The sequence below is a fragment of the Mya arenaria genome, chromosome 8, assembly GCF_026914265.1.
Source record: "Mya arenaria isolate MELC-2E11 chromosome 8, ASM2691426v1".
NCBI classification, from domain to species: domain Eukaryota; kingdom Metazoa; phylum Mollusca; class Bivalvia; order Myida; family Myidae; genus Mya; species Mya arenaria.
Genome location: NC_069129.1, coordinates 42,168,034 through 42,220,460, shown reverse-complemented (window position 1 = coordinate 42,220,460; position 52,427 = coordinate 42,168,034). Strand labels below are relative to the sequence as shown.

The 52,427-nt window shown below is 36.2% G+C and overlaps 4 protein-coding genes and 1 pseudogene across 5 annotated transcripts in view; 2 read left to right on the top strand and 3 right to left on the bottom strand.

Annotated features, from left to right (window-relative positions):
* LOC128242695 (uncharacterized) overlaps positions 1-1,042 on the bottom strand; it is a 14,097-nt gene extending 13,055 nt beyond the window's left edge. The window contains exon 1 of the mRNA XM_052959949.1: positions 943-1,042. The gene's annotated coding sequence lies outside the window, so the exon portion shown is untranslated. The remainder of the gene's footprint in view (positions 1-942) is intronic.
* Positions 1,043-11,791: 10,749 nt separating this feature from the next.
* On the top strand, positions 11,792-16,801 carry LOC128244808 (uncharacterized; annotated as a pseudogene).
* Positions 16,802-21,850: 5,049 nt separating this feature from the next.
* LOC128243188 (E3 ubiquitin-protein ligase TRIM71-like) lies at positions 21,851-34,793 on the bottom strand. The gene is made up of 3 exons (XM_052960788.1): positions 34,757-34,793; positions 26,135-27,029; positions 21,851-23,095 (listed from the first exon to the last, which is right to left on the bottom strand). The coding sequence occupies exons 2-3, from the start codon at positions 27,027-27,029 to the stop codon at positions 22,269-22,271; spliced, it is 1,722 nt and encodes a 573-aa protein (XP_052816748.1). The 5' UTR covers positions 34,757-34,793; the 3' UTR covers positions 21,851-22,268.
* LOC128243189 (uncharacterized) lies at positions 34,283-42,694 on the top strand. Of its 2 annotated transcripts, none has more exons than XM_052960790.1 (6): positions 34,283-34,700; positions 35,372-35,401; positions 39,611-39,739; positions 40,291-40,502; positions 40,977-41,081; positions 41,639-42,694. In XM_052960790.1, the coding sequence occupies exons 1-6, from the start codon at positions 34,610-34,612 to the stop codon at positions 42,188-42,190; spliced, it is 1,119 nt and encodes a 372-aa protein (XP_052816750.1). In that variant the 5' UTR covers positions 34,283-34,609; the 3' UTR covers positions 42,191-42,694. The 2 variants fall into 2 exon arrangements, with proteins under 2 accessions (XP_052816750.1, XP_052816749.1); XM_052960789.1 differs by having other exon boundaries at positions 34,284-34,700; positions 35,372-35,407.
* Positions 42,695-46,950: 4,256 nt separating this feature from the next.
* Positions 46,951-51,860, bottom strand: LOC128243186 (protein wech-like). Its single transcript, XM_052960787.1, has 4 exons — positions 51,812-51,860; positions 50,211-51,120; positions 47,850-48,166; positions 46,951-47,675 (listed from the first exon to the last, which is right to left on the bottom strand). The coding sequence occupies exons 2-4, from the start codon at positions 51,118-51,120 to the stop codon at positions 47,547-47,549; spliced, it is 1,356 nt and encodes a 451-aa protein (XP_052816747.1). The 5' UTR covers positions 51,812-51,860; the 3' UTR covers positions 46,951-47,546.
* Positions 51,861-52,427: the final 567 nt, after the last annotated feature.

Below are 52,427 nucleotides of genomic sequence, written 5' to 3'. Positions count from 1 at the left end.
ATATACCATGTGGTTGGGCAACAATGTACCAAGTGGTTGGGCAACAATGGACCAAGTGGTTGGGCAACAATGTACCAAGTAGTTGGGCAACAATGTACCAAGTTGTTGGGCAACAATGTACCAAGTAGTTGGGCAACAATGTACCAAGTGGTTGGGCAACAATGTACCAAGAGGTTGGGCAACAATGTACCAAGAGGTTGGGCAACAATGTACCAAATGGTTGGGCAACAATGTACCAAGTGGTTGGGCAACAATGTACCAAGTGGTTGGGCAACAATGTACCAAGTGGTTGGGCAACAATGTACCAAGTTGTTGGGCAACAATGTACCAAGTTGTTGGGCAACAATGTACCAAGTTGTTGGGCAACAATGTACCAAGTGGTTGGGCAACAATGTACCAAGTGGTTGGGCAACAATGTACCAAGTAGTTGGGCAACAATGTACCAAGTAGTTGGGCAACAATGTACCAAGTGGTTGGCAACAATGTACCAAGTGGTTGGGCAACAATGTACCAAGTGGTTGGCAACAATAAACCAAGTGGTTGGCAACAATGTACCAAATGGTTGGGCAACAATGTACAAAATGGTTGGGAAACAATGTACCAAGTGGTAGGCAACAATGTTCAAAGTGGTTGGGCAACAATGTACCAAGTGGTTGGCAACAATGTACCAAATGGCTAAGCAAAAAAGTACCAAGTGGTTGGGCAGAAAAGTACCAAGTGGTTGGGCAAAAAAGTACCAAATGGTTGGGCAAAAAAGTACCAAGTGGTTGCGCAAAAATGTACCAAGTGGCTGGGCGAAATGCGCCAACCTTTTCAAAGAATTAAATCGATATTGATCGCATATTTTACAAGACTGTGTAATTTCAATTTGTATAAAATAAATATTGAATCGTTTAATAAAACCGTTTAAATTTAAATAATCTATTAAACAAATGTACTCACTGTGTTTATATGACCCAACAGTGCACTGTCAATGATATGAGGATAATGATATTTGTTAATGTATTTATTTTCAACGAAGGCTAATTCCTCGAAACATCGAATTTCCCTTTAACAGTATTAAGTTCAGCTCACTATCTTTAATTAGATATAAGATAACTTGTGTCATATTTACATCCTCAAGAGTTTTTGATTTTAAAGGGAAATTACCTCTTTGATAAGCTCGATAATCTATTTTTAGTAAAATCAAATTTAAGTCAGAAATTTTGCTTAATAATATAAGATACTTAAGATATTTGTGCCCAAGAACAAGCGACAAGTGCCGTATTACAAGTATCTTTATTAACTCAATCCTTTAACTTGTTTGTATTTTTTGAAAACAAATAATGTTTTAAAATGTTTTTGCTTCTGCAAAATGGCTCCTGTTTTTAAAGTGCTTTAAAACGGTAACCCAAGTTTAAACATATTTATTTTACAACGATTGTGAAACAAGTTATTACAACATTATATTAATCACTCTCGTTGGCACGATTTTACGCGAGAGTGTGGTCTTGTGTTGTGGGGGAAACCGGAGAACCCGGAGGAAACCCACTTGTCCGGCTTGGTGACCACAAACCAAACTCACATGCGCCCAGGCCGGGAATCGAACCCGGGTCGCCTAGGTGAGAAGCGAGTGCGCTAACCACTGCGCTAACCGGACAACCAACGGTAACCCAACGTAGCAAGTCTTTCAAAACAAGTAGTTCAGTACTCCATTTAAAATACTTTGTTTGTGTTTCATGAACGTACGGTAACGCGTGAGCCTGTTAAGGGGTCGTTGGAAATTAACACCAGCCACAGATATGTGAATACGAACGCAAATACCTATGGGGGGGGTAAATTTAACTTTGAACCTTTTTGCACCAAGACTAGAGTTGGGCTAAATTTACCCCAGAATCTATAAAAAGCATCAATAGATTTGCCCACGGTGGTATTTCGATTATTTTCAGGGTTGAATTGATAAAAATATTATGACAAGTAGAAAAAAGAAAGACATTTTTATATATATATACAACTTTATTATATCAAATCTTTATTGAAATTTATCGGCCTAGTTTAAGCCTTCTATAAGTGGCCCATCCCCCCCCCCCAAAAAAAAAACACAAAAAAAAACACGTGTATTTGTACACAACCTCTGTTAATTTATCTTAATCTTATTCCCTAATTGTCTTATCAGATCTCCATCTGAGTATCCTGCTGTGCAGTTTTGGGTTTTTTATTATAGAAATGGACCCTAAATGGCCCTGAGCAAATAAACAAATACACAGTATACTGTCCCCCTACTGTGACACCAGTGAAATTACCAGGATATTCACAGCAGGGGATTATCATGCCAAATATTCCTTAAACTAGGCCTTAAAGTTGGTCTTTATTTGTGACACAGGCTACGCAATCAAAGTAGTCAACTTTCAAATACACTTAAATTCAAGATACTGCACTCGTATAACATATGATACCATCTGATGTAATCAATTTCATACACATTCCTGATTCCTATCTTTTCCAATGTAACAAACATAAACACATATTTTTTTAACGTTTTCTGAAAGTTTGGCAAATCGCTGCAACATAATATCGCTAAGTGAAAAAGAATGGGATTGAATACAGATATGAATATCTTACTTTAGTAATTTTAGTATTAGCCCAAACCATTCATTTTTTCTTCATTGTCATATTATCGTATATTTGCCCCCGGGATTTTCGTTGGCCCTACTGAGCTTATGTTTGGAATATAAACGCAAAAATAGCTGAGTTAGTCCTCCGAAAGCTGTCATACTGTTATCAAATGTAATAGCGTTGCCTTATGCGACTAAGCACACCAAGAAAGAGCCCTAGGTGTAATATTAAAATCTGTAGAACGAAACATTAATTTGTTTTGGCGTTGAAATGGCTACATGGAAGGATAATGAGCCGATTGGCCATGCAGCACGTCTACAAGCAAGGTCGTCTAAGTGGGGAGCGAGTGCGTTAACCACTGCGCAAACCGGACAACTTCACATTTTTTACTCAAGTAAAATAGTTTTCAAGAATGAAAATACATCTTTTGCTGCATGCTGTTGTTCATTATGGATTTGAGTAAAAGTTTCAAAGAAAAAAATCAGTTTCATTTGGTTTTTACGGAAATGTCTTTCAACAGTATGAATATGTTTTTGTCTCAACATTTTCCCGACAGTCATATCAAAAATGTCCTGTAGTTTCTTGGTGAAATATTTTTCAAATAAGAAAATATTGAACGAAGTAGGGGAAAGAAGTGCCTTATATTCACAGCTTGGTTACAAAAATGCAAGTATATCTTTTAAATAGAAGCAAAAATCACAAGGCCATAAGACAATGTGCATTGGACAGTGTGCACCAGCTTCGCACCTGAAACCATTCGTTGTTTATATACTTTTGCGACAAATGCAATATCTTTTCGGACAGCAGGCTGATAAAATGTCCTTTCGTTAACTAACTTACCTCTAAAACAAAAAGACATGTTTGCGAGACCAACGTTTATGTTAACTTAATATTGAACTTTAAAACGTCCAAAAGAATTTGCATTTTCAATATTTTTTGGTTAGGTCCAGCATACCTGTTTTTGTACTGTGGAAGTTCCTTAAATACCATAATGTGTATCTCACATAAAAGGACATCTATAGTACGCTTACGTAATATCGAACTATACGATACTTTTGTACTGTTTAAATACCTTAAAGATCATTAAATGTATCTCATATTAAAGAACGCAAGTATAACAGGGGGTACACGTATTCCGAATCTGCAAAATTTGGAAATATATACTTTATACTACCTACCATGCAAAAACAGGTTCCGAAAATTCTATTTTGTCATTGTTTTGCCGCCATCTTGCATATCAGACTCCTCACTTAAACCGTTGCAGATTCGGAATACGTGTACCCCCCTGATTATACCCAGTTCAATAAAGCCGTGTACTTTGCCTTAGATTTCAACTAAGAAATGAGTTGGTCAAGATTTTCAGGAAAACTTTAAGATATTAGAGAAAGTTCTTTTTACCGTGGATAGAGCTCTTAAATGCGGGGTTTATGGTCTTTATTTCACAAAAATTCTCCAAATATTAAGAAAGTTATCTTTAAAAACCTTACCTGAATCGAGACTTGTTGACATTGTTGCCGTGCACTTTACCAAATAAGTCACGTGGGTTCTCCACCGTGTTCCTGCTGCAACAGAATTTTAGTGAGTGCTCTCCGTAAATGATTGTTAAAAAATGACTTGTAATATGGAAGGGCGTCTTGTTGTACTCTGTTTAAAGCTTGAGTGTTAGATCAAGACTTTTGTTAAAGACCACAAAAAATCCACTGAGTCCTCATGGAGTTGAAAATCATAGTATAAAGTTCCAGATCTCAATAAAAATCAATACATGAAACATACTTTGAACATTCTTTGATTTACAAAATAAGTTCATGTTTAATCAAAAGTGTGTTCAATAGTTTGCGTATATTAACAGTTAACACACTTATAAAAACTGATATGAAAGGGAAAACTCCTATAAACTGGCAGCTCTGGGTTTGACCTCATCGGAATGAGATTACATACTAATTTTAAAAATAAGGTTCTACAGGGGAGTGAGTGAGTGAGTGAGTGAGTGAGTGAGTGAGTGAGTGAGTGAGTGAGTGAGTGAGTGAGTGAGTGAGTGAGTGAGGGAGGGAGTGAGTGAGTGAGTGAGTGAGTGAGTGAGTGAGTGAGTGAGTGAGTGAGGGAGGGAGGGAGGGAGGGAGGGAGGGAGGGAGGGAGTGAGGGAGGGAGTGAGTGAGTGGTTTTGGGTGGGTGAGTGAGTGAGTGAGCGAGCGAGCGAGCGAGCGAGCGAGCGAGCGAGCGAGCGAGCGAGCGAGCGAGCGAGTGAGTGAGTGAGTGAGTGAGTGAGTGAGTGAGTGAGTGAGTGAGTGAGTGAGTGAGTTTGTGAGTGAGTGAGTTCTTCGGGGGCGCGGGCGAGCGAATATCCGATAGAAGGAAATCGTCACTCAAGCCGTTCAGCATTATTAGTGCTTTCATTTATACCGTACGTAGCGGGTTTTTTATAACCTTTTTGTGTTCTTACCAAATTTCGAGTGAACGAGTGCCACTATAATTATATGCGATATATCGGTGCGTGGGAAATGGACTGTAGGTTGAAGTATTCTTTCAGACGAAATAATAATGTAAGCTGATACGAAAGTAAGCGTTTGATACGTTATTGTCAACAGCTTCTGAACAATAAAAAATGGATTCTTATATACAAAGTAGTTTTTTGACTGTGAATCAATGTTTTGCAATATGTCTTGGGCAAAGGTCATCCAGTGACCATTATTTAAGTGTTTTCAAAATATGCATAACCACTTTTAAATACCATGTCATATATAACTAGTTTAAATGTAATTTCGTTTAAATGCTTTTTTTTGCAAACGGTATGGAAAAGTTTTGGGCCATCCAAATATTTCATAAAACAATTTGCACCAAAGACATGAATTTAACAAAGTACGTTGTCCTAATGATAATGCTTACATGCCGTTGCGTTATTTCGACGTTGTTCGACGTTCACGTAAAACTTTGATTTTTGAATGTCAACATAAGAAACCTGAACAAGTAGTTATGAAAAAACAAGGGGTACTTTTCGAGGTATTGTTGTTGCCCAACAGTTTGACATGGCTCCCCCGTTCAGGGGAGTTTTCATTACAGCAGTTAGACTTTCAGTAATGTGGGTTTCGAGATTTTTACCCTACTCTTCTACCCATATTACATATCTCTAGGTTTCATCATATACAAAGAGAAAGTCGAATCTATTTTAAGAAGGTTTAGGATATTTACATAATCTTAAAATCTATTTTCCTCCTTTTCCGTGTTTGTCCACATTCTAAAACACATTCTTCAAAGGACTGACTTTATCAGCACAAAATACAATTAACTATGTTCATGTTTGCCTAATTTACAACTTATAAACCATAAACCAGATATATTATTAAAACTGAACAATTATGTAAGCTGCATGCATAATAATAGATCAAAATAACGGCTAAATTTAGAACAAGGAAGTGATTCATAGTTGCATATGCCTGTGTGTGTGTGTGTGTGTGTGTGTGTGCGTGTGCGTGTGCGTGTGTGTGTGCGCGTGCGTGCGTGCGTTTGTGTGTGTATGCGTGTGCGTGTGTGTGTGTGTGTGTGTGTGAATTATTTTAGGGTTTAATATTTAAACCAGGTTTTAAAGTATACGTTTTTGTCAACAGGAGCATTTTATTGAATTATATACAGAATATGTTTTCGATCATATGCTCTTCGTGGTGTAATAAAAGTCCAAAGTTAAATGCAGACTTCCATGCTCGGGATACAATGATGTAAATCACGTGTATGACTGTACATCTGACATGCCATGTAAAAATAAAAATAAAAACGTTGTTTATATCTACTGATGAAGGCGTTACGCCGAAACGTTTAAGATAATAAACTTTAGGTGTTCGTGTGGTTTATTTTATTCATGTAAAAATATAAAAATAGGCGACTCATGTTCGTCTACCACGGAATCTAAAAAAAATTATGTAATACACTTCAGCTCTGTTTTTTGTTTTTGTTTTTAATGCAAAATGAAGTGAAATTAAATAATTTAACTGTATTATCTTTGCATCCAGATGAGGTGTTCAAAGGGGTCCAATTTTAGTCCGACAATTGTAGTTTTCGGAGGCTTTCTAAAATAATAACAGGACCGGGAATCATATTATGATGCTAGTTTTGTTTTGTTTTATTTTAGCTGTGTGAAATTTTAATATTAAAATCAGTTAATAAAAATATTTTATCTTTTACTCATTAAAATTACGTTCTTGAGCGAGGCTTTTAAATACATATAGTACATGTCATAACACGACATGTCATAACAAGACGTTAATATTCAAATACATATAGTACATGACATAGCACGACGTTCATATTCAAACACCGACGTTAATATTCAAATCCATATAGTTCATGTCACAACACGACGTTCATATTCAAATACATGTTTATCATGTTACAACACGACGTCCATATTGAAAAACATCTAGCACATATCATAACACGACGTCCATATTCAAATACATGTAGTACATGTCATAACACGACGTTCATATTGAAATATTTACACCTCAACTTCCATTCCTTAAATGAACTGCCTTTCGGCAATTGCGTTCATCAATCGATGAACGCAACATCTTCGGATATGTTCGGATCGTAATTCATTGCATAACAATATACCTGAAAGCGATTGATCTTCTTATTGGTTGTATTGTGTCTGCAGGTCCCGTAAAATATAGATCAACATTTTTAAAAGTGTTAGTTTATTATATTTTTAATATATTGGTACCAGAAGTGTTTCAATTAAAAATTACGTTTTAAAGTGATTTCAAGTGGTTGATCTTTTCCCGCGTTATTGTGACGTCATTTGAAAAAAATGTTTCCGGTTATAGTCGGGTCGTTCTATTTACAGAATGGGTAAGAACGGATTACTGAAAGGTTTTCTTAAATGAAATGAAGTATTTTTTTAACGTTTCTTGAAAAAAATAATGGACTATTGGTGTAAATATAAGGAATGAATTGCGGGGTTAATGTCATTATCGGGGATATGAACGCAATTGGGTTGGTCAAAGTACGCGTGGAGTCCTTCGGACTCCACACACATTGACCAACCCAATTGCGTTCATACCCCAATAATGACATCAACCCCGCATTCATTTCATAAATACATGTAGTACATGTCATAACACGACGTTCATACTTAAATACATGTAGTACACGTCATAACACGACGTGCATATTCAAATACATGTAGTACACGTCATAACTCGACGTTCATATTCAAAAACATGTAGTACAAACACGACGTCCATATTCAAATACATGTAGTACATGTCATAACACGATGTCCATATTCAAATACATGAAGTACATGTCAAAACACGACGTCCATATTCAAATACATGAAGTACATGTCATAACACGATGTCCATATTCAAAAAACATGTAGTACATGTCATAACACGATGTCCATATTCAAAAAACATGTAGTTCATGTCATTACACGACGTTCATATTCAAATACATGAAGTACATGTCATAACACGACGTTCATATTCAAATACATGCAGTACAAACACGACGTCCATATTCAAATACATGTAGTACATGTCAAAACACGACGTTCATATTCAAATACATGTAGTACATGTCATAACACGACGTCCATATTCAAATACATGTAGTACATGTCATACTACAACGTTCATATTCAAATACATCTAGTACATGTCATAGCATGACATTTCATAACACGATGTTCATATTCAAATACATACAGTGCATGTCATAGCACGACATGTCATAACACGACGTTCATATTCAAATACATATAGTACACGTCATAACCCGACGTCCATATTCAAATATATATGGTACACGTCAAAACTCGACGTCCATATTCAAAATCATCTAGTACATTTCATTACACGACGTTCATATTCAAATACATGTAGTACATGGCATAACACGACGTTCATATCCAAATAAATGTAGTACACGTCATAACACGACGTGCATATTCAAATACATGTAGTACACGTCATAACACGACGTTCATTTTCAAATACATGTATATCAAAACACGACTACCATATTCAAATACATGAAGTACATGTCATAACACGACGTCCATATTCAAATACATGAAGTACATGTCATAACACGACGTTCATATTCAAATACATGTAGTACAAACACGACGTCCATATTCAAATACATGTAAAACATGTCAAAACACGACGTCCATATTCAAATACATGAAGTACATGTCATAACACGACGTTCATATTCAAATACATGTAGTACAAACACGACGTCCATATTCAAATACATGTAGTACATGTCAAAACACGACGTCCATATTCAAATACATGTAGTACATGTCATAACACGACGTTCATATCCTAATACATGTAGTTCATGTCATAACACGACGTTCATATTCAAATTCATGTAGTACATGTCATAACACGACGTTCATATCCAAATACATGTAGTACATGTCAAAACACGACGTCCATATTCAAATACATGTAGTACATGTCATAACACGACGTTCATATTCAAATACATATGGGTACATGTCATAACACGGCGTCCATCTTCAAATACATATAGTACATGTCATAACACGACGTTCATATTCAATTACATATAGTACATGTCATAACACAACGTTCATATTCAAATACATATAGCACACGTCATAACACGACGTTCATATTGTGAGAAGCGAGTGCGTTAAAAATTGCGCTAACTGGACAATTTGACTTTTTATTTAATAACGTACATGTTCAACAGTTTTCAATTTCAAGAATAAAAATAGATCTATTGCGGTATGCCGTGGTTCAATACGGATTTGAGCAACGGATTTGAAGGGGGTATTTCAATTGCATTTGCATTTTTACGGAAATGTCTTTCAACAATATGAATATGTCTTGTAGAAGAAAATATTGATCGAAATAGGGAAAAGAGGTGCCTTGAATTACGAGCCTGGTTACAAAAATGCAATTATATCTCTAAAATAGAAGCAATAACCACAATGCCATCAGACAATGTTGATTGGACAGTGTGCTGACCACCATTCCGTTTGTTTATACTTTTGCGATAAGTGCAATATTATTTCGGACAGCAAGCTGATAAAATGTTCTTTCGTTAACTCACTTACCTCTAAAACAAATACACATGTTTGAGAGGACATGATTGTGTACTATGCAGTATGTTATTCGCATACGAAAAGACATATATATTATGCATACTTAATACTAGTAGTAGTAGCAGCAGCAGCAGCAAAAGTAGCAACAGCAGCAGCAGAAGCAGTAGTAGTAGTAATATTAGCAGTCGTCGTCGTCAGCGAAGAAGAAGTAGTAGTAGCAGTAGCAGCAGCAGCAGCAACAACAACAACAGCAGTAGCAGTAGGAGTAGAAGCAGCAGCAGCAGCAGTAGCAGTAATAGTAGCAGTAGTAGTAGTAGTAGTAGTAGTAGTAGTAGTAGTAGTAGTAGTAGTAGTAGTAGTAGTAGTAGTAGTAGTAGTAGTAGTAGTAGTAGTAGTAGTTGTAGTAGTAGTAATAGTAGTAGTAGTAGTAGTAGTAGTAGTAGTAGTAGTAGTAGTAGTAGTAGTAGTAGTAGTAGTAGTAGTAGTAGTAGTAGTAGTAGTAGTAGTAGTAGTAGTAGTAGTAGTAGTAGTAGTAGTAGTAGTAGTAGTAATAGTAGAAGTAGTAGTAGTAGTAGCAGCAGCAGCAGCAGCAGTAGTAGTAGTAGCGGAAGTAGTAGCAGTAGCAGTAGCAGTAGCAGTAGCAGTAGCAGTAGCAGTAGCAGTAGCAGTAGCAGTAGCAGTAGTAGTAGTAGTAGTAGTAGTAGTAATAATAGTAGCAGTTGTAGTAGAAGTAGTAGTAATAGTAGCAGTAGTAGTAGTAGTCGACGTCGTCGTCGTCAGCGAAGTAGAAGTAGTAGCAGTAGTAGTAGTAGTAGTAGTAGTAATAGTAGCAACAGCAACAGCAACATCAACAGCAGTAGTAGCAGTAAGGAGATATGCCATTACTTGATTCTCATTCAAGATTTACACATGAAATTTAGTATTAAACAGCAACAACAATAGCAGTAGTAGCGGTATGTGTAGCAACAGCAGCAACTTTAATTAATGTCAAGGTATGCCTTGATATGCCACCAGCTGATAACCCGAAACTTATTCAAGATTTACGCATAAAATTGTGTAAACATGTTATTATTGACAATGTGCAAACAGATAACGATCAATTACATTTGCTTTAATAAGTGTCGAGTTATGTCCCTTATTCAACACAGAACAAACCAGTTTTAACGTAAGCGTTCTTATTGTCTTTCAACTAGTAGTGCATGTACAATTGGTCATTCTATTTAGATTAGGGGTGAGACAATAGAGTCATACGAGTTGGTCGAAAGTCGTAGCAAAATTGCTCTATATCACGCCCCAGCGCAACGCCATTTGTCCACACCTGGTCAACGATGACCCTTTATTTTTGCATATTAGGTTACTAATTTAAGTTATATCGCATAATCGATCGCACAATATAACCGTCAATTTTCCGATTCCGATGAATAAGTAACACATGTTAACAGGTCGTGAACGTGATATATACGTTACGGGGTTAGTTGGGCCGCCCTCACCCGATATAATTTTCAATTATCCCGTAAATCCGATATCGGGTCACCTACTAGCCCCGTTACTTATAATATTGCCATGTAACAAACTTTGAATAGATCCGCTATCGATTGTTGTCTACGTGGCCTTCTCGATTATTTTAAATAAATCTTGAATTTTGAATGTAATATTTCTTTTGTCATTATGTTATTGTTTGACCAGAAATATTATGTGCCTTGGCTGTATTTAAATAGGTTGAAATGGCTAAAGGCAAAATTGCCTAATCGCCAATACACTCTAAACGATGAAAATGTTAAACAAATAGTGGCAAAATCCAATGTGTTGAATCCTCTATCGTTCCATTGCAAATTTATTAAGCAAACACAATTATTGGTTCAAATATTAAGCAGCAAATATAATCTCCGCTATGCTATACAAGATTTTATCATTGGTCAACAGTATAGGGCAGTGGTATATGTCCGTTTTAAACCACTAATAACAAGTTGTGCAATTTTCCATCAAAAATATTAAAGGATTAAAAAGGATTATACCCATTGTAGTATAAACCTAGCTTGGATAAGAAACAGCTAAACATGGGTCAAGTCAGAATGCATACATTATAGAGTGTTGGCAAATGAAGAAGCACAGCTGAATTACTGCTGAAATAGTGAATATATTGTATGGGATTTAATGAAATACCACAATGACTGGATCACGCCTAATTCCGTTTCAACTCCAGTACGCTTCAAACATGAAAATTGTTTTTAATAATTGATCACACAAGTGCTGGATATTGATTAGGCTATTTTCAGTGTCATATTGGAGATGAAATTAAGTTGAATTGGTTAACAATTCTGAGGGAAATATATAGGAATGGTGGATGTTTTAAACGTAGATCGGATACTAGGGACTTCTTCTAAAGTGGATTAAAGGATTTTGGCATAACCCTGGAAGTGGATTTAAGATGATGTTGTCGTTGGACCAAAGATTTGTGGCTAAAAATGTCGTCAAATATGGATTGATTGTTCTCATATTATCCGTTACTGTATACCTTGGTAAGTAAACTGTACATATATTTGTAAACTATCTGATTTATAAAACCATACATAGCTGACAACTTCGACGTGGTCAGGGATGATGAAAAAATTGGGTATTGACATAACATAACATTACATAGCATAACGTTTATTAAGCTTTAAATGTACCAACATTCACGGACAACAGAAATGATTTACAATCTGCGTGTAGGTTAGCCAGAGATAGTGACAAGTAAATGATCAACTATACCAGCTAACAATATTAAAGGATGTAACATAACAAGTGCATGTAAATGTATGGTAGTATTGTTCAATATGATTCACTATGCCTGATAGAGTGCTGATAAAGTGTAGTGCGGCCAAACAAAACAATCTCTAAGTTCTGTACTTTGTTTGGTTTAAAGATACATTTCTTCGTATGTATGCAATATATATTTCCTCGTATATGCAAAGATATGTTATATGAAAAATGATAGGCGTTAATTTATTATCTTGCCTTATAATCTGAAGTTGCTTAAATGTTGCCATAAATATGGAAATGTATATTCGTTAGAGCCTTATCTTGCTTTAACTTCTTTAGTTGTTTTATTGCCATATTATAGGAAGGTTACTTGTTGTTAGTCCAATCCAATCCTCACTTCTTTAGTTGTTTCATTGCCATATTATAGGAACGTTTTTTGTTGTTAGTCCAATCCAACCATGACTTTTTAGTTGTTTTATTGCCATAACATAGGAAGGTTTACTTTTGTTAGTCCAATCAAGCCTTCACATCTTTAGTTGTTTATTGTCAGAATATTGGAACATATATACGTTGTATTCAGTTTGAGATTTATTGTTTTTCAGTTATACGATCGCCGGAATCCGTTCTTGATGATAAAGGTAAGATTTTAATCGTAATTGCCAAAGTCGTTCAGGTATAAAGTCATTGAACTAATGACAACATGTGTAACTAGTCTGACCGTCCGAAAGCATTGCTTTAAAATGTGCGTATCCAAAATGACTGATTGCACTGTACGTGTAGATATTCGAAGACGAAAATGGTTAGCAATACAGCCGTGACTTATACGAGTAGCAATCTGTACCCATAGAACTTCCAATTGACCTTAAACGCTTGTTGTTGTTTCTCACTTGAACGAGCAGGCTGACCGACCCACGTATAAATGCTTTCCTCGTGATCATTACCGTTCACGTTGAACGAGCATACTAATAGCGTTATGACGTTGATCACATTTGCATTGGATATCGACTACACGCTGTAAACATTTACATTCACACTGCTGGATAACGTAGCACTCAAAAGTAGATGTTATGTATAGATACATGTTCATGACATGTTTGGTACAAGAAGCGTTTTGCAATCCTCTCTAATTATATGATTGCACAAGACGAGTCACATACAAATTCGTCTGTACTTGACTTGACTCTCTCCATCAGATAACCTTCTGGTTAAGATTCCCCTCGATGACGGTCGCCCGTGTAACGCCACCTTCCGGCAGCCAGAGGCTGACAACTTCCGAAAGATTGAGTCATACCGATTCCCTGGCGTCGATCGTTACATAGCAGGTATATAGCAATGTAACTTGAAGAATAATTTTATCGATTGCGTTCTTCGAAAAATAGATGTATGTATTGTATAAAGCCTTGGTGTTTTCGACGTACGTCGTCGTCATGCTTTGACCGTAGTTATTTAAAAAAAATACAAACATTTCAAGATACTAGCATGGAAATTACTAAAAGGTATAGAGCTAATGCTACAAATGACAGTACGCTTATGTATTGTAAGGCCCATGATTATTATAATTGTAAGACGTATCTCAGAGAAAAACGAACAACTTGGGATCCGCTTGAAATACCTTTGTTTTAACACTCGATTTTTAAAATTGTGCAATTTAACTTGTTGATATTTTGAATATAAAGTCGTTTTCTCACGAGTTCATATTATATGTATCCTCTTTGATAACATTGACATTGTAACATTGATCAAATTCCTTTACAGTTTAAAAATATATTTTAATTTACAGCTGTTTTCTTACAAACTTATTTATCTTCCATATTTAATGAGATGACTGGTGCCAATTATATGCCGTTTTCTTATTATGTTTCGTATTTTATCATTTATTTCAGAGCTATTCCCACCTACAACCCCGGGTTATTCTTCTGGCCCTGTCCCTGGAGATGAAATCGTAAGCCCGGCACTCGTGACTGCATTCTCGTCCAATCACTACCTGGAATCCAAGTTTCTTTTCAAAAATATCGATGACGTTGTTCGCCCTCAGTACCCTGATGTTAAAGTGATTGTTTATGGGCTAGGGCTTTCAAATGGAGTCAGACAAAAGGTCAGTGGGGATAAAGGTTTGACTACTAATTAATTACCCTATTTATTTCATTGCAAACAGTAGCATACATCAGATTGAAAAATAATTATACTTCTAGCGTTTCACGTATGTGACAACCATACATTTCCTTAAAATTCAGTCCAAACTCAATCGGTTAAACAATTAAAAAAATATGTCGCGTTTCTCACTTTTAAGATAAGTGCCGATAATTTTTCACGGAATTCATTCTCTACCGGGCTTCTGGTCAAGCCAAATATTTTTGATCTCTGAGATATTTATGATTTTATTTAAATTCTCCGTGAGCGTTGTGACCAAACTTATTCGCCTGATCTACGAATAACCTTCAGTCTGATTGCAACATATTATCGAAATGTGAGTGTCGATTGTTTTTATTATAAACACGTATTTTTACCATTTTCATTTTCAGTTATTAACATTTTGCAAGTGCGAGATAAGGGAATTCAACTTTGACCATTATCCCGACCACGTAAAAATTATCTTCGGGTACACATGGAAGCCAATAGTTTTACAGGTAATAAATAATAGCTTCACGTTCATGTAACACTTTAAGTTTAACACTCGTATGTGAAAACTCTAAAAATTGTTGTGAACAGCTTATTCTTTATTTTAATTGACCCTCGACTAATGTACAGTGACAATGACAACATACATACATAGGATGTATGATGTGATAAAATTGGTAATATTTTATATAGAAAATAAATTAAAGCGGACATCAAATTTAGGTCCATTTAAAATGTCATGTTCAATCAAAACATATAAAAAAACACTTAAATTTCAAATTAGAGGGGTTGAAATCATTTCTGAATAAAAAAAAGCCATACAACATTTATATTTGACTATGATTAAAGTTTGGAGCAAAACTATAAGGGGAAAACATTGCGTTTTAGCGCTGAAGGCGACCGTGTGTAATCATTCTTCTCCTATAGCTTTCCACAGTTGCCGAAGGGAATCTTTATTCTGCCATTAAATCGTTTGGCATAACATACCAATTCATATGAAGTTTATTTTAGGCATTATAATGTGTGAATATCTCAACCATTCCACTGAACGCTCAACTGTACAATTATGCATTAAATATGACGACGATAATTCATGACAAAACTTGCTGATATTTTACCTGACCTCAAAACGAATGAACTTACTATGTTTACATTTTCAGGAAGTTGCACGGGAGCATCCGTTTTCTATTTGGATGGACACGTCCGTACGTTTCACTGATAGAGACCTCCGTCCCTTTTTTGAGAATGCGAAACGACTAGGCGTCATTGTCACAAAAAAACACTGGTCCCATCGCCATGCGCACCCACACAAAGACATTTCTTGAAGAAAATCCGAGCACTTTCAGGGACAGAAACGAATTTCAGGGCGGCTTTGTGATGTTATACTCAAATCCAACTACTGTGCAATATTTCATGAAGCCTTGGGTGTCTTGCGCTTTGACGCTAGGGTGTATGCTATCTGATCATTTGGCCCGTGATTATATAGACTGCGGGAAACACGGCAACGTTTATTTTGACTGTCACAGATTTGATCAGTCGGTGCTTGGGATCTTGCTGTCCAGGGCTTACGGTTTGAAAGTGGACGACCATGGTGTGGACACAAGAAGCTATCATAGTTTTTGTAAAGGGAATGATGACAGTTTTTACCTCCCGTCTTTCATTTCTGTGGAACCCTTGATTGAAAAGTACAGGGAAGATTGTTATTAGGGTATCCGTATCTGATAAAAATAGATTGTCATTTATATCGATATATTGGCATCCATTGGCGATAACATTAAATGTTGATGCCTGGTGACTCAGTTTAATGTTAGTATCATTTGAAAAGGTATTGCTTGTTGGTTTACAAAACGAATAACCGAACATGCATGATAGTTGAATTCATTACCGTTTGTAATTGTGTTCTTTGTTTCATAGAACCCGTTTAATTCATTTCAAAATAAGATGGGGTTACAAACCATTTTACTTTCCAATTATTTTACAATAGTATACATTCAATCATTCTAGCGCAAACATGTTAAATTATTTCCATATTTATATATTGGTTCTGTTCTGATCTTGTGTTCAATGAAGTTTTTTTACATACTGAACAAGTAATTATTGCAAGTAAATAATGAAACACTTATATATATTTTTTTATATTTATTTGTTAACTGACCTTTAATTACCATAATTGAATTATTTTGTGCAGTAGTATCAGTGGTAAGTTTGATATTTAGCTGATACCCTCTTTTTCTAACAGACCTGTCCATATTTAGCTCGTCTGTCAAATAAAATTGCTTAGGTATTGTCTTTGCTTTGGTATCGTCGTCATCGTCATGCAGAAACGTAAACCTTGTTCATTCACTCCAAAACCGTTCAAGGTTTTCAAATGAATGATACTTAGAACACATGTTAACAGAGACAATACGCGCATTTAAAGCTAGGTTGAGTCCATAATACTCTCGTCTGCCAAATAATAATGCCGAGGTATTGTCATATCTTTGGTATCGTCGTCGTTATGCAGAAGTGTAATCCTTGGTCATAAACTCCAAACGGCTTCAAGATATTCAATTGAATGGAACTAAGAACACATGTTACCAGAGGCAAAACGCGCATTGAAAACCAGGTTGAGTTTTGTCACTTTTTAAATGAAAGAAGAGAGCAGCATGGGTGTTCTCTCTGAGGATCTTGTTCTCGTGCTGCCATAAGCGTCAACATTTGGTAGATGTTCTATAATTAATAATTGCCCAAGAGTTTTACATTCGTAGGTCGACATTTATTAATTGATTGTGATTTTTTGTGACATGGAATGTCGAGCTCATATGAATCGTATCTCGTCCGACATTCGGTAGAATACAGTAAAATTACAATGTCTAATGGGAATGTAAAGCTGGACACAATCGTAGGACGACGTTCAAAAAAAATTATAGTGAAATTTCATCTCGAAAATCCTGCTCGACATTGAAAATCAACTATATTACATCGACGTCTAGCCATGATTCCGTCCAGCTCGACATTTCAGCTCAACATTGACATTCACTGCATATATTTGAATGTCGACCTATGATTGTGTGCAACTCTACATTCCAGCTTGACCTTGAAAGTCCTTATAAAATATCGAAAATCGAGCGAGGATACCCAGATCGTCATTCCAGCCCGACATTAAAATGTTACTGTTTTATACCGAATGTAGAGCTAGGATTGTGTCAAGGTCTACTTCCAGCTTGATATTTTTTTTTTCTGTGTATTACCAAATGCCGAGCTTGGATTCCGTCCAGCTCGACATTACGGGTCGACATTGAAAATCCACTTTCTTGTTCTGAATGCAGATATAGGATTCCGTCCAGCTCGTTATTCTTGCTCGACATTGAAAATTCACTATATAATATCGAATATCGAGCTAGGATTCCTTTGTGTAAATTATGTTTTAAAAAATATAAGGAGGAGAATATATATAAAGAAATAAAAAATGCAGGTCTAGTAGGAGAAATTAATAAAAAGTAAGACCGATATTTCTTCGATTTTTTATTATTCAAATCTTCTTACATATCATGAAGTCAAAACCCACCTGACTTGTGTCAGCCAATTCATAGGCTGTACTTAGGATGATAGATCACCATTAAGTTTCAAAAGCATAACTGAAGATCCTTTCAAAGACTAAAACACAGTTCAACTGCTTCCTTAAATTAATCGTTAAGGGTATATTTGTTCAAATGCATCAATGCACTATGCATATGTGATGCATATATTATGAACCTATAGAGTTTATAAAACATGTCATTGTATAAAAAGTTGATATGGTCGTTATTGACCTGTTGCCCATAATATAATCATCTCTTATTAATAGTGAGAATTAATCCAACAAAGTTTCGGACACGGGAATGATGTTAATTGTAGTTATTTCTGTCTTTAACAAATAGGACAGTGACCATTTAATGTGGTTTTCGTATAGAAAATATGACCAACCAAAGTCCTAGCCCTGATGGACACACCTCCTCTCTTCAAAAAGTTGGACAGGGCATACGGATGCATAACCGGCCAAAATCCATAAACTACATGTATGTACTTCACCAAAGAAAATTTAGGAGAATAAAATAAACTTGACAAGTGTAATATATTTCAAAATGAAAGGTCTAAATACTGGTTTTAGAATTGATCCTTCTTATTAAAACTATTGTAATGCCCTTTGACACATGAGCAACCGATCAGTTTGACTTCTTGCACTGTCTGCCAAATATTATATATTGTTCCTATGTTTCTGTCATATCAGAAACAAACACTTTAATGTTACGGTCACATCATTTGAATATTGTCTTGAATAATAATAATTGAATCATTAATGAAAAAGAATAATAGCAATTTACTGGAGCCGTCGTAATCAGTTGAAAATTTTAATAAAAATAAATAACTTTAGCGTAGATACTTATCAAGTGTCCGCAGAGTTTCGCGGGGTTAACCCCTCCGAGGATCGCCACGTTCGTTATTCTTCGGTCGACTGATTACCCTCCGAGGGCATTAAATTCAAACTCCGAGGAACGCGGACAGTCGATAAAATCATTGTGTTGTCCGCGATAGCGAAATTCCGCGGAGGGAAACGGAAAGTTGGTGTAACTCGTTGAGTGTACTGTATTTCAAAATGACTTAAAATCCAATTCTTATAACTACGCAAGCAATAGGATTGTGTTTTTTGCTCCCAATATGTGACCGCGAAGCAGTAGAGTTTGTGTTCAATTCTCCTCAGAGTCAAATTTAGAAAAAAATATCCATTTTGACCTTGATAGCCACGATATTTTTTTTCAGTTTGTATTTAACAAGAGCTATGCATTATTTGCGATGTAATCCTGTTCATCCTTGTTAATTTCTGACGTACACCAGCGACATTTCATTGAAATACAACCCATGAATATCTGTCTCCTTATTTTGACTGGAAATTGCGCAATCATTTAACGAATCGCGAACTACATGCTAGATCTACAAACATTTCACAATTTACACGCCAAAAGTTCTCGACGGTTTGTTTTAAATAAAAACATTAACATCGGAACGTATTTGTAGTAAACGTTTCTGTATAGCTGCAGAAATCGCGAGAAATCAGGGGTATGACATTGCCTAAATACTTTCAATTTTGACAGGACGTTATGGTTACGGGTACCTACACTGTAATCGCGTATTTTCGACAGGGTTACTTGGTATTGTAGTAAAAAAACGATAAAGCATGACAACAGGAACACAGGTTGGTTATAGAACTCCAATTTTAATTATTTTTTTCTTTACGTTGGAGCAACGCTCGGCGAAAAAAAAATAGAAAAAAACTACGAAATTCCTTTTTATTTTGGTTTTGCCATATTTAGGTACGGCGCTCCATTGAATCCAATGATATAAAACCCCGGGCCAAAGTAAATTGCTATGATTGTTTCCATGTGCAAAGGCGCAATTTAAGTGTCAACTTTGATTAAAATGACGTCACAACATCTTAGGGGGTCATGTAGTGATTGGCAGAACGTTTTGACAAGCACACAGCATAATTGTAAAGCTAATGTTATTTCGGAGGTGCTTACACTAAGTTGATAAAATAAATCGCTGCGCTCCGTTCCCTTTGGTTGCTTATTCACGAAGCAATACGTAGTGAACTTGTTTTAAGTATAATGTTCAAGGGACGAGACACCAGATGATACTATTGTTAGAAAAAAAAGAAAATTATCAAAAACAACCACAAAATTGATATTGTTCTGTACCATTGAATCTTACTAGCGAGTTTATATGTATCACGTCGCTTTTTTCTAATAGGAAATTGACTTGGAGTGTCTGCCACGTAAATCCCAGTAATTTATAAATATAGGTATCTGTACTTGCCAAATATGCACACTTTAAATATGGTCGCCAGTATGCGCTATTTTTAAAAGCGTAAACTCAGCTGATATATTATTTTAATCATGTAAAATAATAAAGTGTCGGCCTCATACTAGCTCGCATTGATAATTCAAGGCTTGTTTCTGTAGCGTTTTGCATATATATTGTCTTGAAGACATACCGTATTTGCCGATAACTGGAACCATCTGGTGTCTAGTTCCTTTAAACGCTCATTACGAGAAATATATTGATAACAAGATTTATTTGTATTTCAACTAGATGCTACTGAAAGCGAGCTTAATCATTGCATTAATTGTATTGTATAAACATTGTATTTTTATATTATGGTAGTCCATCTTTCAAAACGTCTGTTTAAATTACAACAACGGAATATATGATTTAATACTAACTCGGGGGCAGGAGGCGTCCTGTATATTGTCCGATCACTAACGTAATTACCCTTCGTCTAATCAGGTGGGCGAAATAGGGTCATCTTGGCCCTCTTGTTTATCAAACGTTCTACAACGCTTTAAAGCTTAACGCTGCTAGGATCGGGCATGATTTGGGAAGGGCATACATGCGTAGGGTGTTTTCCATGCTAAGGCCCCAGAACTTTTATGTTTTATGTCAGTCGAGCGATAAGTTGAGCCGTTGGCCTGAGAATTTAAAAACGGACTCCAGTTTACTGTCATGATGTGTTAGTGCATTTCAGATGTAAACATCGAGATTATTTATTTTTTATTGATTAACCATTATATAATTTTTGCATGTATCACAGACGCTACTATTATGATCTTGTATATTAAAGGGAGGCAATGAAACAAAATATACCAATTTTATTTTGTTTCTTAAATAAGATAATGCTGATATCCACAAACAAATATTCCTGGGGAAAAATATTCAAACTTTTTATAACACTAAAATGATACTTTACCCGGAGCAAGTTTCATTTTTTCATAATGGATGGCTAACTTTAAAAACAAACCTGATAGTAAACATTAACCAGTGGCGAGAACAGGCTTTAATGATACTAGGGGCGTAAATAAGGGGCTTAACCTTTTGACTTGCGATCCTCCCTCAGAAACGAAATTTATTTTGGTTAAATTGTTGGCATGGGGTTCGGATACTCCCCCAACAATATTTCAACAATATTTAGTCCGAAATGGTTCATTTTGGACGTATTTTATTACTTTTATATCTTATATTGAATTAAAACTTAGACGACTTTAGGGGGTGGGGCCACCCCCCCCCCACTAGAGCCGCTACTGTCAACGTAAATTTATTCATTTTTGAGCGATATCAGGTTCATCACATTGAAATCAATATATACAACTAGTACATAATCTAAATAAGGAATTCAACCTCCTTCATCCAAATCCTTGTTTATACAGTCATATGAAATACCTAATTTTAACTTTCAAACCTGAACAAATGCACAACTATAGAATATTTATTATTTATAGATAGTTAATGGACAGGTAATGAACATGTTGTCAAATCGTAGACATATTTATTGAACATGTGGAAAAATATTCATTAACACCCAAGAAATGAAAACACCTTATACAAACATTGTTGGATAGTGTTATAACATTTACAATAATTTGCAACCCTATTTTTAAAAGCAAAGCAAACTGCAAAAACTCTTAACATTTACAAGATGTATATTTACAAGTCATTAATCATCAATAGCTTTTCTGGCTAATCACAAAACTTCTCATACATTATATGTCACATTCATTCCATTTTAGTTGGATATTGAATGTCATATAACACAACAATCAATACTTTTTTAGGTATGTTGAAAAGTTATATTATTGCAATTACTATTCAGTTGCTCAATAAGTATTGAACACATGAAAACTTATGCAAAAGAAGGGAAATCACCACTGAAGAGGAACAACTGTCAGATTGCACGAAAGACCTTCAGTTGGTCTTTTTTGTCCATCCCGATAACTATGGCACGTGTGTGAGGGTTGAAAGAAATGGAGGTGGGATTAAACAGTCCGTCCTTCTGTCCCAGTACTTCTGTCATCTTGTTACCTCTCTCGTTCAGCAGCATAACGTTGTGGCTACCCTGCCCAGACACGAGCTTCTGACCCGGCCCATCCTCCAGTACAGACACGGGACGGATGAGCTGCTTGTCTCGGAACTCACGCAGGACCTTACCGTCCAGGGACAGCTGGAAGACTCTGTCGGCAGAGTAGTCAGACACGTACAGGGTCGGTGATGTTGAAGGTGACAAAATCAGGAAAAATGGTGTTGTGAAATGTTTTTTTTCATCATTTTTTTGAAATGTATTTATGATATGACCATCCAATGTCATCACTTCAATACGGGGGTTGGATATGTACGAAACGTATAATCTATTGTTGTAAAACGCAATACCAAAACACTCACCCGATACTTTAATTTCTTTTTCACACGACAGCTGTCTTTCCTTTGTTGAAAGCAGCTGGATTATGGACTTATAAGGTAGAGTGACGGCGGCCTTGTCATCAGGGAGCACACACACGTCCCACGGCTCGCCTGGCAACTGGAGGCGGTACGTGGCGATACGGTTGTTGGCGTCAACCAGTTTGGCACAGATGTTACCGTAGTCAGCAAGAAGAAGAAGACCAGAAAGGAGCTGGGCGGAGCTGTTGATAGAGCAAGTGTCCTTGTCCAGTGACTCTCTGACCGGGATATCCGCCTCCTTCTTCCATGTCACAGTAGAGAGGTCAGGAACTGGAACTGAAACACAATAAAGGACGACATGGTTATCATTCTTCACTTTGATCTTTTAAAAATAAATAAGCCAACGGAATAAACTTGTATTCAAATGACTTCAATACTTGTATCTTTAAGGTAAACAATCAAGACGGACACCAGGTAATACACATAAATTATAAATCTATGTCATGTTAGGAGTTTCTGCTGAAACAAATGTTCACTTGAATAATTGACTTGTTCGGACTCTGATCTATGGATACTAGAAGCACTAAAAGATGATATTCTGATCAGGATCTAAAACATCTTCACGAGTATTGTCTTTATAAAAAGTAACGATTAGCGTGTCAATAAACATTGCAAAACCAATATTGGGCTTGTTTAATTATGTTAAAGTAAACTGTACCCAATTCGATTCGAAGAAATTCTTGAAAACAACGGCAAAAATGTAATTTTTAAATGAAATATTTTAACAACAGTTTAGACTTTACCTTGCGTTAGTTTGGAGTAATTTTGATTTAAAATACTCGACTTGACAGCAGTAAAATGTGCAGAAAATGTTTGACAATATTATTATCATGTGTTTGAAATGAGGAGGTAACAAATGAGGGGGTTGCTATTATGTTTCCATTATGTTGATATAAAATTATACATTAAGCTTTTAATCTAAATTAAAAACAATACCACCTTGGGAAGCATTCGCGAGAAAAGACTATTATTTAAACAAAACATGTTTAATATCATTAATTATCTCTTTTGATTTTAAGGGCTTAACTTAAAACACAAAAACATATATTCTGAATGAATGAATGAAAACAGAACAGCCTACACTACGATAAACCAAGGGCAGAAACTAAAACGGACACGAAAAGTACATTTTCAAATACGGAAGCGCTTACACATGTTTTGCGAAGGCGGAGCATGAAAAACACGCTAAACGTTTAAATTCTTAACTTATCCGTTCAATTGGTTGAAATTGTAGGTTGTATTCTAACAAACCTTTCAATTCGGTCTACCGCGAAATTTCAAAATGTTTGATAAAAAATAAGAGTTTTTATAACAGTTTCCTTAATTATATTATTTTATTTGTCAGCTACTTACTGTAAAACCCTGCAAAATCAAAATACCCCCGATGGTAATTGTTGCGTTTTTATTACATAAAATGGCCACGGGGAAAAATTTCAGTTGGCGTTGAACATATTTTTCCGAAGGTAAATCTTATCATATACAATCGACATGTGTGTCATATCTTTCTTATTTTGCTACATATGTATATGGGTTGGTCTTTAAAATAAAATAAAAGAATCTAAGATCCTTAAACAAAATGAGCCCAAGGAAGTCTTAGTGCGGGTCAATCGGCCTATGAAATGGACCCAAGGAAGAAATATTACACATAGGTCGGTCGGTCTATGAAATGGGCCCAAGGAATATTAAATGTGGGTCAGTCAGTCTATGAAATGAACCCAATGAAGATTCAGTTTGGGTCAGTCGGCCCAAGGAAGAATACGTGTAGGTTAGTCGGTCTATAAAATGGGCCCAAGGAAGATTACATGTGGATCAGTCGGTCTATGAAATGGGCTCAATGAAGATTACATGTGGGTCAGTCGGTCTATGAAATGGGCCCAATGAATATTACGTGTGGGTCAGTCGGTCTATGAAATTAGCTCAAGGAAGATTGCATGTGCATCGGTCGGTCTATGAAATGGGCCCAATAAATATTACGTGTGGGTCAGTCGATCTATGAAATGGGCTCAAGGAAGATTACGTGTGGATCAGTCGGTCAATGACTGGGCCCCAAGGAAGATAAAGTGTGGGTCAGTCGGTCTATGAAATGAGCTCAATGAAGATTACGTGTGGTTCAGTTGGTCTATGAAATTGGCTTAAGGAAAATTATATGTGGGTCATTCGGTTTATGGAATGGGCCCTAGGAATGTTACGTGTGGGTCAGTCGGTCTATGAAAAGGGCTCAATGAATTTTACATTAGGTTCAGTCCGTCTATGACTGGGCCCCAATATAGATTAAATGTGGGTCAGTCGGTCTATGAAATGGGTCCAAGGATGATTGCGTGTGGGTCAGTCGGTCTATGAAACGGGACAAAGGAAGATTACGGGTGTGTGAGTCGGTCTATGAAATTGGCCAAAGGAAGATTACGTGTGGGTTAGTTGGTCTATGAAATGGGCCCAAGAAAGAATACGTGTGGGTCAGTCGGTCAATGAAATGGGCCAAAGGCAGATTACGTGTGTGTCAGTCGGTCTATGAAATGGGCCCCAAGGAAGATTACGTGTAGTTCAGGCGGTCTATGTAAATACATCTTGAATCTTAATCTTGTGGTGAGATTTACACTTAACGTAAATCAACGTGCACTGTTTGTTGTTTTACATAATTCAACGGGCACTGTTGTTTTTTATTGAAAATACTAACTGTTCTCAATCGCCAATTTAATGAGTATCCAGGGGGCAAGCTTTCACATGGTGATATAGTTGTCGCCGGGGGTAATATTAGGCATATAAACGCAGCACTAAAATTGCCCTGTTCCTCGTCTTAGGGTGAGCTTATTCCTCTGTTTAACACAGGTAAAAATATCTTCAATTTCATTCTAAGCAGAACAAACCCCTTTTGTTAAAGTTATAATGTTTTTGGACAAAAAAGTCGGGTTGTTGTGAAAGCCTTGGTATGTATATATAACTGAAACATAATACATACTGTTTTTAGAGATCAAACGCCCATGTACAATACGGGCAATAACTATGGCTTAAATGAAAGCCGAGTTATACCGCATGGTAAAAATCAGTTGGGCTTTGGCGTTCGCTCCAATGCCTACTTGTGTTTATTTACAGTGTACTTTAATCCAGCTTGTTTACCAGCTGACAAGCAGATACTTTTTAAAGAACAGCATGCTTGTATTAAAACGTTTGGCATAAGTATTATCATTATATTATTAGAATACCATACTGAACAAGAACACACTACACGACGCCTGATTACCTTGACTAAATTTTACTGAAAAGATCACAACGCAAACTATTTAAGGGTAAAGTGATAATTAAGCATACTATTCCTACCAAACTCTCCCGCCATGTCCAGTGTTCCAAGGCCCATTTTCGATCCCAGCAGCCGCTCCGTGTCCGCGCCCTTAAAAAACCGGTACTTCCGGGCCTTAATCCTACAAGCCATCTTCCCCATATCGACATGAATCACCCGTAGCTCATTCTGGGTCCGCCTTGCCGCCACGTATCGCTGGTTTATCGAGACGTCACTTGAAGACAGTTCAGTCCTCATGGCCTCAAGTGCCGTTTTCGCCGATTCACAATCAGTCTTTAGTGCAGTCAGCACGTTTTCATCCTCGGTCTTCGCTTTCTGGATGTTATCGAGCAGTTCCTTCTCGCGGCGGTCCAGGAAGGTGTTGATTTCTGCCCGGAACTTCCTCAATTTGTCGATTTCATCCTTAGACTGTTTTATGACCTCGCCAAAAAGCTCCTCGACATTACTTATGTACCCAGATAGAATATCGTCTTTTCTTTTAATCGATGGTTGCAGCTCTCTGAATTCGTTTCCAGTAACAAAATCTTTAGCCACTTCAGCGATGTAATCGACTTTACACGTGCGATGAGCGATGACTACACAGTCGCCACAGCCTAGGTTTCCGTGGGTCGGGCAGTAAAGCTTGATCATCTCCTTCGGATGTTTTTTGCAGTATTCAGTTTCACCGATCTCTGAAAGCTTGGTGGACGGGTAGAAGGAAGGCATCTTATCTTTCGACAACATAATGTGGTTCCTTGACAGCTTGAATCTCTTATGAGCCTCAATACAGGGACCACACATGTATTCCTCGCAGGTCTGACAGAAGCCGTGAGCCACAGCGCGTTTCCTGCCCTCTCCACAAGGCTGGCAGTAGATTGTGGCATCAGCAGAGGCCTTGTCAAGTTCAGGGTTAGGCCTTTTTCCAGAAACTTCCATCTTTAAATACGAATAAGATTCAACATCTAACGAGATACTAATAAATCAGTAAACCTTCTGCTAAGATCAAAACAAAAGATCTTACATTACGTTACTATTAAGGGCCTTTCCTAGTGCAAGAATTAGTTTGAAGGACCAAAGCATAAATGTTAAAAAGAATCGTATTTCTTTTTTATTGTTAGGGTTCAAAATTTAGCAAGAGCATATTACATTCATTCGTTGCAACATGTATATATGTTTTATAATGAATTGAGCAACTTTTATGGAATAAGTTTTATTAGGTTTTCAAAAAGAACATTTTAAAACAAATGTCTTTTTACAAAATTACAATGTTTTTGTGTCAAAATAGTCAAGGCTACTCGATCAACATTGTCTTGCGGCTTCGTATAAATTGCAGGTATTTTAAGAAAGATATTTGCATTTTTGAAACCTGGAAATGAATTTAATCCACGATTTTGCATTGTTTTCTTAATTAAAACTTATTTATTTTTACATCGATTGTGAACCAAGCTATTGCAACCTTTATTAATCGCTCGTGTTGGCACGATGTTGCGCGAGAGTGTGGTCTTGTGTCAACAAAAATCTCACAGGGCATTGTTCATTGGGTTGTCTGGATCATATTGATACAAAAAAAAAATACTGATATTGTCGACAGATTTTTCCGAAAAAAAATATATATATGATTTTTTTATTCAAAGTCTGATAAAAAAAAATCTTCTTTCGTATAATTTGCTCAACACTTTATTACCCCAAAATATATTGTAAAGGATGTTTGTTCTTCTCCTTTAAAGTTGTTTCCTCACAACTATGTTAAACATTAACTTTTTAAACAGTTATTTTTTTGGCCTCCCCCACCCACTTTTGCATTGTGGAAGGCCCTAATAAAAACGAAAGTACATGACAATAATGGCCGAGTCCTAATTCAGATTTCTTTAACTAATGTTTTTAATATAAGTTTTTTTAAAGGTTGTAAATATAAGCTAGTTTGGTGTGACATTCACTGGTTAAATATACACAATAAAAAAATACTAATTGTATTTACCTTGATGTTTGTTGATCAGAGAAACCAATAAGGAACATATTTGATTTCCTCCTTTGCACATGCTCGTTTTTAAAGGCACATAAGCTGTAATTTTGATGTGATTTTAAAAAAAAATATATATGTGATACTAGCGGATAGAGCCCCCCCCCCCCTAAAATCTTACATTTGTTATATAAGAGAAAGGTAATAAAATATCCTCTAAATGTACCATTTCGGACTGTAAATTGTTAAATGTTCGTTGGGAACTGCCCCAAAGTCTGGTTCTAAGGGAGGGGCGCAAGTCAAAAGGCTACGCCTGTAAGTTACAGCCCCATACAAAAACGTCATTTCCTGGATCCGCCATGAGTGATAAGTGGTAGCGTAAATAAATTTCATATTAGTGTTCACACAAACATATAAATACAATTTACAACTTAGTTAGAATTCGAACAAAATTATATCAAATTATATATGTTGAAGTGTAGGTAAATCAACTCAATTTAATATATTCGTACCCCCAGTAATGAAGATATCAAAATAGGAAAAAAACAATAAATAATGGGGAACACATACAAAAGGAATTGATAAACAAACATACATTCACAATATAGACTATTGTTAATTGTTTATATATGAAAACTATATGCAATGTGTTAAATTTGATAAATACCTTAACAAACGAAACGTTAGAAGGTATTTGAAATGAACACAGTAAATATTTAACACTTATAGCCGACTAGCAGTATAGCTGATGTTATCGAGACAGTAATGTACATTGGTGTGGATGTTGCAGTGAATGGGTCAACCCCTATATATCAACACTCAGCCACATCCACGCCAGCCCACTGCGTGAGTAACCTAAGCTACACAAGTAATTAAAGGTGTTCGATGGAATTACCTTTACAATACAAGTAAAACAATTCATGACAACTAAGCAATATGCAGAAAGTGTAGGATTTCTAAGAATAGTCAATACCCATTCTACATAATTGTAGTACGTAATCCTGCAATGGTTGAAAACCATAGTCCGCCATAAGTTATTCGGTTTATAAGAAGTTTTCAAGAAGCCTAATGAAATCAATAATGTATTACTTGTTTTGTAAATATTAACAAATACATCAAAACACAGATATTGCCTTTAAATATTGCTGATAAACATGTGCAGACAAGGCGTTAATGTCCTTACGGGTTCATAGTACTTGAAATCGCTTCATATTATAGAAACCCAGTAAGTCGGCATACAATTATTTAACATTTGGAAGGCAAATGCAATCTTATCTTGCTTGAGATTTACGCTTTTTTAAGTACAAAGATTGCAGGTTATGAGAATGTAAACATGTGATTAAATAACGTTCAAAAAATCGACGACATGTACCCTTCGTGTTATCAGATTTACGGTATTTCGTTGCCCTTTTGATCGCCTTAAGTAGATAGAAATAAAGATTTGTTTTGGTACGGAATATATGATACATGGTTAACTAAAACAACATTTGTAGTGGGTACGTTGCTAAACCAAATTATGACGTCATAAATGAAATATGTTCTAAATGGTCAGCATAATGTACTAGGTTGCTTTAATGAATTTTGTTAAATAATACCTTTTCGATGAAGGTTAGTGCAAAAAACCCGCTATCTTATTATGCACCATTATTTCTTTTTTTATCCTTATTAAATCGCGTCATATTTTTTTAATTCATCAAAACAATTTGTAAATTGCTGTATATATGCACTGAAACAAGCATTATACATTTTATATTTTGATATTTGCACACAAAAGTAGACAAAAATTAAATATTAGATTACTCGCATTTTTAACATTCATTTTATTCGTTTTTACCGTACCCTTGCTGTCTTCAATGGCATAATAAGTGTTTCAGGCGATGGCGGCTAGTTTTGGATATGTTACAGCCAAATGTTAAAACTTTCGAAATGAAAAATAAGCAATGGGGATTTTGGGGCTACATTTTACGTCATAACATATTTCGATGAATGTCGACTTTATTGTTTATAACGAACTGGCATATTTAATAATGTCAAACGTCTATATACGGACCACTATAACTACTACTACTACTACTACTACTACTACTACTACTACTACCTACTACTACTACCACTACTACTACTACTACTATTACTACTACTATTACTTCTACTACTACTACTACTACCACTACTACCACTACTACCACTACCACTACCACTTCTACTACTACTACTTCTACTACTACTTCTACCACTACTACTACTACTTCTACTACTACTACTACTACTACTACTACTACTACTACTACTACTACAACTACTACCACTACCACTACTACTACTACTTCTCCTATACTACTACTACTACTACTACTACTACTACTACTACTACTACTACTACTACTACTACTACTACTACTACTACTACTACTACTACTTCTACTACTACTTCTACTACTACTACTACTACTACTACTACTACTACTACTACTACTACTACTACTACTACTACTACTACTACTACTACTACTACTACTACAACTACCACTACCACTACTACTACTACTTCTCCTATACTACTACTACTACTACTACTACTACTACTACTACTACTACTACTACTACTACTACTACTACTACTTCTACTACTACTACTACTACTACTACTACTACTACTACTACTACTACTACTACTACTACTACTACTACTACTACTACTACTAATAATAATAATAATAATAATAATAATAATTATAATAAATCAATAAATAAGATATACCTTTGTGTTCCAATGTTTATTGGAAAGATATTAAACAATACTATTGCGATCGTAAATTGTATTTTGATTTGCAGAAAATATTAACGTATAGAAGTTGTAATGTTATGACAAAAAAAAAACATTTTCATTTCAAAACACTTCTATGTTCTGTACATGTGAAGCAGTTGAACAGGCTGAATTAAATATTCAACTCAGAAAACAATATGATAAAGCCTCGACATGTTTGCTGATTTAAATAGTCTGTCCTTAAGCACTACTGACATAAGACCACAGTTATTTTTACTATGTGTTTCATATAGACACTAACCTGGCTTTTCACTTTAAAACAGTCCCAATTGAAAAACAAGTAACTTGTTGCTGTAAAACAATCCAAGACACAAAATTTAATCACAATAAAACATAATGTTGACCAATGCAGTGTCTCAAGAAATTGAGTAGAAATACATTACTCTAAGGTCAAGACGGAATAAGGCTACAAACAAGCAATTTACAGAGCTCCACAGGCAATGATTTTTACAATTTTTACACTAAACACTATCACTTTTAGCAAAACTGTGTCGAATTGTGTCAAGCTCTATGCAAAAAGACCACCCGTTTCTTCTCTTTCATTCAACTTTAATAAAATATTGATACTTGAACACAAGCACAATTTTCTTTTATTAACATCTGGATCTTGGTCAACGGGGGGCAAACAACTGTGGCATTGAGCCTATTTTAGTAATACTTTTGCCAAAACAGACATTCAAAAACCCTATAGTTTAATTTCAAGCTATATGCAACACATACTGAAAGTTTGGCAATTAAACACTTTAAGAATGAAAACACAAACAATTCCTAAATTCTACTATGAGGGTTAACGCAAATTGAGTGTCACACATGCAAGGCTGAGGATGCACTGTAGTAATCTTAATGAACATTTGATCTCTAAAAATATTATCGATAGCCCAAATTGCCAATGTGGTGAATTTGAGGACATCTACCATTTCTTCTTCACCTGTCCCCTATCACAAAGGCATCACCTATTCGACTAATTGCCTGCTATTAGGCTATGTCACTTCAAGTGATATTGTTTGGATCCAAAAACGCCACGGACCAGACAAACTGAACGATATTTAATGATGTTCAACACTTCATTCGCCAAAATAAACGTGTTTAATTTCCTTAAAATAAATTTGAACAACATTGACTCTACAACTGATCTGACTTATCCATGCCCCCCCCCCCCTCTCTTCCTGCTCTTATCGTTACTCTCTTTCAGACCCAAAGCGCATTTTACTACCTACTACTTTATTCATTTGACATACACCTTTCACATTATCCATCAAATATAACGATTACATAAACATACAAATAATGTACACCATTACAAGCAGCTTTAAAGAGTAACAGAAGCGATGTATAGTATAAGCTACCAAAGCTTCCTTCTCAATTCTGTCGAAAATATTTTGCTTTGTGCATATTTCATCTGTCTACCTTTTATGTATTACTACCTCCGTCAACCATTTAATATTGAATATGCTATAACTGAGTGTGTATATCATTATAATGTTATTTTGAAATAAATACTGTTTAAACCAAAATAAAAGCTGATACGAATGTAAACGTTTGATCAGTTATAAAAATACTATATTCACAAGGGTGTAATCGTGATGTGTTTGCTCGGGAATAAAGACTGCGAATACGGTTCTAAACATGAGAAAGTTGCTTAAGCTCTCCGCTACCGAGCGCTATACAACACTCTATGAAAATGCACATAAGCCGAGAGCGCCCCATGACGTCTTCCCATCTATTTTGATCCGTCAGGAGTTCTTACATATGGACAACACAACTCGCCAAAGATCTTTGAAGGTGTTTATAGTTTAAAGGCCACACACTCAATTCACTTTTCACTCTATAGTGAATTGACCGATGTCCACTGATGGCTCTACTTTTACGACCACCAACACATATGTGGGAGCAAAGATCACTTGTGTACTAAACTTTTAGTAAAATTAAAATTATAAGAAAATAAGGCTAGATATTGATTATAAAGTTACCATTTTATGTATTCGACAACGTGTCCCAAATCGGGCGAAGGTAGGTATGTTTAAATTGTCAACAGCTACTGAACAATAAAAAACATGGTTTCCTACATAAAAAAGAAGTTACTTTGGCTGTGAATAAATGGTTTGCGATATGTCTAAGGCGCATGACATCCAGAGACAATTCTTTAAATGTTTTCATTGTTTGGATAACCATTTTTTAAAACAATGTCGTATAAAATTAGTTTGAATGTTTTTCAATGTAAGTATCCCAAAAAATTATCCATGTATGCATGTCAGAAAAGTTTGAAACCTAAGTTAAATTACTGTGTATTTAATAGTAATGACATCAACAGCAGCATCAACAACAGCAGCAACATAGTATAAGTAGAATTAGTATAAGTATTAGTATTATTATCATAAGCAGCAGCAGCAACAGCAGAAGTAGTAAGTAAGGTGATGTGCCATTACTTGATACTCATTCAAGATTTACACATGAAATTTAGTATACAACAGCAACAACAGAAAACAGCAATAGTAGCAGTATGGGTAGCAACAACAGCAACTTCAATTAATGTCAAGGCATGCCTTGCTATGCCATTACCTGATTACCCGAAACGCATTCAAGATTTACGCATGTAATAGTGTAAACATGTTAATATTGACAATGTGCAAACAGATGACCATCCATAACATTTGCTTTAATAAGTGTCGAGTTGTGCCCCTTAATCAACAAAGAACAAACCAGTTTTGACAATATTTTTTCATATTAGATTACTAATTTCAATCGCATAAAAAATCGTCATTCCTATTCCGATGAATAAGTGTCAAATAATACCAGGTCTTCAACATGATATATACGTTATGGGGTCAGTTGGTTCGCTCTCACCCGATATAATTTTCCTTTATCCCGAAAATGCAATATCGGATCACCTATTAGCCTCGTAACTTATAATATCGTCCTGTTACAAAATTTAAATATGACCAGTATACTAATGTCTTTTGTCATAACGTAATTGTTTGACCAGCATACTAATGAGCCTTGGCCATAATTAAATAGTTTGAAAGGGCTAACGGCAAAATTGCATTTTCACCAATAAACTATAAACACTGAAAATGTTAAACAAATAGTTGTAAAATCAAATGTGTTGAATCCTCTATCGTTCCATTGCAAATTTATCAAGCAAACACAAATATTGGTTCAAATGTTAAGCAGCAAATATAGTCTCCGCTATGATATACAAGATTTTATCATCGGTCAACAGTATATGGCAGTGGTATATGTCCGTTTTAAACCACTAATACCAAGTTGCACAACTTGTCCTAAACGAGTTTAAAGGATTAAAATGATAATACCCAATGTAATAAACGAAAGCTATTGAAGCATAAACCTGGCTTAGATAAAAAAAAAAACAGCTAAACATGGGTCAAGTCAGAATGCATACATTATATAGTGCGGGCAAATGAAGAAGCACAGCTGAACTACTGCTCATAAATAGTGCATTCATTGTATGGGATTTACTGAAATATCACAATGACTGGATCACGCCTTATTCCGTTTCAACTCAAGTACGCTTCAAACATGAAAATAGTTTTTTTATAATTGATCACGCAAGTGCTGGATATTGATTAGGCTGTTTTCAGTGTCATATTGGAGATGAAATGAAGTTGGAATTGGATAAAATAGAAATGGTGCGCCTGTTAAACGTACATGGCAAGGGACTTAATCAAAGCGGATTGAGTGTTTAAAGCATTATCCAGAAAGTGAATTCATATGATGTGGTCGATTGACCGAAGATTTGTGGCTAAAAATGTCGTCAAATATGGATTGATTATTCTCATTTTATCTTTTGCTGTATACCTTGGTAAGTAAACTGTAAATATATGTTGTAAAATATCTGATTAATAAATACAAATATACCTGACTACATCGATGTGGTAAGGGATGGTGAAAATGTGTATACACAACATAACATAACATAACATAACATAACGTTTATTAAGAATTAAAAGTACCAACTTCCATAGCCAATCTGCGTCAAGGTTAACCAGAGATATTGCAACATCTGAGTTACATGTTAATGTATATCTATACAACTAACAAGGATATTAAATAACTAGTGCATGAAGTATTGTTCAATATGATTCACCATGCCCGATAGAGTGTTCATAAAATGAAGTGCGGCCAAACAAAACAATTTTCTAGGTTCTGTATTCTGTTTTGTTTTAAGAGACATTTCTTCGTATATAATATGCAAGATCTATTTCCTCATGTATAAGATATACTATATGGAACATGATAGACGTAAATTTCTTATCTTGCCTTATAATCTGTAGTTGTTTTGTTGCCATAAATATGGAAATGTATATTCGTTAAAGCCTTATCCTGCTTTCACTTCTTTAGTTGTTTTATTGCCATAATTTAGGAAGGATTATTTTTGTTAGTCCAATCCAACCTTCACATCTTTACTTGTTTATTGTTAGAATATTGGAACATATATACGTTGTATTCAGTTTGAGATTTATTGTATTTCAGTTAAACGATCGACGGAAACCATTATTGATGGTAAAGGTAAGCCTTTAATCATAAAAGCCAAAGTCGTTCAGGTATAAGCATTGAACTTGTGACCGTATTAAAAGACGAATAATGTAACTAGCTTGACCGTCCAAAATCATTGTTTTTACTTTGCGTATCCAAAATGTCTGATCTCATTGTACGAGTAGATAGCAGAAGACAAGACTAGTTTGCAAATCAGCAATGACTTGTATGAGCAGCTATCTGTACCCGTGGAGCTTCCAGTTGACTTTAACATATTTTTTTACTTGAACGAGTAGGCTGGCCAACCCTCGTATGAATGCTTTCCTCCTGATCATTACCGTTCACGTTGAACAAGCCTACTAAAAGCGTATGTTATTAGGTTGATCATTATTTCTACATTTGCATTGGATATCGACTACACGCTGTAAACTTGAACAAGTACACACTGCTGGATAACGTAGCACTCAAAAGTCGATCCCGCGTCAATGTTCATGGCAGATAGCGATTTGTACAAGTAGCGTTTCGCAATTCTCTCTAATTATATGATTGCGCAAGACGAGTCACATACAAATTCGTCTGTATATGACTTGACTGTTCCTGCAAAACTTCCATCTGAATGTGTGCTTGTACGAGTAGCTATCTGTACTTGCAGAACTTCCATCATAAAGTGTACTTGCACGAGTAGCTATCTGTACCTGCAGAACATCCATCTGAATGTGTACTTGTACTAGTAGCTCTCTGTACATGCAGAACTTCCATCTGAATATGCACTTGTACGAGTAGCTATCTGTACTTGCAGAACTTCCATCTTAAAGTGTACTTGCACGAGTAGCTATCTGTACCTGCAGAACCTCCATCTGAATGTGTACTTGTACTAGTAGCTCTCTGTACATGCAGAACTTCCATCTGAATATGCACTTGTACGAGTAGCTATCTGTACCTGCAGAACTGCCATCTTGATGTGTCCATGTACGAGTAGCTATCTGTACCTGCAGAACTTACATCTGAATGTGTACTTGTACGATAAGCTATCTGTACCTGCAGAACATCCATCTGAATGTGTTCTTGTACGAGTAGCTCTCTGTACATGCAGAACTTCCATCTGAATGTGCACTTGTACGAGTTGCTATCTGTACTTGCAGAACATCCATCTAAATGTGTACTTGTACGAGTTGCTATCTGTACTTGCAGAACTTCCATCTAAATGTGTATTTGTACGATAAGCTATCTGTACCTGCAGAACTTCCATCTGAATGTGTACTTGCACGATAAGCTATCTGTACATGCAGAACTTCCATCTGAATGTGTACTTGTACGATAACTTATCTGTAACTGCAGAAATTCAATCTGAATGTGTACTTGTATGAGAAGCTATCTGTACTTGCAGAACTTCCATCTGAATGTGTACTTGTACAAGTTGCTATCTGTACCTATAGAACATCCATCTGAATGTGGTCATGCACGAGAAGCTATCTGTACTTGCAGAACTTCCATCTGAATGTGCACTTGTACGAGTAGCTAACTGTACTTGCAGAACTTCCATCTAAATGTGTATTTTTACGAGTAGCTATCTGTACCTGCAGAACTTCCATCTGAATGTGTACTTGCACGATAAGCTATCTGTACATGCAGAACTTCCATCTGAATGTGTACTTGTACGATAAGCTATCTATACATGCAGAACTTCCATCTGAATGTGTACTTGTACGAGTAGCTGTTTGTACCTGCAGAACTTCCATCTGAATGTGTACTTGAATGAGTAGCTATCTGTACCTGCAGAACTTCCATCTGAATGTGTAATGGCACGATAAGCTATCTGTACCTGCAGAACTTTTATCTTAATGTGTACTTGTACGATAAGCTATCTGTTCCTGCGGATCTTCCATCTAAATGTGTACTTGTACGTATAGCTATCTGTACATGCAGAACTTCCATCTGAATGTGTACTTGTACGTGTAGCTATCTGTACTTGCAAAACTTCCATCTGAATGTGCACTTGTACGAGTAGCTATCTGTACCTGCAGAAATTCAATCTGAATGTGTACTTGTATGAGTAACTATCTGTACTTGCAGAACTTCCATCTGAATGTGTACTTGTACGAGTAGCTATCTGTACCTGTAGAACTTCCATCTGAATGTGTACTTGTACGAGCAGTTATCTGTACCTGCAGAACTTCCATCTGAATGTGTATTTGTACGAGTAGCTCTGTACCTGCAGAACTTCCGTCTGAATGTGCACTTGTACGAGTAGCAATCTGTACCTGCGTAACTTCCATCTAAATGTGTACTTGTACGTGTAGCTATCTGTACATGCAGAACTTCCATCTGAATGTGCACTTGTACGATAAGCTATCTGTACCTGCAGAACCTCCATCTAAATTTGCACTTGTACGAGTAGCTATATGTACTTGCAGAACTTCCGTCTGAATGTGTACTTGTACGTGTAGCTATCTGTACCTGCAGAACTTCCATCTAAATGTGCACTTGTACGTGTAGCTATCTGTACTTGCAGAACTTCCATCTATATGTGTACTTGTATGAGTAGCTATCTGTACCTGCAGAACTTCCGTCTGAATGTGTACTTGTACGTGTAGCTATCTGTACCTGCAGAACTTCCATCTAAATGTGCACTTGTACGTGTAGTTATCTGTACCTGCAGAACCTCCATCTAAATGTGTACTTGTACGTGTAGCTATCTGTACCTGCAGAACATCCATCCGAATGTGGACTTGTACGATAAGCTATCTGTACCTGCAGAACTTCCATCTAAATGTGCACTTGTACGAGTAGCTATCTGTACCTGCAGAACATCCGTCTGAATGTATACTTGTACGTGTAGCTATCTGTACCTGCAGAACTTCCATCTAAATGTGCACTTGTACGTGTAGTTATCTGTACCTGCAGAACTTCCATCTAAATGTGTACTTGTACGTGTAGCTATCTGTACCTGCAGAACTTCCATCCGAATGTGGACTTGTACGATAAGCTATCTGTACCTGCAAAACTTCCATCTACATGTGTACTTGTACGAGTAGCTCTCTGTAGTTGCAGAACTTCCATCCGTATGTGTACTTGTACGATAAGCTATCTGTACTTGCAGAACTTCCATCTGAATGTGTACTCGTACGTGTAGCTATCTGTACCTGCAGAACTTCCATCCGAATGTGTACTTGTACGATAAGCTATCTGTACTTGCAGAACTTCCATCTGAATGTGTATTTGTACGAGTAGCTCTGTACCTGCAGAACTTCCGTCTGAATGTGCACTTGTACGAGTAGCAATCTGTACTTACAGAACTTCCATCTGAATGTGTACATGCACGATAAGCTATCTGTACATGCAGAACTTCCATGTGAATGTGTACTTGTACGATAAGCTATCTGTACCTGCAGAACTTCCATCTGAATGTGTACATGCACGATAAGCTATCTGTACCTGCAGAACTTCCATCTGAATGTGCACTTGTACGAGTAGCTGTCTGTACCTGCAGAACTTCCATCTGAATGTGTACATTCACGATAAGCTATCTGTACCTGCAGAACTTCCATCTGAATGTGTACTTGTATGAGTAGCTATCTGTACCTGCACAACTTCCATCTGAATGTGTACTTGTACGTGAAGCTATCTGTACCTGCAGAACTTCCATCTGATTGTGTACATGCACGATAAGCTATCTGTACCTGCAGAACTTCCATCTAAATGTGTACTTGTACGTGTGGCTATCTGTACTTGCAGAACTTCCGTCTGAATGTGTACTTGTACGAGTAGCTCTGTACCCGTAGCATTGTTTTTACATTGCGTATCCAAAATGTCTGATCGCATTGTTTGAGTAGATAGCGGAAGACGACACTAGTTTGCAAATTAGCAATGACTTGTACGAGTAGCTATCTGTACCCGTACAATTTCCGACTGCCTTAAAAGTATGTTTTCACTTGAACGAGTAGGCATACCGACCCTTGTATAAATGATTTCCTCGTATTCATTACCGTTTACGTTGCATGAGCATACTGATAGCGTTATCACGTTGATCATATTTTTTACATTTGCATTGGATATCGACTACACGCTGCAAACTTTAACAAGTACACACTGCTGGATAACGTAACACTCAGATGCCACGTACTCATGTCCATGACATGTTTTGTACAAGTAGCGTATCGCAATTCTCTCTAATTACATGATTGCACAAGAAGAGTCACATACAAATCCTGTACATGACTTGTCTCTCTCCCTCAGATAACCTTCTGGTAAAGATTCCCCTGGATGATGGTCGGTCGTGTAACGCCACCTTCCGGCAGCCAGACGCTGATAATTTCCGAAAGATTGAATCGTACCGATTCACCGGCGTTGATCGTTACATAGCAGGTATATAGCGATGTAACTTGAAGAATAATTTTATCGATTGCGTTCTTCCAAGAAACAATGTATGTATTGCATAAGCCTTGTTGTTTTCGACGTATGTCGACGTCGTGCAAAAGCTTAGGCCGTAATTATTTGAAAAAGAGAACAAATATTTCAAGACTCTGAGCAAAAGTTACAAATGGCAATACGTGTAAACGTTACATGGCCAATGATTCTAATTATTGTAAGATATATCTCAGAGAAAAACGGACAACCTTGGGATCCACTCGAAACACTTTCGTTTAAACACCCTTTTTTTAAATTAAACGTGCATTTTTAACATGTGTTTTTGTATTTTTAAGGTTGTTTACTCACGAGTACATATTATAGGTATCCTCTTTTCAGTAACATTGATCAATTTCCTTTACAGTTTAAAATATATTTTCAATTTAGAACTGTTTTCGTTCAAAATTATTTCCAAATTGGCATTATCTTATCTTCCACAGTTCATGAGATAGCTGGTGCCAATTCCATGCATATATCTAATCAGAGTTTATATGTATCATTTATTTCAGAGCTATTCCCAACCACAACCCCGGGTTTATCTTCTGGTCCTGTCGCTGGTGATGACATCGTAAGCCCGGCACTCGTGACTGCATTCTCGTCCAATCACTACTTGGAATCCAAGTTTCTTTTCAAAAATATCGAATACGTTGTTCGCCCTCAGTACCCTGATGTTAAAGTGATTGTTTATGGGCTAGGGCTTTCAAATGGAGTCAAACAAAAGGTCAGTGGTGATAAAGGTTATACACTTCTAATTAATTTCCATATATATCTAAATGCAAACAGCCCACACTTCAGATTAGGGAAGTTTCTAGCGTTTTACATATACGACAACCATACATTTCCTTAAAATTCAGTTCAAGCCCAATTGAGTTCAACAATTGAAAGGTATGTCGCGTGTATCCTTAGAAAACTAACTTATTGTATAGAAAAGCATCGTTACAGTTTTAAAGATTCCATGTTGCAGTCTGAGATGTTTATAAATTTTTTCTGGATTCGATACACGCTAGATTTTTCAGTACTTAAAAATGCGTTTTTCGCTCAATAAGGATTATAAATAAGTTTCCGCTAAAGACATGCAAATCGGATAGCCCGTTTGTAAACCAAGTTTTGTCGAATTGCGACGTTTCTATTAATGATATGTTCGGTGTATGTTCATTGTTAAATTAGCCCTTATTTTAACCATTTTCATTTTCAGTTATTGGCATTTTGCAAGTGCGAGATAAGGGAATTCAACTTTGACCATTATCCCGACCACGTAAAAATCATCTTCGGGTACACGTGGAAGCCAATAGTTCTGCAGGTAATAAATAATAGCTTCACGTTCATGTAACACTTTAATTTTAACAGTCGTATGTGAAAGCTATAAAAATTGTTGTGAGCAGCTTACGATTTATTTGAATTGACATTGACTTATGTACAATGACACTGACATTAGTAGAATGTACGTTGTTACAAAATTGGTAATTTAAATTCGAAAATGAATTCAAGTGGGCCTTTTAATTAACAGCCATACTATGTTTATATTCAGCAAGTCTTATAAAAGTTACGTGCAAGGTTATAAGGGTTAACATTGCGTTTTAGCACTGAAGGCGGCCGTGTGTAAACATTTTACTCCTATATCTTTCCACAGTTGCCGAAGGGAATCGTTATTGTGCCTTCAAATCGTTAACTTTTTACATACGAATTCAAATGAAGTTTAATTCAGTCATTCTGATGTGTGGATATCTCAACCATTCCAATGAACGCTGTGCAACTGTGCAATTATGCATTATTAATGACGACGATAATTCAACAATAAGCCTGTTGTTGTTTTATATGACCTCAAAACGAGTGTTCTCATTATGTTTACATTTTCAGGAAGTTGCACGGGAGCATACGTTTTCTATTTGGATGGATACGTCTGTACGATTCACTGATAGAGACCTCCGTCCTTTCTTTGAGAATGCGAAACGACTGGGTGTCGTTGTTACAAAAAACACAGGACCAATCGCCATGCGCACCCACACAAAAACATTCCAGTTTCTTGAAGAAAATCCGTGCACTTTCAGGGACAGAAACGAATTTCAGGGCGGTTTTGTGATGTTATACTCCAATCCAACTACTGTGAAATATTTCATGAAGCCTTGGGTTTCTTGCGCATTGACGCTTGGGTGTATGTTACCTGATTATCATGCCCGTGATTATATAGACTGTGGGAAACACGGCAACGTTTATTTTGACTGTCACAGATTTGATCAGTCTGTTCTTGGGATCTTGCTGTCCAGGACTTACGGGTTGAAAGTGGACGACCATGGTGTGGATACAAGAAGCTATCATAGTTTTTGTAAAGGGAATGATGACAGTTTTTATCTCCCGTCTTTTATTTCTGTAGAACCCTTGATTGAAAAGTACAGGGAAGATTGTTATTAGGGTATCCGTATCTGATGTCAATGGATAAATATATGTCAATTATATCGAAGCAATAGCAGCCATTTGTAATAATGTTAAATGTTGATACCTCGTGACGCCATATAATGTTAGTATCATTTAAAAGGGTATTGCTTGTTGTTATACAGAATGAATGACCGAACATGCATGATAGATGAATTTATTGCGGTTTGTAATTATGTTCTTTATTTTCAACTGAAATCCCACGTTAATTGACTACCTTTTGCAATCTTTAGAGCTTATAATTGTTTATTTAGCATTTTTCTTCTCTTCTCATACAACCCATTTAATTCATTACAAGGTAAGATGGGATCACAAAGCATTTTGTTTCCCATTATTTTACAATAGTATACCTTCAATTGTCCTAGCGCAAACATGTTGAAATAACTCCTATATTTATATATTGGTTCTGTTCTAATCTTGTGTTCATTGACGGTTTTATTACATGCTGTACAAGTAATTATTGCAAGTAAATAATGAAACACTTATTTTCTTATTTTTTTATTTATTTGTTTACTGACTTTTTATTACCTAAATTGAATTATTTTGTTAAGAAGTATCAGTGGTAAATTTGATATAAGTTGATACCTTCTTGTTCCATAACACACCCTTCCATATTTAGCTCGTCTGTAAAATAAAAATGCCGAGGTATTGTCATATCTTTGTCGTCCTTATGCAAAAACATAAACCTTGGTCATACACTCCAAAACCGTTCAATATATTCAAATATATGAAACTATGAACAAGAAATACCAGGTTAAAATTTGTCACTTTAGGAAGAAAGAAGAGTTCAGCGCGGGAGTTCAGTCCGTGGCGCTCTTGTTATCGTTATGCCATTAGCGTCAAATACGTTTGGTAAATGTTATGAAGTTAAGTATTCGCCAAAAGTTTTATTTTTAAAAAGTAAAAGTTTTATAAAGTACAAAAGTTACTTCGAAGATTTGTCCCTATTAAAACATCGTAATTGTAAACCGTTTTCCCTCCACATATACGAATTTAAAAAGGCAATGACTAATTACAATTAGAATATATCGTATTTATTTTGTATTTTCCCTTCACCTGTATTGTTCTGTATTTGTCAGTTATACTTCCTTTACGTGTTCATGTCACGTACCTTTAATTCAAGTGTACTAGAAGTATACCGTTTTTTTGTATATGCATTGCCCATGTTGCCGCGTGAAGTGGGAGATGAAAAAAGTGCAATTGTAATGACTTGATTTGCCTGGTAGTGTGCACAAGGATCCCATATGACTTGAATACACTGTTACAAATAAAGACCCAGATTATTTATTTCACTTGAATTAACGTGTGATTAAACCACGTTTTGATTATGCATCGACAGAACTATGTGACGAAGCAAACTGTTAAATAACTGCCATGTGGAAAAATAGAAACATATCTTTTTATACTGATATCCTTTGTTCTTTGAATTGGTGGATGATTGGTTTAAACAATATTTATTTCTTCATAACATTTTCACATTCAGGATATACAAAGTTAGATGTGTATAAAGTTGCCTCAGCCTTCGGCAATTAGCAATTAAATAGAATATCGAAATAAAATGTCAAGCTGTACACAGTTCTTAATACAAAGTGATTCCGGCCGACATTAAAGTTTTACTGTTTTATACAGAATGTCGAGCTAGGATTGTGTCAAGCTCTACTTCCAGCCGGATATTTTTTTCTGTATATATTGCCAAAAGTCGAGCTTGGATTTTGTCCAGCTCGACATTCCGGGTCGACACTTAAATTCACTTTCTAGTTCTGAATGTAGATGTAGGATTCCGTCCAGCTCGATATTCTTGCTTGACATTTCACTATATAATATCGAATATCGAGCTAGGATTCCTAAAAATACGTGTAAATTTTAATCTCGTTGACTAAGTGGCATGTAAAAACCACTAAGTGGCATGTTAAAACGAATTAGTGGCATGCTAAAACGACAAAGTGGCATGTTAAAACGACTAAGTGGCATGTATAAACGACTGGCATGTTAAAACGACTAAGTGGCATGTTAAAACGAATTAGTGGCATGTTAAAACGACTTAGTGGCATGTTAAAACGACTAAGTGGCATGTTAAAACGACTAAGTGGCATGTAAAAACGAATTAGTGGCATGTTAAAACGACTAAGTGGCATGCTAAAACGACAAAAGTGGCATGTTAAAACGACTAAGTGGCATGTATAAACGACTGGCATGTTAAAACGACTAAGTGGCATGTTAAAACGAATTAGTGGCATGTTAAAACGACTTAATGGCATGTTAAAACGACTAAGTGGCATGTTAAAACGACTAAGTGGCATGTTAAAACGAATTAGTGGCATGTTCAAACGACTAAGTGGCATGTTAAAACGACTTAGTGGCATGTTAAAACGACGAAGTAACTCCTTTAACTGACTTACTAGACATACTACGCTACTCATTTGCTAAACTAGGTACTAAGTCGTTAAAACGTAACATGTAAGTCATTTTAATGAGATAAAAAAAATGACACGTATGTCACGTCTATGCCACGTTAGTGTTTGCCCTACCTTTTAAGCAAATCAGGGGCGGTAGATTTTTAAAGTGTTTAATTTATTTTTGATGAAGAATAGTAACTTATTGCTGAAAACGATTCTAAATGTAAATTCCTACAACTGCGCATGAGCATAAAGCCACGCATACTGTTTGCAAAGGCGCATTTTCATCATCAACGCTAATTTAAATGACTTCGCAATATCTTGGGGTCATGCAGTGATTGACAGGTCTTTTTGACAAGCGCACGGCGTAATTGTACTGCTGATGCAATCTCTAAGTTGGTTAAAAAACAATTCGCTGCGCTCCGCTCCCTTAGATAACTTATTCACGAAGAAATTACTTTTTAAAACTCTAACCTCTTTGTAGAGAAGCTAATACTGTGTCTCTTATTTTAATTCAACTTTTCGTTCAGTTTATTTGTGTTAAAGTTAACGTTATTATAACTACATCGTTGTTAACTTTTAAACGAAAATTATAAGATGATGTGATCACATTATTGAATATAAACAAGAACAGCTGTCTTAAATTTTGTAAGATATACAGCAGATGCCAAGTCTGTTCATTATACTTCCAAAGCAAAACTAGATTTAAACAGTTAACAACGATGACATTTATTTCATAATTAACTTTCACAATAAAAAAAACTGAATAATCGGTCCATTGTAATCGAATATGGAGTAGGCCAAAGCAGGGACGGTTCAATATTTAACAACCGGGTCGCACTTTGGGTCCGCTCCATTCACAGAAACGGAATAAAATAAACTCATTGGCTCACCTGGTATCAATTTAAAAATACAGGTCGGTTGTTATTGGGGAGAAACGTTGACAAGCTTTACAATAGCCTTATAATAGTTGTTTTGATAAAAATATATCCTTTCGACACTCGTAAAATATTTCGAGTCGACGCCAGTACTAGTACATTTTTCTCTCCGTGGAAAACGCGGGCGGGCAGTCTTTGAAATATTTGCCTACAGCAAGGTAAAAGGTATGCATGTCCTATCATCTCAAAACGGGTCCAATCTTAGCAGAAACTTGTACAACGTTATAAAATGGTTGTCCTTGATTGACAAATTTGCGATTTTGTTTTATTTTGTTACGGTTTACTTGATCCATGTTCCGGTTTATTACGCTTTGAATGACTAAAGTGTAAAAATAAGGCACTATGAATTTTTCACTGTCCTATATGAGTAGTGGCAACTTGGCCCTTTTATATATCAAACGTTCTAGAATGCTATATAGCTTAACGCTGTTAAGAACAGGCAGGTTTTGAGAAGAGAATGAATACGTGCTAAGACCGCAGTTACGTAAAGTTTAAACTTTGATTCGGGCCATTCGAGCGATTTGTTGATTCCTTGGCCTTGAGAGTTTAAAAGCCGATGTTCCAGTACACTGTCATGATGGGTTAGTGCAGTTTAGGCATGACCATTGAAATCTTTTCTCTGTTTAATTTATATTGATTAACCATTATATTATTTTTGCATGTATCTTATATAAAAACGTTACTATTATGATATGATATATTAAACGGAGGTAATGAAACAAAACATAGCATTTTTATTAATTTGTTTCTTTAACTTCTTTGTCTACATCCCACAAAAAATGTTGGTGAAAAATATTTCAATGTTTTGTAACATTAAAATGAAGCTTTACCAGAAGCAAGTTTTATTCTTTAATGATGCCTGGCTTTCTGTAAAACATGCATGGTAGTTTATATTAACCAGGGGATTTAATATTAGAGGGGGCATATTAATAAGGGGCGTAACCTCTTGACTTGCGCCCCTCCTTCAGAACTGAAATTCATTTTGTTTAAATTGTTGGCAGGGCGTTGGGGATACTCCCCCAAGAGAATTTTACAATGTTTAGCCCAAAATGGTGCATATTGGACGTATTATATTACTTATTATGTCATATATTGAAATAAAAACTTTTGTACAATTGTATTGAGCACGCGCCGGGTGCGCCCCCACTGGATCCGCAAGTGTTAATGTAAATTTAGTCATGTTTCGGGCGATGTCAGGTTTAACACATAGAAATAAATATATAAATAGTATTTAATCTAAATAAGGAATTAAACCTCTTTCATCCATTTCCTTATTTGTACAGACATATGAAATGCCTTACTTTAACTTTTAAACCTGAACAAATGTAAAATTGTATATAGTATATTTATTATAATATAATGGTAATGTATATGTTGTCAAATCGTAGGCATATTTATTGAACAAGTGAAACAAAAATAATAAACACCCAAAACACCTTATTCATGACTTGATGGATAGTATTATAACAGTGACTCTAATTTGCAATTCTTTTTCAAATGCAAAACAAAACTGCAAAATACGGTTAACATTTATTAGATATAATGTACTTGTCATTAATTTCCAATAGCTTTTCTGGCTTATCACATACCTTTTCTTTCACTATATACTTAGTCATTCAAATTTTACATTGACATAATTATTAATGGATATTTAATTTCATAAAAAACGTTTACAAAAATACTTTTTGAGGAATGTTGAAAATAAAATATTATTGCATTCAGTATTAAGTTGCTCAATCATTATTGAATACATGGACATTTCTGCCAGGGAAGGGAAATCACGACTGAGAGAGAAACACTGTCAGTTTGCATTAAATACCTTCAGTGAGTCATTTTTTAACATCCCGATAAATATGGAACGAGTGTAAAGACAAAAAGAAATGGAGTATGGATGGGTCAGTCCGTCCTTCTGTCCCAGAATTTCGGTCATCTTGTCGTCCCGCTCCGTAAGCAGCATAACGTTGCCGCTGACCTGCCCACACACGAGCACCTGGCCAGGCCCTATCTCCACCATGGACTTTGGATATTTGAGCTTGTCTCGGTACTTCTGTTGGACCTTCCCATCCAGGGACAGCTGGATAACGGTGTGTTCAGTGTGGTCAGACACGTACAGGGTCGGTGGTGTTGAAGCTGACGCAGTCAGGAAAAATGGCATTTTGAAAAGTTGTTTTCATCTGTTTTAAATGTACTTATACTATGACCATCCAATGTCATCACTTCAATACGCGGGTTTGTTACGTATGAAACGTATAATCTATCGTTGTAAGATGCAATGCCGCGACACCCGTATGATACAATAATTACCTTTTCACACGACAACTGTCCTCCCATTGTTGACAGCAGCTGAATCATGGAAGTGTTCGGGAGAGTAATGGCGGCCTGGTCATCAGGAAGCGTACATACGTCCCAGGGGCCGCTTGGCAGCTGGATGCGGGACGTGACGATACGGTTGGTGACGTCTACCAGTTTGGCACTGTTGTTCTTGCAGTCAGCCAGAAGAAGGTGACCAGAAGAAAGCAGGACGGAGCCGGTGATCCAGCAGGTGTCCTTGTCCTGTGCCTCTCTGACCGGGATGTCAACTTCCTTCTTCCATGTCACGGTAGAGTGGCCAGAAACTGGAACTGAAAATAATAATGAACAACTTGTATATCATTGTTCACTTTGATATTTTTAGAATAAATAGGTCAACGGTATAAACTTGTATTTAAAATGACTCAAGCACTTAGTATGTTTCAGGATAACAATCAACACGGACATCCGGTAATAAACATAAGTTATAAATCCATGTTATGTTAGGAGTTTCTGCTTGGACCAATGTTCACTTGAATAATTGACTTTTGCAGACTCTGATTGTATGGATACTTTAAGCACTAATAGATGATATTCTGATCAGGATCTAAAAATCATCACGAATATTGTCTTCTTCAAACGTAACGAAGAGCTATACAATAAGAAACGACTAGCTGTCAATGAACCCTACAAAACCAATATTGGGCCTGTTGAATTATGTTAGAGTAAACTGTACCCATTTTGATTAAAAGAAATTCTTGAAAACAACGGCAAAAAATTGTAATTTTTAATTGAAATGTTTTGACAAGACTATAGACTTTACCTTGCGTTAGTTTGAAGTAAGTTTGATGTAAAATGCTCGACTTGACTGCAGTTAAATGTGCAGAAAAATGTTTGGCAATATATTATCATGTGTTTGAAATTACAAATGAGGGGGAAGCATTCGCAAAATAATAGTAGTATTTAAACAAAACAAAACACGTTAATTATCCTTTAATATTTTGATTTCGAGGGCTTAAATGAACATACACACACAAATATATTCTGTACAGTACGATAAACCAAGGGCAGAAACAAAACCTGACAGGAAAGGTACTCTTTTTAAAAACGGTAGCGCTTACATAAATATTGAGGAGGCGGAGCTTGAAAGCCCGTTGAATTTGAAATTCTGAGCCGTTTAATTGGCTTAAATGGCTAACAAATATTCACTTTGGTCTGCCGAGGGTATTCAAACCATAAGTCTGATGGTATAAACTACATATTTATAAATAACTATTTTCTTCATTATTTTGTTTTAATTGTAAACTACTAACTGTAAATCACTGAAAAATCAAAATGGCCCCAGTTTTAAATCATTGCGTGTATATTACATAAAGTAACCACGGGGGCAAAGTTGCCCACGAAGAAAAATTTACCACATGGGTATTTGGAATTTTATGAATATATTTTTCGCCGGGTTAAGTCTTATCATATAAATGCAATATTTGTGCCAAATCTTTCTTTATTTGCTACTTATGTGCGTAGATTGGTCTTTAGTAATTAAAATGACTTTCAAATTAGTTTGTATAACTCAGATCCAAGAACGAAGGAAGATTACGTGTGGGACAGTCGGTCTATGAAATGGGTCGAAGGAAGATTACGTGTGGGTGAGTTGGTCTATGAAATGGGCTTCAATGAAGATTACGTGTGGGTCAGTGGGTCTATGAAATGGGCTTCAATGAAGATTACGTGTGGGTCAGTCGGTCTATGAAATGGGCCCAAAAAATATTAAGTGTGGGTCAGTCGGTCTATGAAATAGGTCCCAAGGAAGATTAAGTGTGTGTCATTCGGTCGATAGATAATTTTGGAGATAGTGGGTCAAAGATAATCGACGTTGTTCGAATAAATTACTCATTAATGACAATGGAGGATATAACAAATTTGCTGTTCCCTTATTTTGCGCAGATCGACCCTGACGAATTCACTAGCAACTTCCAATTAGTTTTGAGGACGATTTGCCAAAATAGATATAGTTGCATCCCCACCCTCCGGGACAAATGTTAGGCATATAAATGCAGCACTTAACTTGCTGTGCCTCTCTTCTTAGAACGAGCTAATTCCTCTGTTTAACATATTTAAAGCCTTGTATTACTGAAACCAAGTACATTTCTAGAAACCATACACCCATGTATAGTTTGGGCAATAACTATGGCTTAAATGATAGCCGACTTTTACCGAATGGGAAGACACATACGGGCTTCGCCGTTCGCTCCGAGACCCGCTTGAGTTTATTAACAGTGTACTTGAAACCAAGCCGGTTTACCCAATTCTCGAGCAAACAACTTTGAAATGATCACTCAACAAACTATTTTAGGATAAAATGATAAATAAACATACTAGTACTTTCCCTCCGAAACTCTCCCGCCACGTCCAGTGTTCCAAAGCCTTTTTTCGTTCCCAGCAGCCGCTCCGTGTCCGCGTCCTTAACAAACCGGTACTTCCGGGCCTTCATCCTACCAGCCATCTTCCCCATCTCGACATGAAGTCCCCGTAGCTCATTCTGGGCCCGCCTTGCCGCCAAGTAACGCTGGTTTACCGAGACGTCAATTGAAGACATTTCATTCCTCATGGCCTCAAGTGCCGTCATCACCGATTTACAATCAGTCTTTAGTGCAGTCAAGTCGTTTTCATCCTTGGTCTTCACTTCCTTGAGGTTGTCGAGCAGTTCCTTCTCGCGGCGGTCCAGGTAAGTGTTGATTTCTTCCCGGAATTTTCTCAGTCTGTCAATCTCATACTTAGACTGGTTTACTACCTCGTACAGAAGTTTCTCGGCGTTACTTATGTTCTGATATAGAATATCTTCAGCTCGTTTAATAGATGGTTCCAACCTTTTGAATTCGTTCTCATTGACGAAACCTTTAGAGACATCAGCGATGTAGTCGACTTTACACGTGCGATGAGCGATGACTACACAGTCACCACAGCCAAGGTCGCCGTGGTTCGGGCAAAAAAACTTGATCATCTCCTTCGAATGAGATTTACAGTATTCAGTTTCGCCAATGTCAGACTGCTTGGTGGACGGGTAGAATGTCGGCATCTTATCTTTGGATAACATTTTGTGGTTCCTGGACAGCTTGAACCTCTTATGGGCCTCAATACAAGGACCACACATGTATTCCTCGCAGGTCTGACAGAACCCATGAGCCACAGCGCGTTTCCCGCCCTCTCCACACGGCTGACAGTAGACCGTGGCATCAGCGGAACACATGGCAAGGTCAGGGCCACGCCTTCTCCCAGAAACTTCCATCTATAAATACAAATAAGATTCAACGCCTAACGAGATACTAATAAATCAGTAAATCCTGAGCTAAGATCAGCCAAATAAAACAGCCAAATAAAAGATCTTACATTATGTTACTTTTAAAGGCCTTCCACAGTGCAGAAGTTAGTTTGAAGGACATTAACATGTATGTTTAAATAAATCAGATTTTTTAGTGTTGGGATTGAAAATTTAGCAAGCATAATACATTCATTCGTTGCAACATGTGTATCCTGTAAGTGTATTAAGGAAATGTGCAACTATTATGGAATAAGATTTTATTAGGTTTTCATTCAAAAAGATTTAACAACTTAAACAAATCTCTTTTTACAGAAAATTACTATGTTTTTGTGTCAAAATAGTCAAGACTACTCGATTAACAATGTCTTGCGGCTTTGTGGTAATTGTAGGTATTTTAAGAAAGATATTTCCATTTTTGAAACCAGGCAATGAATTTAATTAACCATTTTGCATTATTTTCCTGAACATCTTTCTAGTTTGAAAATAAAAAATAAATCAACAAAAAGCTCACATGACATTGTTGATTGGGTTGTCTTGATCATTTTGATAACAAAAATATTTATATTGTCGACAGGCTTTTCCGAAAAATGTATATGAATTATTTATCCAAAATCTGTTAAAGATCCTCTTTCGTATAATTTGCACAACTTCTTATTACCCAAAAACATGTTGCAAAGGGTGTAAGGTCTATTCCTGAAAAGGTTTCATCCTCATAACTTAGTTTAACATTAACTTTTCAAATAGTTTAATCTTTGGCGTTCCCCACCCACATCGTATTGTGGAAGAGCCTAATAAATTAAGTACATGACTGTAATGGCCGAGTTCTTATTCAGATTTACTTAAGTAAAGTTTTTAACATAATTTTCTTATCAACGTTTTAAATGTAAGCTAGTTTGGTGTGACGTTAACTGATTAAATACACACAATAAAGGAATACAAATTGTACTTGCCTTGATGTCTGTTGATTATCAAAAGAACAGTAAGGAAGTAATTCGATGTCCTTTTTTGCGCATGCTCGTTCTTAAAGGCGCATAAGCAGTAATAATGATCAAATATAATTGTTGTTTTTTGTTAAACATACTAATTGGAAACAAGCGGATCCAGACGGGGGTTGCGCATCGTGTTACTTTTACTTTTTATTTCAATATAGGAGTAAAAAGTTGTAATATACGCTCAAAATGCACCATTGGATCCACAAGTTCAGGGACATTTTTTTCAACACAAAGTATTTTTCCACAAGCCCTTTAAAAGTGGAAAGCAGCCCGTCGTCTGAT

Excerpts from the sequence above, each read along its gene's own strand:
- LOC128243188 (XM_052960788.1), bottom strand. The coding sequence starts at position 27,029 with ATGGAAGTTTCTGGAAAAAGGCCTAACCCTGAACTTGACAAGGCCTCT. Across the intron at positions 23,096-26,134 it reads GGACATGGCGGGAGAGTTTG|TTCCAGTTCCTGACCTCTCT; the intron begins GTAGGAATAGTA and ends ATTGTGTTTCAG.
- LOC128243189 (XM_052960789.1), top strand. The coding sequence starts at position 34,610 with ATGATGTGGTCGATTGACCGAAGATTTGTGGCTAAAAATGTCGTCAAA. Across the intron at positions 34,701-35,371 it reads ATCTTTTGCTGTATACCTTG|TTAAACGATCGACGGAAACC; the intron begins GTAAGTAAACTG and ends ATTGTATTTCAG. Across the intron at positions 40,503-40,976 it reads CAAATGGAGTCAAACAAAAG|TTATTGGCATTTTGCAAGTG; the intron begins GTCAGTGGTGAT and ends TTTCATTTTCAG.
- LOC128243186 (XM_052960787.1), bottom strand. The coding sequence starts at position 51,120 with ATGGAAGTTTCTGGGAGAAGGCGTGGCCCTGACCTTGCCATGTGTTCC. Across the intron at positions 48,167-50,210 it reads GTTTCGGAGGGAAAGTACTA|TTCCAGTTTCTGGCCACTCT; the intron begins GTATGTTTATTT and ends TATTATTTTCAG. Across the intron at positions 47,676-47,849 it reads GACAGTTGTCGTGTGAAAAG|CTTCAACACCACCGACCCTG; the intron begins GTAATTATTGTA and ends TGACTGCGTCAG.